General features: G+C 44.8%; 1 protein-coding gene across 1 annotated transcript; it reads left to right on the forward strand.

Moving 5' to 3' along the window:
• The first annotated feature begins 4,546 nt into the window (after positions 1-4,546).
• Positions 4,547-49,075, forward strand: TMEM207 (transmembrane protein 207). Its single transcript, XM_063919635.1, has 4 exons — positions 4,547-4,568; positions 31,994-32,119; positions 47,649-47,791; positions 48,888-49,075. The coding sequence occupies exons 2-4, from the start codon at positions 31,998-32,000 to the stop codon at positions 49,031-49,033; spliced, it is 411 nt and encodes a 136-aa protein (XP_063775705.1). The 5' UTR covers positions 4,547-4,568; positions 31,994-31,997; the 3' UTR covers positions 49,034-49,075.
• The last annotated feature ends 23,014 nt before the right edge of the window (positions 49,076-72,089 follow it).

Consider the following 72,089-nt stretch of genomic DNA (forward strand, 5'->3'; position numbering starts at 1 on the left):
CGACGTCTTTAATATGCTCTATGTTAGCAAAATATTATCCCTGTCTAGGGTATTAATATTATCTGACAGGGTATCAGACCACGCTGCAGCAGCACTATTTATGCTGAGGCAATTGCAGGTCTTAGTATAGAACCTGAGTGTGTATATACAGACTTTAGGATAGCCTCCTGCTTTTTATCAGCAGGCTCCATCAAGGTGGCCGTATCCTAAAACGGCAGGGCCACCTTTTTTGACTAACGTGTGAGCGCCTTATCCACCCTAGGAGATATCTCCCCACGAGACCTATCCTCTGGCGGGAAAGGGTACGCCATCAGTAACTTTTTAGAAATTACCAGTTTCTTATCGGGGGAACCCACGCTCTTTACACACTTCATTCACTCATCTGATGGGGGAACAAAACACTGGCTGCTTTTTCTCCCCAAAAATAAAACCCCTTTTATGTGGTACTTGGGTTCATGTCAGAAATGTGTAACACATTTTTCATTGCCGAGATCATGTAACGGATGTTTCTAGTGGATTGTGTATATGTCTCAACCTCGTCGACACTGGAGTCCGACTCCGTGTCGACATCTGTGTCTGCCATCTGAGGTAACGGGCGTTTTTTTGAGCCCCTGATGGCCTTTGAGACGCCTGGGCAGGCGCGGGCTGAGAAGCCGGCTGTCCCACAGCTGTTACGTCATCCAGCCTTTTATGTAAGGAGTTGACATTGTCGGTTAATAACTTCCACCTATCCATCCACTCTGGTGTCGGCCCCACAGGGGGCGACATCCCATTTATCGGCCTCTGCTCCGCCTCCACGTAACCTTCCTCATCCAACATGTCGACACAGCCGTACCGACACACCGCACACACACAGGGAATGCTCTGACTGAGGACAGGACCCCACAAAGTCCTTTGGGGAGACAGAGAGAGAGTATGCTAGCACACACCAGAGCGCTATATAATGTAGGGATTAACAGTATAACTGAGTGATTTTTCCCCCAATAGCTGCTTGTATACACATATTGCGCCTAAATTTAGTGCCCCCCCCCCTCTCTTTTTAACCATTTGAGCCTGAAAACTACAGGGGAGAGCCTGGGGAGCTGTCTTCCAGCTGCACTGTGAAGAAAAAATGGCGCCAGTGTGCAGAGGGAGATAGCCCCGCCCTTTTTTCGGCTGACTTTTCTCCCGCTTTTTTCATGGATTCTGGCAGGGGTAATTTATCACATATATAGCCCTGGGACTATATATTGTGATGATTTGCCAGCCAAGGTGTCTTATATTGCCCTCAGGGCGCCCCCCCCCCCCCCCCCAGCGCCCTGCATCCATCAGTGACCGGAGTGTGAGGTGTGCATGAGGAGCAATGGCGCACAGCTGCAGTGCTTTGCGCTACCTTATTGAAGACAGAAGTCTTCTGCCGCCGATTTTCCGGAACACTTCTTGCTTCTGGCTCTGTAAGGGGGCCGGCGGCGCGGCTCCGGGACCGAACACCAAGGTCGGGTCCTGCGGTCGATCGCTCTGGAGCTAATGGTGTCCAGTAGCCTAAGAAGCCCAAACTACCACCAGTTAGGTAGGTTCGCTTCTTCTCCCCTTAGTCCCTCGCTGCAGTGAGGTTGTTGCCAGCAGATCTCACTGTAAAATAAAAAACCTAAAATATACTTTCTTTCTAGGAGCTCAGGAGAGCCCCTAGTGTGCATCCAGCTCAGCCGGGCACAAGATTCTAACTGAGGTCTGGAGGAGGGTAATAGTGGGAGGAGCCAGTGCACACCAGGTAGTCCTAAAGCTTTCTTTAGTTGTGCCCAGTCTCCTGCGGAGCCGCTATTCCCCCATGGTCCTTACGGAGTCCCAGCATCCACTTAGGACGTCAGAGAAAGGAGACATGTAGAGTGAAATATTAAAACAATAGAGACAGAATAACGTGTAAGAAAAAATAAATTAAATTTATGTGTATAAAGATGTATTTAAAAGAAAATGCTGGTACGCTGTCTTGATTTATCAATCAATAAATACCTGTGATTCAAAAAATTATTGAATAATTTATTTAATTTTTTTAAACAACCACTAACTCCTTTTGCCAGTGATGTTTATACAGGGTTACAATGTATCAGTGTTGTAACATTCCTGGTGAGTTCTCAATTCTGTAAATCACAATGCAACATTTGTTGCTATATAGTAATGTGAGAAGAATGTTAAGAGCAACACTGCAAATACCCGGATGACAGTTTATCTGTCTGATTATTTATAAATATGAGGCTCTTATTGCCTTCAATAATACCGGTATATGATCACATGCTGGCAAATTGTTCTTTAATATTGGGTATTATGGGTTGCCCCTATTGGGGTGTATGCTCACCAACCAATACCCCTTAATTGATATCCTGCTATTACAGCAATATTCTTGATGAAACTGCAAGTTCACACAGTACTAGCTTAAAAATAAGCCTGCTTTAGCACCTCTTTATTAGATTATATAAGAAGGAGACATAGGATTTATATATGGATATTGATACTACTGCAGATAATGCTGTCTTAAGTGTACAGCTAATCCAGACACATATGATTCACAAGTTGGTAATACCATCCTTACACAACCACTATTAATTGTGATCCCAGTGATGTGTGCTCACAATAAATCAAGCATGCCAAATTTTTCAGAGATATAAATGGCTTATTTTGATCTCTCATATATTGATGTAATAATTCCAGGACCTGTTATTGCCTCAGTATCTGGTTGGTATTGCAATGCGGCACAGGTACACATTGATAATTAACACTTTGATGTATATTGTGAAACTTTTTACAAACTGCAGTAATATGTCATGGCAACCGGGGAATCGACAACAAGCCCCTGGTGATCCGTGGTCACGTGATCAGAGAGAGCAGGAAGTTCTGTGTGATGTACGTCATTGGGGATATGTGCAAACATGAGAGGGAAATCCCCATGAAAACTATGGACGTGTGTAGCGCAGAAGACGTAATGGAGGACGAGTGGTCACGTGACCGGCGACCCGGATAGGAGGGATATACGACTTTGTGTGACGGTATACCATGTAACCACGATAATGCAGAAGTAGAACTGTGCGGCCTCCAGGAGATGCCCCGTGATTGGGGTAACTAAGGAAGCTATGTAGTAGCTAGGGACATCCACATTGGAGCTGACCTTGAGAAAGACCCGGGGAGGGTCGGAACGCGTGGGTTCTCTTTGGACTGACCCCCTGCGTGTGGACAGCGAGGTGTTTGGACCGATCCGGCGTGTGAAGGAGTTCTGAGACCAGGGAATCCCTGTGCTGCAGCCTGGTGATATACTCTGGGGTACTCATGCTTTTAGAACTGATGTGAGCCAGTTCTCACTAACAGCCGGTAATCAGCCATTACTATTGTCATTGTCAAGGAGGGCAGTCCTACCAGTGAATGTCTGCACCACAAATGTGTGGTTTTTCATGTATTTTAAATTGTTTTGACTTGATCTATGTGATACATTCATGTCTTGTGTGTGTGATGTATTAAAAAACCTTTTAATACAGTATCACAATATGTTTATATATTACCTCTTTTTCCGGTAAAACTCCTGGGACATGCTTGAGAGTTTCTCCCAACTTAACGTATAAGGGCCCTCATTCCGAGTTGTTCGCTCGTTATTTTCCTCCGCATCGGTGCGATTTTCCGCTAACTGCAAATGCGCAATGTTCGCACTGCAGCTGCGCCAAGTAAATTTGCTAAGAAGTTTGGTATTTTACTCACCGCATTACGAGGCTTTTTCTTCGTTCTGCTGATCGTAGTGTGATTGACAGGAAGTGGGTGTTTCTGGGCGGAAACTGGCCGTTTGATGGGAGTGTGTGAAAAAACGCTGCCGTTTCTGGGGAAAACACGGGAGTGGCTGGAGAAACGGGGGAGCGTCTGGCCGAACGCTGGGTGTGTTTGTGACGTCAAACCAGGAACGACAAGCACTGAATAGATCGCACTGGAAGAGTAAGTCTCGAGCTACTCAGAAACTGCAAAGAAAAAACTTTTCGCTATATTGCGAATACTTCGTTCGCAATTCTGCTAAGCTAAGATACACTCCCAGAGGGCGGCGGCTTAGCGTGTGCACTGCTGCGAAAAGCGGCAAGCGAGCGAACAACTCGGATTGAGGGCCAAGGAGCTACATGGATATAAGAGGCGGAAATTCTGCTAACGTGGAGGGAGGCGCTGGTGAAGTGGTATCCTATGTATCGTTTATATTCTGCATTTTATGTTGGAGGTGGGAAAAGCCTCTTACAGTTTACTGCGAAACTAGCGGCCTTTGCGCACTGTTTGATATTTCGCACTTTATATTACATTTGTTTCTCAGTATTACCCTAAAACATTTTATTTGTTTACAGCTATCCTGCTCCAATGTGTGCGACTTCACTGAAATGTAAGTTTCTGTTATGTTATATTTCCACTTTGAAAGTGACTGTTTTCCTGTGCCTCATCCATATATAATTCTCTCTAACTTATAGATGTGTCAGTTACATTGAGCAGCCCATCAATGTTTGGTATGTTTGGTAAGTATAAATTTATAGATGTGTCAGTTACATTGAGCAGCCCATCAATGTTTGGTATGTTTGGTAAGTATAAATTTATAGATGTGTCAGTTACATAGAGCAGCCCATCAGTGTTTGGTATGTTTGGTAAGTATAAATCTAAGTAAATGCATAAAGTTTTAATTTTATTCCTCCTATGAGGGCTGTCTAAAGCATACAGGCATCTTAAGAAATACGCCTGTAGCCAGAGAAGGTCATCTGTGACGGAGCTACTGTATGTCGTACAGGTAACATTGTGACACCACAATAGTAAATTTGGGAACCATGCACTTACAGTATATCAGCAGATATGTGATTGTGACAATATATGGAATATTTCATTTTGTATATGAGAACGGAAAGATCTTGGGCGCTCATTATTGTTAAAGGAAAAAAAAGGTTACGTAAAAATAAAGTAAGGATGGGGATTGCAGTCGCACAGACATAAGCTACTATTTACATGATGTCACATGTTGTGTAACCCAAACAAAGTACATCTAACACCAAATATGCCAGGTCAGAGGTTGTAGAAAACAATACTTGACATTTGCCTAAGTCTTTGCACAAATTTGGATTTTAGTGGAGATCTCTTAAACTGGCCCATAGCTCAGACTTGACTTGGCACAGGCAAATGGTTATAACGGCATGCTACCCGGAATCTTTATAGGTTCACAGATCACACAAGAGTCAAGTAATAGCAAAGGTATAACGATACCTTTTACCACAGCTTGCAATGTAACCGCTTATACAGCAACAATAGTAACTAACTGTATATATGTACAAAAATGCTAGAGCGATCGCCACTTCATGACAGTTCTTGAGTCTATGTGCTGCTATTTAGTGTGGGAAGGTATTGTACTTACATAGCACCAGCAGGCTGCGAATATTCACTCATGTAAGCCATCTTTGCTGAATTACCTTTGTGGATGAACTCTCACACCAAAGACCTAGGCACAGTCTAGTGCTCACTTCCCTGGGATGATATATATCTAAACCAACCTTCAAATACAAGGATCGTCTATTGAATGTCAAGATAGATGGCAACCTCACCCCTCCCACTTGTTGAGCAGATGTTATTTAGGGGTTGAGGGTTAGCCGACAGCTTATGGACATCCTATCCTGTGAATCACATGGCGAGCGTGGAGGCTGCCGCGCTTAACTCTCCGCTTTGCGCTGGGTATCCGGGGTGGTTTTCCTCCGGTGGTCTCCGGCTCCCAGCATGCGGCAGGCGTCCCTCCGGGCCGCAGGTGCCACCATTGTGCCCGGCGTCCATGTGGGCAATATGGGCCAGTGGCGCGACCCAGAGATTCCTCCAATCAGAGGCAGGGTGGGCAATTCAAAAGGAGCCGCTGGGCAAAGCTCCAGCACCTGAGTATCGTCGCTGCCAAGCTGCTCCCAGGCTCATGCTGCTCGTGGAGTGAGTTTCTCTGCTCTCACAGTGTATCAGAATTTCCAGCATTACAGTGTGCTCCTCAGCTCTAACAGTATACCAGAACTTCCAGCGTTACAGTGTGTCCTCAGCTCTCTGAGTTCCAGTGCTTCCAGCATTACCATGTTTCCCAGATCTCTGTGTTCCAGTGCTCCCAGCATTCAGTTTCCTTCAGCATTGTTCACAAGGCATCACTCATTTCTTCATTCAGTGTTCTTCAGCATCGTTCACAAGTCATCACTAATTTCTTCATTCAGTGTTCTTCAGCATCGTTCACAAGTCATCACTCATTTCTTCATTCAGTATTCTTCAGCATCGTTCACAAGTCATCACTAATTTCTTCATTCAGTGTTCTTCAGCATCATTCACAAGTCATCACTCATTTCTTCATTCAGTGTTCTTCAGCATCATTCACAAGTCATCACTAATTTCTTCATTCAGTGTTCTTCAGCATCATTCATTAGTCATCATTCATTCTTCATTCAGTGTTCTTTGGCATCGTTCTCGAGCATTAATTACTTGCTTAAAATTAAATTAAATTAAAATTACTTGCATTAAAGCTGCACGAGGAAGACCTACATCCGGCCATCTCTATTTCGATCCAGCTACGGTTCCTCTTCCCAACCATCGGAAAAATCCCAGAGTACCCAACTCTCTCGACCCAGGTCTGTGACTGAATACTTAGGCCCAATGGACTCGGGGGATTGGAACGTGGAGGCAAGCGCCATACAGAGTTTGGCTTCCCGTGTACAGAGTCAGGAGGCAGCACATTGTCAGGTGATATAGTATCTCCAGGAGTTGTCTGGTCATCTGGATCAAATTGAAGCATCTTTGGCTTTGGTGGTTCTGGGCCCCACTCCAGTTTCTGCTCCAGCATTGCCCAGCCTTCAGCAGCGGTCAGGTCACGTCTCCATCTTCCTACTACATCCCACTATAACGGAAATTCAAAACATTGCTGTGGGTTCTTAAACCAGTGCGAGGTGCATTTTTAACTGCTCTCACATAACTTCCCCACGGATCGATCCAATGTGGCGTACATCATTTCCCTGCTCGAGGGTTCAGCGTTGGATTGGGTATCTCCATTGTGGGAATGTTCTGACCCACTAGTCTCCAATTACACCGACTTCATAGCTTCTTTCCGAAGAATTTTTGATGAGCCCAGCCGGTCCACCGCAGCTTCTACCAAACTGCTCCGTGTTCATCAAGGCTCTCGTTCCGTAGGGCAGTACGTAGTCCAATTCCAGACTATTGCTTCGGAATTACACTGGAATAACCAAGCTCTCAGGGCCGCCTTCTGGAGTGGGCTCTCGGACCGTCTTAAGGATGAGCTGGTCACCAGGGATCTGCCTGATCAACTTGAAGAGTTAATCTTGCTCTGCGTCAAAGTGGATCTCCGCATGCGGGAGCGTGGTAGTGAGCGTAGCCGGTTGGATTGGCCTACGTTCCGGCCTCCCCCTCCCAGACAAGCAGCATCACCAAGTCTGGATGAACCCATGCAGATCAATCGGTCACGGTTGTCTCCTGAAGAACGCCAGCATCGTCGTGAGGGAAAACTTTGCCACTACTGTGGAGCCGTGGATCACTTTATTAAGTTCTGTAACTCACGTCCGGGAAACGGGATAGCCTAGTTTGTACTGGAGGAGTCAAGTTGGGTGCCACGTCTAAATCTTCTCAAGCAGAGGACTGTTTACTCTCTGTATCGTTGTTTTCTGAATCAGCTACGAAGCCCTTTGTAAGGGTCTCCTGCTCTGTGATGCCACGTCGTCATGGCAACCGGGAGACAAGTGCTAGCGGAGTAACCTGAGCGTAGCTGATACTCCGGTTCGGGTCTTTTGCTGTGCAGTGGTTACAGGCTCTGTGCACGGCAGGGGATCCGGTGCTGGTTTTTGTGCTCACAGTCTGTGAGGTCTGAGTGGGGCGTGGACAGCACCTGCTATATAAACCCTCTTCTCAGGTTAGGCAGATGCTACTGAATCTTTGTTGGTTAGTCAGTTCCTGAAAGCTAGCTAGTACTGTGTAAACTTTGTATTTGTTTGTTGATTACTGCAAATAGGCCTTGGGATTTGGTATTACACTCTTCCAATCCAGACCTAGCAGTAAGACTGGAGTCAGTCGTTTAACCTGCTGGGGTTCTTTTGCTACTCTGTGAACCTAGCAAGTTTGCAGCTGTATTCTCAGACTTGCCTGCCAAAATCCTTTCTCACTGTGCAAGGTGTTCAGGTGTCAGTTTAGTGGCAGTAAACTGAACCAGTGCACTGCAAGTGAGGACTAGGATTGTGGAGGCTCTCCTTGTGTCTATTATTCCATCTCTGACCAAGGAGTTTACTGCCACACCCGTTGGTAACCCTTTAGGGTTTTGCTGTTGCCCTTAGCAACAGCATTTCGGGTTCTCTACGTATTAAATCACAACATCTCGCTTCTTTCCATCTGAGCATTCCTAATACTAGGGAGACACCCAGTTTCTTAGCCTTTGGGCTTCTCTGTTCACTTTGTGTTTATTTTGTTACCCTATCACCTTCTGTGTATGTAATGTCATATTCCCCAGTCTGTCTGTGAGTTCATTTGTTTTGCATCCCTCTCCGTTCAGACACCAGTACATTCCTGCTGGCACTGGTGTGCATAACACCCTTTTACACCCTGCTGGACTCTGAAGCTACTGGGAATTTTATCTCTGCCTCTTGCACCCAGGAAATGGGTTTGAAGCTGAAGTCCATCAATCGACCCATTATGCTGACTGCTATCAATGGTACCCAAATCTCCAATGGACTAATTTCTAGTCGCATGGAGCCGACCAAGCTGCATGTCGGAGCTCTACACCTTGAACATCTGGAGTTATTTATTATTTATTTATTACCAGTTATTTATATAGCGCACACATATTCTACAGCGCTTTACAGAGACTATTTGCCCATTCACATCGGTCCCTGCCCCAGTGGAGCTTACAATCTATATTCCCTACCACATGTACACGAGCACACATTCATGCTAGGGTTAATTTGTGTGTGAGGAATCGCTGGATGAGGACGACATCTGTCCTCTGCAGAGCTAGTTTGTGCAAGGAAAGATTAATTGCTTCTTTTTTGGTTGGGGGTTTAATTGCTTCTTTTTTTGTGGGGGCCCAAACAAACCAACCATTTCAGCCACAGTCGTGTGGCAGGCCCTGTAGCTGAAATGATTGGTTTGTTAAAGTGTGCATGTCCTGTTTATACAACATAAGGGTGGGTGGGGGGGTCCAAGGACAATTCCATCTTGCACCTCTTTTTGTCTTTGCATTATGTGCTGTTTGATGATGTTCATCAAAATGAATTATAAATTCCTCAAGATAGGCCTTGACCAGCAATTGCCTCCAGAAAGTACACATGGACCTGTGATGGTGAATTCCAGTGGGGACAAATTGATACTCTGTGAGGATGAGGATGTATACAATGAAAGGGGTGAGGAATCGCAGGATGAGGAGGACATATGTCCTCTGCAGAGCTAGTTTATGCAAGGAGAGATTAATTGCTTCTTTTTTGGTTGGGGGATTAATTGCTTTTTTATTGTGGGGGCCCAAACAAACTAACCATTTCAGAAAAAGGAGAAAGATTATGAGTGCGCTGTCAGCGGCAGCCAGTAAGGGGGGGTCAGCCCCTGAGGGAGTATGCAACAAAGAAATATGTATACTGGCGCCGGCTGTGATACCAATAAGGGACGATATTTTAAAAAAGAATCACAAGATTTTAATAAACATACAGGATCAGTAAAATAAATAGATCAGATGTAATCACACTATCTGTTCTTAGATCATATACAGATGATTTTAAAAAGATATCAATTAAGACCAATTGGATCCCACTCCTGGTAAATATTATAACTACACAGTCTCCGGTTAGGACTCCCTCCTCATATATTCTTGGTTCACTTGAGATAATAGTAATTACCCAGTCCTTATGGGTGTTGTCCCCAGGATCTCAATTTAGCAGGTGAGAATCCAGTTGGCAGCAAGGGAATAATTCCAGGTTGCAATGGGCAGATAGTGTCCAATGAGGGTAAGGGTCCAATTGTTACCGGAGATGCCAGGTGGATCCAGAGCTGATGGTCTGTGTCCTTAGCTCAACGCGTTTCGCTGGTCTAATGGCTGCCAGCTTCCTCAGTGGCAGACCCTGTCGCTGAAATGATTGGTTTGTTAAAGTGTGCATGTTCTGTTTATACAACATAAGGGTGGGTGGGAGGGCCCAAGGACAATTCCATCTTGCACCTCTTTTTTTCTTTGCATTATGTGCTGTTTGGGGCCAAGTTTTTAAACTGCCATCCTATCTGCCACTGCAGTGCCACTCGTAGATGGGCCAGGAGTTTGTGCCGCTCACTTGTGTCGCTTAGCTTAGTCATCCAGCGACCTCGGTGCACCTCTTTTTCTTCTTTGCATTACATGCTTTTTGGGGCCTAGTTTTTAAAACTGACATCCTGTTTACCACTGCAGTGCCACTCCTAGATGGGTCAGGTGTTTGTGATGCCCACTTGTGTTGCTTAGCTTAGTCATCCTGCTACCTTGGTGCAACCTTTTGGCCTAAAAACAATATTTGTGAGGTGTGAAGTGTTCAGAATAGATGGGGAATGAGTGGAAATTAATGTTATTGAGCTTAATAATACCGTAGGATCAAAAATACCCCCAAATTCTGTGATTTTATCTGTTATTATGTTTTGTTTTGTTTTAAATCCAGATCCAAAACCAAAACCCGAAAAGGTGGTTTTGGCAAATGCAATCCAGATTCAAAACACGAGCGGAGATCCAGATCCAAAACCAAAACACAAAACCCGAAAAGTGCCCGCCGCACATCTCTACTATAAATATCACTTGACACTTTATTACTGTAAAACACTTTGGTACAATTTATTGAATCTTCTGAAGAGGACAAGTGTAGGCGTCACTCTTGGCAACCAATCAGATTCTAGATATTATTTTTCTTGTATATACTGTAAAATTATAAATAGAATCTGATTGGTTGCTGTGGGCAACATCTCCAATTGTCCTCTATCAAAGTTTGGTAATTCTCCCCCCTTCTCTCTCAGTGATGGTTTCTGCTCTTTTCAAGATAAATGGATGATGACAGCAGATAACATGATAGTAGAGATGTGCCCCAGCCAAAATCTTGGGTTTTTGATCTGTATCTACTGTACCTCATGTTTTGGATATGTTTTGTTTTTTCCCCAACCGCCCTTGTAGGTTTAGGATCTATAATTTTTTAAGAAAAAATAAATAAAAACAGTTAAAATCACCAAAATGTTACTTGTTTTTGTTCCTACTGTATTATTAACCTCAATGGCATTCATTTCCACTCATTTACATTCAATTTTGAGCACCTCACTGCTCACAATATTGTTTTCATCCATTTTAGGCCTCAGGCTGCAGTGAGCTGGCCGATTACTAACCGACCGAGCAGTGGCACAAACATACGGCAGTTTGTAGCACATCTATGAAACATTGCCACAAAGCAGTGCAGAAATGAGAAGTGGTGCAAATGGAATTGTTCTTTGACCCTCCCTCCCACCCTTATGTTGGATATTAAAAAGTACATGCACAGTGTAGCAAACCAAGCACTTCATTGACAGGGACTGACACTTTTCTGGCTGAAGTGCTTACTTTGTTTGGGCCCCCACAAAACAATTTTTTGGAAGGACTACCACTGATCAATAATGAGGAGGTTGATGATGATGGTGTTAATTACATTATAATATTGTAAAATAAATGTAATGAATTTGCCGCAAATTACGTACCATGGAGAAGGTGCCTAGATGGCTAACTGTCACAACTGAGGGCCTGAGCTGACGGGAGGCAGCCTCAGTTGTAGGGGCTGAGATGTACCGGAACCTGGGAGGTTGTATCAGACCCCTGGACATGTAAGTAACATGAATAATAACTGCCCGAAGGCGTGACCACGACAACTTGGATAAAAGTCAATGATGTTTATTATGACAACTCCGCAACACAGCAGCAGTAAAAGAAAACGTAAAAGTCAGCAAATAATAAATACAGTTCCTGGGTACTACAGGATGGCAGGAGCCACAGGGCACTGGTAGTGTGAGATAGTTCTTATGATCTTCTAGATGGAAAGTCCTTACCAGGCCCGACTGTAGCAATGGAGATAACCCAGGATTGTGCCAGCTGATGTTCCAGGAAAAGCTGGGTTGCTGAAGGTAAAACAGCTGCTGTGGATACTGGCTGGAACCAGACTGTTGTTAGCACGGAGTGGATACTGGCTGGAACCAGTTAAATAATAAATGAACTTGGGAGCGATGAAATATGAACTGAAATGTAGAACTTGAGAGCGGAGAAATAATAATACCGGTGGAGAGTGGTAAAGTGTAGAAAGGACACCGGCCCTTTAAGGGAAGCTGTACTCTGCTGGAAGCTGAGCTGGAAGCAGGTAATGTTGTAGCTGGAAATAGATGAATCCACAATGGATTGGAGAGTCAGGCTACACCGCAGGTGGAATGCTGGTGCGGGTCTCTATGGTGGAAGTCTTGAGACAGGAGCTGGAACCTGGAAGACAATCACAGGAGAGAGACAAACAGGAACTAGGTTTGACAACCAAAGCACTGACGCCTTCCTTGCTCAGGCACAGTGTATTTATACCTGCAGCAAGGAAGGGATTGGCTAGGCAATTATGCAGATTAACAATACTGACAACAGATTGGAGGAAATGATCAGCTGACAGAATCCAAGATGGCTGCGCCCATGCAGACACTTGGAGGGAAGTTTGGTTTGTAATCCATGTGGTAATGAAAACAGTAATGGCGGCGCCGGCCACTGGAGACAGGAGACGCCAGGCTGACAAGTGCACATCCAACCACGCGGACACAGCGGAGGCCGCGGCTGACGTAATCGCCACTCTGACACTCTGCATGCAGAAGCTCAGGGACGGCGGCGGAGGCCGCGGGAGACGCCATGCCAGATGTAATAAGGCGTTACTGTGACAGCGTCTCAGAGAGACAGGAGAGGATGCAGGAATGTGAACATTAGGATAACAGATGGGATCCGGTCCTGGAGCGCTGAGCCAGCCTTAGGAGGCATCTGATGGGTAAGAAATGGCGTCCAGATACCCGGATCGTGACAGCACCCCCCCCTTTAGGAGTGGCCCCAGGACACTTCTTTGGCTTTTGAGGAAACTTGGAATGGAATCTCCGGACCAAGGCAGGAGCATGGACATCAGAAGCATTGGTCCATGAACGTTCCTCAGGACCATAACCCTTCCAGTCAATAAGATATTGTAGTTGACCGTAACGGTGACGTGAGTCCAGGATCTTGGCCACTTCATACTCAACGCCTCGTTGAGTTTGGACTTTCGGAGTTGGAGGAAGTGAGGAATGAAACCGATTCAAGATCAGCGGTTTCAACAGGGAAACATGGAATGTCCTGGGTATTTTTAAGAAGGGAGGCAACTGGAGTCTGTAAGCAACAGGATTGATGACTTGTTCAATCTTGAAAGGACCGATATAGCGAGGTGCAAACTTCATACTGGGAACTCTTAACCTCAAATTCTTCGTGGATAACCATACCCGATCACCCACCTTGAGAGCAGGAACTGCTCGACGCTTCTTATCCGCAAACTTCTTGTACCTGAACGATGCCTTGAGCAGAGCTGATCGTACGCTCTTCCAGATATTGGCAAACTGATGCAAGGTGATATCCACTGCGGGAACAGAAGTTGCTGGAAGCGGTTGGAACTCAGGAACTTTAGGATGGAATCCAAAGTTAGTGAAGAATGGTGTTGAAGCAGATGAAGAATGATACTGGTTGTTATGACAGAACTCGGCCCAGGGAAGTAATTGAACCCAGTCATCTTGAGAGGAGGACACATAGATGCGGAGGAAGGCCTCCAAGTCCTGATTCACCCTCTCGGTTTGACCATTGGTCTGAGGATGGTAAGCCGTGGAAAACTTTAGCTTGACTTGGAGGACTTGACATAAACTTCGCCAGAATTTGGCTGTGAATTGAACTCCTCGATCTGAGATAATTTCTTCAGGAAGACCGTGGAGTCGGAAGATCTCTTGTATGAATACTTGAGCCAACTTGGAAGCTGACGGAAGACCGGTGAGAGGAATGAAGTGTGCCATCTTGGTGAACCGGTCAACTACCACCCAAATGGTATTGAACTTGTTGCACATGGGTAAGTCTGTAATGAAATCCATCGACAAGTGGGTCCATGGTCGACGGGGAACGGATAGTGGAACCAGTTGCCCCGCAGGCGACTGGCGGGATACTTTATGTTGGGCACACTTTGGGCAAGATGCAATAAACTCCAAGACGTCCTTTTTCAGAGTTGGCCACCAATAGGACCTAGAGATAAACTCCAGGGTTTTTTGGATACCTGTATGTCCGGCAAAACGGGAAGCATGGGCCCAATGCATGAGCTTCTTCCTTAGCATCGGCTTCACAAAACTTTTCCCTGATGGGGGCGTAGAGTCCATCCCTACCGTGGAGAATGCCAACGGATTTATAATAGGATGCTTGTCTGAAGACTCTGACTCATTTTCTTGCTCCCATGAGCGGGAAAGGGCATCGGCCTTGCGATTCTGAGAGCCCGGACAGAACTGGAGTTTAAAGTCGAACCTGGAAAAGAAAAGTGCCCATCTGGCCTGACGAGGGTTGAGACATTGTGCGCCCTTCAGGTATAAAAGGTTCTTGTGGTCTGTAAGTATGGTGATTAAATGAGAAGCTCCCTCCAACAGATACCTCCACTCTTCTAGAGCGAGCTTGATGGCTAGCAACTCCTGGTCGCCAATGGCATAGTTGCGCTCAGCTGGGGAGAACTTCCGGGAGAAGAAACTGCAAGGATGTAAATGGCCATCTTTAGCCCTCTGAGATAACACCGCTCCTACTCCAACGGAGGAGGCATCCACCTCTAGGAAGAAAGGAGAATCGATGTCAGGCTGTTTCAGGACAGGCGCAGAGATGAACCTCTGTTTTAAAAGATGAAAAGCTTGCATGGCTTCTTCAGACCACTTGGACGGGTTAGCACCCTTCTTGGTGAAAGCAGTAATAGGCGCCACAATGGTGGAAAAGTCTCGTATAAACTTTCGGTAATAATTGGCGAACCCTAAGAACCTCTGGACCCCTTTGAGGGTTAAGGGTACCGGCCAATTCTGAATTGCTTGTAGTTTCTCAGGATCCATCTCTAGTCCGGAACCGGACACAATGTACCCTAGAAACGGAATGGACTTGACTTCAAAGACGCATTTTTCTAATTTGCAATAGAGATGATTGACACGGAGACGGGACAGAACCTCTTTAACCCAAAAACGATGTTCCTCTAAATCGTTGGCAAAAATGAGGATATCGTCTAGATAGACCACGACATGACGGTATAGAATGTCTCTGAAAATCTCATTGACAAAATGCTGGAAGACAGCTGGAGCATTGCTCAATCCGAAGGGCATGACGAGGTACTCATAATGTCCGTCACGGGTGTTAAAGGCGGTCTTCCACTCGTCACCCTCACGGATCCGGATGAGATTGTATGCACCTCGCAAGTCCAGCTTTGTAAAGATGGTAGCTCCGCTAACTCTGTCAAAGAGCTCAGTAATCAGGGGTAAAGGATAACGGTTCTTGATGGTAATGTCGTTCAAACCTCTGTAGTCGATGCACGGCCGCAGACCACCATCTTTCTTTTTTACAAAAAAGAAGCTTGCGCCGGCTGGGGAAGAAGAAGGTCGAATGAACCCCTTTGCTAGGTTCTCTTTAATGTATTCCTCCATAGAATGCGTCTCAGGCAGAGACAACGGATAAGTTCGGCCTCGAGGTGGAACCTTCCCTGGAACGAGATCAATCGGGCAGTCCCATTCTCTATGAGGAGGAAGGATATCAGCAGAAGCTTTACTGAACACATCCGTGAAATCTTGATATGGAGGAGGTGGAACATCAGACGACCTGGGGGAGGAAGAACAGACAGGCAATACTTTTAACAAACATGTCTCTGCACAGGAGGAACCCCATGCCAGGATTTGCGTAGTCGTCCAATCAATTGTAGGATTGTGAAGACGGAGCCATGGAAGGCCCAGGACCACAGGATGTGTGGCTCTTGGAATCACTAAAAGTGAAATAAGTTCGGAATGAAGAACTCCCACTCTCAGACGAACTGGTAGAGTCCTTAGAGCAATAACAGTATCAAAAATTTTACTGCCATCCACGGCAGTTAAGGAAAAGGAGGAAGGAAGTCTCTCGGTGGGTAGGGACCACCGTTTAACATAGGCTTCAGTAATAAAGTTCCCAGCTGCTCCGGAATCAAGGAGAGCAATGACGTTCCGATAACGTTGAGCAACTTGAAGCGAGACTGGGAGATTACAATCATGAGGAGATGGAGAGGAGATCATTACTCCTAGCCGGCCCTCTCCTGGGCGAGCTAGGGTTTGGAGTTTTCCCGGACGTTCGGGACAGGCATTGATGGTGTGAGACGGAGCTGCACAGTAAAGACAAAGAGACTCAGAGAGACGTCTTCGGCGCTCAGCAGGAGTTAAACGGGAACGGCCAATTTGCATGGGCTCATCTTTAGATGGTGACAGTTGACGAGGAGGAGGAGCAGAAGATTTTGGAGCAGATGATCTTCCACGCTCAGTTGCTCTCTCTCTGAAACGTAAATCAACTTTCGTGCAGAGTGAGATTAGCTCATCTAACTTAGAAGGTAAGTCTCTGGTAGCTAACTCATCTTTAATAAGCTCAGATAAGCCATGCCAGAATGCAGCATACAGGGCCTCGTCGTTCCATGCCAGTTCGGATGCCAGGATCTGGAACTGTATCAGATATTGTCCTACAGTACGTGACCCCTGGCGTAAACGGAGAATCTCGGATGAAGCTGAGGTTACCCGGCCTGGCTCGTCGAAGATGCGCCTGAATGTTGACACGAATGCAGTGTAAGAAGATAGCAGGGTGTCGGACCTCTCCCATAACGGTGATGCCCAGTCAAGGGCGGAGCCACTGAGAAGAGAGATGATGTAGGCAATTTTTGTACGGTCACTGGGAAAATTGCCAGGTTGTAGCTCAAACTGAATCTCACACTGGTTGAGAAATCCCCTGCAGAATCTTGGAGATCCGTCAAATTTTGCTGGCGTTGGAAGATGAAGACGTGGAGCAGAAATGGGTAAGGTGGGTGGGGTTATAGCTGGAGTCACTGTGGTTGACGCACCAGATGCGCCTGATCCACGGAGAGTTGTCTGAATCCCATCCAGCCGAGTAGAGAGATCCTGGAGACAGCGGATGATGTGGCCCTGTGCAGCCTCCTGATGTTCTAGTCGGGCTGCCAGTTCTTGCATCGGCCTGGCCGCTTGATCCTGGTCTCCGGCTGGATTCATTAGGTCAGTGCTTACTGTCACAACTGAGGGCCTGAGCTGACGGGAGGCAGCCTCAGTTGTAGGGGCTGAGATGTACCGGAACCTGGGAGGTTGTATCAGACCCCTGGACATGTAAGTAACATGAATAATAACTGCCCGAAGGCGTGACCACGACAACTTGGATAAAAGTCAATGATGTTTATTATGACAACTCCGCAACACAGCAGCAGTAAAAGAAAACGTAAAAGTCAGCAAATAATAAATACAGTTCCTGGGTACTACAGGATGGCAGGAGCCACAGGGCACTGGTAGTGTGAGATAGTTCTTATGATCTTCTAGATGGAAAGTCCTTACCAGGCCCGACTGTAGCAATGGAGATAACCCAGGATTGTGCCAGCTGATGTTCCAGGAAAAGCTGGGTTGCTGAAGGTAAAACAGCTGCTGTGGATACTGGCTGGAACCAGACTGTTGTTAGCACGGAGTGGATACTGGCTGGAACCAGTTAAATAATAAATGAACTTGGGAGCGATGAAATATGAACTGAAATGTAGAACTTGAGAGCGGAGAAATAATAATACCGGTGGAGAGTGGTAAAGTGTAGAAAGGACACCGGCCCTTTAAGGGAAGCTGTACTCTGCTGGAAGCTGAGCTGGAAGCAGGTAATGTTGTAGCTGGAAATAGATGAATCCACAATGGATTGGAGAGTCAGGCTACACCGCAGGTGGAATGCTGGTGCGGGTCTCTATGGTGGAAGTCTTGAGACAGGAGCTGGAACCTGGAAGACAATCACAGGAGAGAGACAAACAGGAACTAGGTTTGACAACCAAAGCACTGACGCCTTCCTTGCTCAGGCACAGTGTATTTATACCTGCAGCAAGGAAGGGATTGGCTAGGCAATTATGCAGATTAACAATACTGACAACAGATTGGAGGAAATGATCAGCTGACAGAATCCAAGATGGCTGCGCCCATGCAGACACTTGGAGGGAAGTTTGGTTTGTAATCCATGTGGTAATGAAAACAGTAATGGCGGCGCCGGCCACTGGAGACAGGAGACGCCAGGCTGACAAGTGCACATCCAACCACGCGGACACAGCGGAGGCCGCGGCTGACGTAATCGCCACTCTGACACTCTGCATGCAGAAGCTCAGGGACGGCGGCGGAGGCCGCGGGAGACGCCATGCCAGATGTAATAAGGCGTTACTGTGACAGCGTCTCAGAGAGACAGGAGAGGATGCAGGAATGTGAACATTAGGATAACAGATGGGATCCGGTCCTGGAGCGCTGAGCCAGCCTTAGGAGGCATCTGATGGGTAAGAAATGGCGTCCAGATACCCGGATCGTGACAGCACCCCCCCCTTTAGGAGTGGCCCCAGGACACTTCTTTGGCTTTTGAGGAAACTTGGAATGGAATCTCCGGACCAAGGCAGGAGCATGGACATCAGAGGCATTGGTCCATGAACGTTCCTCAGGACCATAACCCTTCCAGTCAATAAGATATTGTAGTTGACCGTAACGGTGACGTGAGTCCAGGATCTTGGCCACTTCATACTCAACGCCTCGTTGAGTTTGGACTTTCGGAGTTGGAGGAAGTGACGAATGAAACCGATTCAAGATCAGCGGTTTCAACAGGGAAACATGGAATGTCCTGGGTATTTTTAAGAAGGGAGGCAACTGGAGTCTGTAAGCAACAGGATTGATGACTTGTTCAATCTTGAAAGGACCGATATAGCGAGGTGCAAACTTCATACTGGGAACTCTTAACCTCAAATTCTTCGTGGATAACCATACCCGATCACCCACCTTGAGAGCAGGAACTGCTCGACGCTTCTTATCCGCAAACTTCTTGTACCTGAACCTCTACTAACTTTGGCCTCACAAATGGAGAAGATGCCTTCACAATCATTGTCAGATCTGTGGAAAAATAATTCCACACCTAAGAGGTGGCTTTTTTGGTGTTATGCCCAGGCATCACAATGGCTTTCTTTTTATAATGGGTAAGAACTGCAGTCACTAGTGGCTAACTTACTTACACACACACAACATCATCAACATCCTCAGTTTCAGATAGTAGTAATATATAAACATATCACCCTCATCCTGTTCCACTTTCACACATAAATCCTCAATTTCTATTATGCCCTCATCACCACCTTTACCTGTACTGCTCCCATCATGTGCAGATAGTGCAGAAATGGTGGAAGGAGGATAAAGAGGCTTCTCTATGAGGACAGTGTGAGAAATGTCAGACTCACACATAGCTACTGTGGACCTCAGGAATGTGTGATGGTTCTGAACACAGTTTGTTCTATTGCTTTATTTGTTTTAATTTATTTTACACCTCTTCTAGACTCTTGACACCTCTTCTGAGTGAAAAGTTCTTGTTTCGTCATGAAAAGCAGAAAATGATGCTTCATTAACGGGTAGTATTCAGTTTGCCGGCGGCCGGGCTCCCGACGACCAGCATACCGCCGACGGAATCCCGACCACCGGCATACCGACAGCTTTTCTCCCTCTTGGTGGTCCACGCCCCCCTGGAGGGAGAATAGATAGCGTGGTGCGTGTAGCATGCCACCGTGCCCACAAGGGGCTCATTTGCGCTCGCCCAGCTGTCGGTATGCCGGCGGTCAGGACTCCGGTGCTGGTATGCTGGTCGCCGGGAGCCTTACCGCTGGCATAACATACTATGCCCCTCATTAACAATTGCAGAACCACCACTTAGAAATAAAGGCAGAGTCTTTCCTTGCCACTTTGTGTGGTGAATGACATTTTGCCAATTTTATGTTTATCTGCAGCTAACTTTCTTTTTGATGTTTTTCTCTTTACCACTACAAAATTATATTGCTTCTTTGGTTTTACATGCCCTGACTTAAGCTCTCTATGCACTTGGGCATCAGCCCTAGTAGATGACGGTGACGGACTTGTATTGTCATGACTGTTGGCATCAGCTGCACTAGTATGTGCTTCCTGCTCTCATCTCTGTTGTTCTTCCTCCATATCTAGCCACACAAACACAAAGTGGGGTACAGCACACACCACAATTTGTACAAAAAATGTACCACAAACAGTGTGACAATACGTGTATGACTCAGAAATAGTAATCAAACACTGCGGTTTAATGTCACCAACAGTGTCGTACAATACATGTATGAGATGAGTACAAAAAATATATTACTGTGGTACCACCTTCACCCACAGTGTTGCACAATACGTGTATGAGATCAGTATGAAGATATATTACTGTGGTACCACCTTAACTCACAGTGTTGCACAATACGTGTATGAATCAGGAATAGTAATCAAACACTGCGGTTCAATTTCTCCAACAGTGTCACACAATATGACATAAGTATGAAATAATAATATAGTACAGACTGACCAGCAGTGTCACAGTAATTATGAAAATAAAATAAGAATTGCATAGTACACTGGGTTACAGGGGGACAGGTAGGTCTCAGGGCATGCTGGGAGGGATCTGATTGCATGCCTCACACAGCACGATTCGGAAAGGAGCCCATAGGCTTCTTTAGGGTAATGCCAGCAAAAGCTCATAGCGGCCAGGGCTTAGTACATTTGAAAAATCTGTAAAAAACCCCAACATGTTTGTTTTGACCACATTTTTGTTTTTGTACATCCCGCCCAATGAATAATCCCCAATAGACTACAACAAAGCAGTGTTTCTACAGGACAAATCATTATAAAATGGAGATGCCTGATATTCAATACATTAGAAAGAATAGCTCAGCAGAACATATACTGAATTTTCTTTTTATCATGATCATGTTAAACCACAACCGTGAACTGATCTATAAATATTTATCTTAGATTTATCATCCAATATATATATATGACTACACTAAAGGTCATAGTGTCTGTAACTTACTGACATCATATTAACCAAAACTTCAAATATATGTGGATACAGCTGGTCTTTGTAATAAGCTTTTGTAAGCCACATATATCTAGCTTATTGCAATCATTCTCTGTTTTATGTTTACTTAAAGCTTTTGCTTTGCTTCAAGTAGCAGGACAAATTTTAATGAAATGTTATAAAAGTCTTTAAGTTTTGTCCTAGCAACTACATTGTTTTATTCTTATTATGTAGTAGATGTCTGAAAATTCTGGCCAGTGTGTATGAGACAACAGGTTACATATGGCTACATTTGCCACAAAAAAATGAGGGACTCTGGGGGTTATTCAGAGTTGGTAGCACTGGTAAAATCACATGCTGGGGATGCCAAGCACAGGGTAAGGCAGCCCAGCATGTGTAGCGCAACCCAGCGATGTGATCTCAGTTCAATTACGATTGCATCACAAAACCCTGTAAATAGAGGTCGACTCATGAATACGCAGCCAGGCTGTGTATCCAGGTGCACATCTGCCATGTTTCCTATCATAGGAGAGGCAGACGATGTCATCCGGCAGCCCCAAAAAATGGCCTTGACACGCCTGCTATTCCCGCATTACTCCCAACCGATGCTGCCCCGACCTCCCGCTGCCTGTAAATCACTATGTGATTGCATCCTTCTGGGTTACAATCGCATAGTGAATATCTGTGCATGTGCAATGTGGCCACAGCACCTGCTCAGATGGCCGAAAAATGGCGATTTGCAATTTTCTTACTATTGCGTCCATCTCTGAATAGCCCCCTATGTGCATTGCTATTGAATTGTGTAGTAATATTTGCTGTACACATAAAAGTGGCATGACGTTATGCAGTTTAAGGCAAGCTGCTATTTAAAAAAAAATCAATAATATAGAAAATATATTGTTGTATAATTTGTTATGCTGTTCTGTGCACATTACCTACCCCAGTATGCTCTGTACCTCAGAGGTTATGCGTAAAAGCAGTCCTGTCTCCACACAGTGTGACCTGAACTACCAGTTAATGAAGTAAAAAGTAAATACATTTTATAATTTGTTTGTACTGTTCTGTGCACTCAACCTACCCTGGGACACACTGTACTCCAGTGTGAGTGCATAAAAGCGGTCTGACTCCACACAGTGTGAGCTGAGCCGCCAGTAAAAAAATAAAATATAAGAAAAATGTTGTATAATTTGTTTGTACTGTTCTGTTCACTCTACCTACCCCAGTAGGCTCTGTACCCCAGTGTGCGTGTGTAAAATTGACTGACTCCACACAGTGTGAGCTGAGCTGCCAGTTAAAAATAAACATACAGTATATATTGTTGTATAATTTGTTTGTACTGTTCTGTGCACTCTACCTACCCCAGTTCGCTCTGTACACCAGTGTGCTATGTTCACTTCACATATGCCCTCTGATCCATGCAGTGTGAGTGGAGCACCCAGTTAAAGAATAAATATCAATCAGTTTAGAGAAGAGCAGGAGCAGCAACCAAACACTATCGCTGCAGCTGTGGCAACCAGTCATAATGATGATATTAGTAATTCAACGTCATCTAAAGATCCAATGCTCAAGGGCCTAAAGGGTTTAAGTCAGGGCATCTGAAATAATATATATATATATATATATATATATATTACAGGGTAAAGACAAAAACACCTCTATTAAAGGGAAAGTTTAGTGCAGAAAAACAAAATTGGCAACATGCCATTCACCACATGCAATGGCAAGGAAAGGCTTATTTATTTATGAGTGGTTCTGAAACTGTCAGTGAGGCATTTTCTTCTGCCTCTCATGATGATGCAAGACCTTTCACTCAGAGTCTAGAAGAGTGTCAAAAAATTAAAACCATTAAGGCAAAAGAACAAACTGTGTGTTCAGAACAGTCACACAACCCTGAGTAATACTAGGGATGTCCATGTTAGCTATGTGTGAGTCTGACATTTCTCACACTGTCCTCATAAAGAAACCTCTTTCGCCTTCTAAGCAGGTAGTCCTTCCAAAAAATAGTTTTGTGGGGTCTAAAGAAACCAAGCACTTCAACCACAAAAGTCACAGTTCCTGTCATTGAAGAGCTTGGTTTTGTGAAACTGTGCATGTCCTTTTTAATATCCAACATAAAGGTGTGTGGGAGGACACAAGGACAATTCCATCTTGCACCACTGTTCATTTCTACCACATCTGTGTGGCAATGTGTCTTACAGTAGATGTGCTATAAATTAGCATGTGTTTGTGCCGATCTTCTGTCGCTTAGAAACCAGCCAGCTCGCTGCAGCCTTTCTCCTAAACTGGATAAAAATGATATTGTAAGCTATGAGCTGGTTAAAATTGACTGGAAATGTTTGGAAAGTAATGTTATTAAGGCTAATAATACCGTAGGAGCAAAAAAGGGCCATCTTATGTGGTTCTAGCTTTTCTTGTCATTAAAACAAAAAACAAACCAAAACCAGTCACGGCATTTAGGCAAAACCAAAACCGGACAACAAATTAGAACCAAAACCAGCAAAAATGGTCAGGAGCACATACTTGCCCTGGTGCCCTCCAGGTTAAAGTTATTACACACATCCAGTATACATCAGGTGGCACTCACGGGTCTCACAGACATGGCTGACAACCACTCTGGGAGTTCCTGTTTGACATTTCAGTCGATATCAAAGGGCCACCACCGACCACACACATTGCAGACCCAGGTCGCAGCACCCTGCGAGGTAACATCAGACGCTGGTGACATGGCTGGGGTCACCACATCAACTGGATCGGACACAGTGATTAATGACACCATGTAAACTAATATAACAAAGCATATGTTCAAATCAAAAAAAGGAGAAAAAAAGAGAAAAACAGATTGTCTCTAAAAGTCATCTTTGATGACATTTTATGTACATAAACAAGGATGTGCCATGGGCTCACATGTAGCGCCATCCCTTGTTAATGTGTACATGTTTTTTACAGAAGCTTCTGTTCTTGGACAATCGGAAGCTTAATAGCTATATGCTATTATTTCTACGATACATAGATGATATTTTAGTGTTATGGTCCAGCACTATGGAACAATTCACTTCAGCCATGCAAGCCATTAATCAAAAACATGAATATATCAAATTTAAATATAGTTAATGGAAAGCATCCATTATTTGGATGTTAACATCTCCTGGACAGGATCAGGATTCCAGACTTAAATTTACTATAAACCTACTAATTGCAACAACCTTTTACACACAGCTAGCCATTATCTGATATTCCACAAAAAGGGTCTCCCTTACTCTCAATTTTTAAGAGTGAGGAGAATAACCAATAACTCAGAACGAGGTGAGGTAGAAACTGACAACATACTGTATAAAGAAATTTGCCCAGAGAGGAAATGCTATGAGGGATTCACTATCTGCCAAGAAAAAAGCATTCTCATATAATGTAACATGTAATGAAAAATAAACCATCAATCCAGTGAAACACAACACAATGGTGTTTGTCAACATGTTCACCACGGCTAGCAATATTATAAGTACCACTAGAAAGAATCTTTGGCCCATCATTAACACCAATGCAAATATTAAACCCTTAAAGCACTCAAGGGTCATGCTTGCCCATAAGAGAGGGAAGAACCATAAGGACTTGCTGGTCCAAAATGATATATGATATAGCGGATTCCAGCCCTAGGAGCTTTGTGGAATGTACCACTTGTGGATACCTTAAAATGGGACCTTATATTACACACCCCTATTCTAAAAAGAAAATACCAATAGCAAGTTCGTGGTAAACGCTATTCGCTACCCATGCAGCATCGTCTACATTGGCAAGACCACCTGCACCCTTAAAGTTAGGATGACACAACATAGCACAGCGATAAGGCAGGCCCTGGAGGGCAAGGAAATTGAGCAGCTAGTTGCTAGACATTTTGGTGAACAGTGTCACCCATTGGCAGCATTATGGCAGCATTATCTTTAAAATAATAAATCATGTCCCTGCCTCAAAACGTGGTGGAAACAGAGAAAAAACTTCTCCAACTGGAGGCACACTGGATTCATCGTGTGAACACAGTGGCCCCCTTTGGATTAAATGAACAACTATCCTTGTCTTGTTTTCTATGACACTGTTTCTTATGAGACAGTACCTCTTGGGTGGTCCTGTGGAGTGTGTTAACTATATACTACACTTACAGAGTCCATCTTTTACTCAGTTAATTTTTGCATCTTTTTCAATTTTAGATTTATTTTGTTATTTTTTATGTTTATTTTTTTATGTTTATTATTTTTGTGCTTTTCATTTATCAAGTGTCATTTTGCTTGTATGGTCATGACATATACACAAGTTATGTTTTTTGATAACTATGGGGGTCATTCCGAGTTGATCGTAGCTGTGATAAATTTAGCACAGCTACGATCATTTACACTGACATGCGGGGGGACGCCCTGCACAGGGCTAGCCCGCCCCGCATGTCAGTGCCGGCCCCCCTGAAGAAGTGCAAAGGCATCGCACAGTGGTGATGCCTTTGCACTTCAGGAGTAGCTCCCGGCCAGCACAGCTTTAGCGTGCTGGCCGGGAGCTACTCTTCGCTCCCCTGTCCGCAGCGGCTACATGTGATGTCACGTAGCCGCTGCGGCCTGCCCCCCATTCGGTCCGGCCACGCCTGCGTTGGCCGGACCAAACCCACGAAACGGCGGCCAAACGCCTCCGTTCCGCTCCCTCCCGCCCAGCGATCGCATCCATTCTACGGCCTTCGGCTGTCTGGCATGTGCCGGCGCATGCGCAGTAGAGACCCGTTCGCTCTGCTGCAATAAACAGCAGCGAGGGAACGGGTCAGAATGACCCCCTATATACCCAATGGATGGCAGGTGTTGTGGGTTTCCGTGAGTTGCATTAACATTATTTCTTTTGCAGTGGTACAGCTTCATTGACCCTAATGCTGCTTTGATATTAATTAGTTGACACTGAATTATTATGTATTTTTTTATTATCATTATTATTATTATTAGCCTGATTACGAGTTGATCGCACGAAGCTGCTTTTTGTAGACTGTGCGATCAACTATACTCCGCTTGTGCAGCCCTGCTATGGGAACAAAATTTGTGCAGTTTCTAAGTAGGTCTAGACATACCAGCTTCAACGTTTTCAGCATGTTCGGTCCTGGCTCTGACGTCAAACACCCGCCCTGGACACGCCTGCATTTCTTCAAACACATCTGCTTTTTTCTTACCACTCCAAGAAAACGGCTCTGAACACTCTGTTGCCGCCCAGGAATGCCCACCCCTGTCAATCTTCAAGCGATCGCCACTGCGATCACTTTCTTCATTCCCTTCGTCGTTGCCCGGCGCCGCCCGGCGCCGGGCAATGACACGCGTGCGCATTACGGCCCCCGTACATGCTCAGTAGTGACCCGGTCGCAGCTGTGCAAGCGAAGGCACGCTGCGTTCGGGTTGTAATGATCCCCTATGTTTCTCTTTCTCTATCCTTGTTATCTTTTGGGTGGTTGTTCAATACTATGGGGGTTATTCAGACATGAACGTAGATGGCTGCATACACAGCTAGATCTGCGTTGATCTCTGCATGCTGAGGGCTTCCCAGCACAGCACAAGGCCATCCAGCATTTGTCGGGGCCCGCCTCCCGATGTGTTCACAATCTAATTGAAACACTTGGATCTAAGATTGACCCCTGGCGTCCCAGGCGGTAAGCGGGCATTTTTTTTCTGGACGCAACCACCCCCCGAAAACAGTCCCAGCCCACCCCTGTTTTCGCCAGCACCACCCCCGCAATGCCAAAACTTCGCCACCACAATGGCCTCACCTGTCAAATACATTGCGGACAGTGCTGCGGGCCTCTATTGTGGCCGGGTCTGAATACCCTTATAACCTTTTGTGTCTCTTAAAGACAGTCTGCTTTTCTCCTTTTTCTCCATTTTTTGATTTGAACACTTATTTTGTTATATTGGTTATTTTGTTATATTGGTTTACATGGTGTCATTATTCACTGTGTCCAGTCTGACGTCACCGCGCAGGGTGCTGCAACCTGGGTTTGCAATGTGTAGCGGATCGTGTCCCTTTTGATGTCGCTGTGATGTCACTGCAGGGTGCCAGGACAGCACCTGTGGCATTGGGTCAGACCGATGACGTCAGTGGCGGGAGTGCCAGGGCATTGGATGGAAGTAGGTGGATGTCTCTTGGTCTCTGTTAAATAAGGTGTGTATATTAGATATTGGTTTGCATTGTTTGTTCTTAGAAAAAAATCGGCTAAGCTTTATTTTTATTGGAGCAACTACTCTGAAATGACAAGACCAATTTTGATGGTTCAAGTGTAATTCAAAAGGTTATGTGATCTACTGTACATGTGCAATAAAGTTGCAGAGTTTTGATAAGTGGGCAGGTTGTTGAGGAAAGTCATACATTTTTCCCACAGAAAAAGCCCTAGCAATGGCACCCTTTAAACCTACTAGTTATGCCCATAGGCAGGCACATGGGGTGTGCCTGGTGCTCACAGGCACCCCCTAATGCCCGGCACCCATAGGCGTGCACACGGGGGGGGGAGGGGGTGCATGGTGTGCACAGACACCCCCTAATTCCCAGCACACCTCATATACCTTTTGCGGCAAGTGATCGCTGAGTGTGCCCGCTTGCCCTCTACGCCCGCCCCCTACGCCTGGTCAGCTGGCCTGGCAACAGGAAGGCAGACGTACTGCTGCAGGAGCAGTACAGGATGCAGCACCTGTTACCGGCACCTGCAGGTGAACAGGACTGCCGGGAAGGGAAGGAGGGGGGCGAAAGAGAGGAGGGAGAAGTTTTCTATGCAGTAGCCGGGAGCGGGGAGTGATCAGTCAGTGGCGAGCGCACACACAAGTAATATATAAGAAAGGTGGAATACAGGACGCTCATAGGTGCGCGCAGCTAATTATATTGGGGGCAGGGTCGTAACTAGGTGTGTGCCAGTGGTGCCTTGCCCACAGCGCATATGCACTGTAGGCGCACCATCTGGAAGCACCACCCGCACAGCCGCTCAATAAGAATGAATCTGCAGGAGGCGCCCCACGCACTGCAGCACCGTACTAGTGAAGAAACTGGAAATAAACTACAGCTTCAGCAGCCCTTGCTGCTGGGAGCGCTGCTGGGAGCTGTAGTTTATTTCCTGTTTCATCACAGTTAGAGAGAGTGGGTCCGGCCGTGTGATGCAGACCCCACGCTGTTGCCGGCCCGACACTGCAGGAGAGAAGACACAGAGAGACAGCCCTCGCTGCTGGGAGATGAGCTCTCAGGCTGTCAGGGGGCGGAGCCAAGCTCGGGCAGAAGGAAGATACAGAGGGGGTCATTCCGAGTTGTTCGCTAGCTGAAATTGCTCGCTGTGCAGCGATGATGCAAAAAAAGACACTTCTGCGCATGCGTATGTGGCGCAATGCGCACGCGCGACATACTTTCACAACGGCCGATATATTTTTACACAAGGTCTAGCGAAGCTTTTCAGTCGCACTGCTGGGCGCAGAGTGATTGACATGAAGTGGGCGTTTCTGGGTGTCAACTGACCTTTTTCAGGGAGTGTTCAAAAAAACGCAGGCGTGGCTGGGAGAACGCAGGGCGTGTTTGTGATGCCAAATCCGGAACTGAACAGTCTGAAGTGATCGCAAGCTAGGAGTAGGTCTAGAGCTACTCTAAACCTGCACAATTTTTTTTAGTAGTCGCTCTGCGATCCTTTCGTTCGCACTTCTGCTAAGCTAAACTACACTCCCAGAGGGCGGCGGCTTAGCGTTTGCACGACTGCTAAAAACTGCTACTCCTGAGGAGCAGAGGTGACAGGAAGTATGTAAGTCTGTCACTCTCTTCCTCATATCCCTCTGTATAGCTCTCTCCTTCATCTCTACCTCTGTATAACTCTCTCCCCTCTTATCATTCTTATCTCTCCTTCTGTATAAAACTCTCCCCATCTTATCTCTCCCCCTGTATAACACTCTCCCCATCTTATCTTTCTCCTGCATAACACTTTCCCCTACCTTATCTCTCTCCTGTATAACACTCTCCCCACCTTATCTCTCTCCTGTATAACTCTCCCCTACCTTATCTCTTCCCCTGTACTATAACCCTCTCCCTTACCTTATCTCTCCCCCTGTATAACACTCTCCCCTACCTTATCTCTCTCCTGTATAACCCTCCCCCCTATCTTATCTCTCCCTCTGTATAAAACTCTCCCCTACCTTATCTCTCCCTCTGTATAAAACTCTCCGCTACCTTATCTCTCTCCTGTATAACACTCTCCCCTACCTTATCTCTCCCCTGTATAACCCTCTCTGCTACCTTATCTCTCCCCTGTATATCACTCTTCCCTACCTTATCTCTCTCCTGTATAACACTCTCCCCTACCTTATCTCCCCCCCTGTATAACCTTCTCCCCTACCTTATCTCTCCACCTGTATAACACTCTCCCCTACCTTATCTCTCTCCAGTATAACACTCTCCCCACATTTTCTCTCCCCCTGTATAACCCTCTCTGCTACCTTATCTCTCCCCCTGTATAACACTCTCCCCTACCTTATCTCTCTCCTGTATAACACTCTCCCCTACCTTATCTCTCCTCCTGTATAACCCTCTCCCGTACCTTATCTCTCCCCATGTATAACACTCTCCACTACCTTATCTTTCTCCTGTACAACACTCTCCCCTACCTTATCTCTCTCCGGTATAACACTCTCTTCTACCTTATCTCTCCCCCTGTATAACCCTCTCCCCTACCTTATCTCTTCCAATGTATAACACTCTCCACTACCTTATCTTTCTCCTGTATAACACTCTCCCCTACCTTATCTCTCTCCTGTATAACACTCTATTCTACCTTATCTCTCCCTCTGTATAACCCTCTCCCCTACCTTATATCTGCCCCTGTATAACACTCTCCCCTACCTTATCTCTCCCCCTGTATAACACTCTCACCTACCTAATCTCTCTCCTGTATAACACTCTCCCCTATCTTATCTCTCTCCTGTATAGCACTCTCCCCTACCTTATCTCTCTTCCTGTATAACCCTCTCCCCTACCTTATCTCTCCCCCTGTATAACACTCTCACCTACCTAATCTCTCTCCTGTATAACACTCTAACCTACCTAATCTCTCCCCTGTATAACAATCTCCCCTACCGTATCGCTCTCCTGTATAACACTCTCCCCTACCTTATCTCTCCCCCTGTATAACCCTCTGCCCTACCTTATTTCTCCTCCTGTATAACACTCTCACCTACCTAATCGCTCTCCTGTATAACACTCTCACCTACCTAATCTCTCTCCTATATAACACTCTCCCCTACCTTATCTCTCTCCTGTATAACACTCTCCCCTACCTTATCTCTCCCCCTGTATAACCCTCTGCCCTACCTTATCTCTCCCCCTGTATAACACTCTCCCCTACCTTATCTCTCTCCTGTATAACACTCTCCCCTACCTTATCTCTCCCCCTGTATAACCCTCTGCCCTACCTTATCTCTCCCCCTGTATAACACTCTCCCCTACCTTATCTCTCCCCCTGTATAACACTCCCCTACCTTATCTCTCCCCTGTGTAACACTCCCCCTACCTTATCTCCCCCCGCCCGTGTAACACTCTCCCCTACCTTATCTCTCCCCCTGTACAACACTCTCACCTACCTAATCTCTCCCCCTGTGTAACACTCCCCCATCTTATCTCTCCCCCTGTATAACACCCTCTCCTTCCTCCTAGCTCTCTCTGTATAACACCCTCTCCTTCCTTCTCTCTACCTCTTTATAATACCCTCTCCTTCCTCCTCGCTCCATCTGTATAACTCTCTTTTTCCGTGTATTTCCCTCTGTGTAACACCCTCTCCTTCCTCCTCGCTTCCTCCGTATAACACTCTTCTTCCTTGTATATCTCTCTGTAAGTATAACACTCCTTCCTCTTCTCTTCCTCTGTATAGCACTCTCTCCTTCCTCTTCTCTTCCTCTGTATAGCACTCTCTCCTTCCTCTTTTCTCCCTCTGTGTAACACTTTCTCCTTCCTCTTCTCTCCCTCTGTATAACACCCACTCCTTCCTCTTCTCTCCCTCTGTATAACATTCACTCCTTCCTCTTCTCTCCCTCTGTATAACACTCTCTCCTTCCTCTTCTCTCCCTCTGTATAACACTCTCTCCTTCCTCTTCTCTCCCTCTGTATAACACTCTTCTTCCTCCTCGCACCATCTGTGTAACTCTTGTTCCTCGTATCTCCCTCTGTATAACACTCTCTCCTTCCTCTTCTCTCCCTCTGTATAACACTCTCTCCTTCCTCTTATCTCCCTCTGTATAACACTCTCTCCTTCCTCTTCTCTCCCTCTGTATAACACTCACTCCTTCCTCTTCTCTCCCTCTGTATAACACTCTCTCCTTCCTCTTCTCTCCCTCTGTATAACACTCTCTCCTTCCTCTTCTCTCCCTCTGTATAACACTCTTCTTCCTCCTCGCACCATCTGTATAACTCTTGTTCCTCGTATCTCCCTCTGTATAACACTCTCTCCTTCCTCTTCTCTCCCTCTGTATTACACCCTTTACTTCCTCCTCGCTTCCTCTGAATAACACTGTTCTTCCTTGTATATCTCTCTGTATAACACTCTCTTCTTCCTCTTCTCTCCCTTTGTATAACAGTCTCTTCTTTCTCTCCTCTTCTCTCCCTCTGTATAACATTCTCTTCTTCCTCCTCTCTCACTCTGTATAACACTCTCCCCTTCCTCTGCACTCCCTCCGTATAACACTCTTTTCCTCATCTCTCCATCTGTATAACACCCGCTCCTTCCTCCTCTCTCACTCTGTGTAACACAATCTCCTTACTCCGCGCTCCCTCTGTATAACACTCTCTTCCTCATCTCTCCCTCTGTATAACACCCTCTTCTTCCTCCTCGCTCCCTCTGTATAACAGCGCCATGATGACATGGGGGTTTGAGGAGAAGGCATTCCAACTCACAGTGCAGCAGCAGCCCAGCGAGTCCAGAGTCAGACCTCCAGTGACCTTTTCCCCACCTGCCGTCAGTCACAGCTTGGGGTGGTAAGTGATGTTTAAAACAAGAATGTTATTTTATATTTCTCTGACGTCCTAGTGGATGCTGGGACTCCGTCAGGACCATGGGGAATAGCGGCTCCGCAGGAGACAGGGCACAAAAGTAAAAGCTTTAGGATCAGGTGGTGTGCACTGGCTCCTCCCCCTATGACCCTCCTCCAAGCCTCAGTTAGGTTTTTGTGCCCGTCCGAGCAGGGTGCAATCTAGGTGGCTCTCATAAAGAGCTGCTTAGAGTAAAAGTTTTGATAGGTTTCTTATTTTCAGTGAGTCCTGCTGGCAACAGGCTCACTGCAACGAGGGACCTAGGGGAGAAGAAGTGAACTCACCTGCGTGCAGGATGGATTTGCTTCTTAGGCTACTGGACACTAGCTCCAGAGAGATGATCACAGGTACAGCCTGGATGGGTCACCGAAGCCGCGCCGCCGACCCCCTTGCAGATGCCGAAGTAAGAAGAGGTCCAAAAAACCGGGGGCTGAAGGCTTTTCAGTCTTCATGAGGTAGCGCACAGCACTGCAGCTGTGCGCCATTGCTCTCAGCACACTTCACACCAACGGTCACTGAGGGTGCAGGGCGCTGGGGGGGGGCGCCCTGGGCAGCAATGTTAATACCTTTTCTGGCTAAAAAGAATACATCACATATAGTCCCTGAGGCTATATGGATGTATTTCACCCCTGCCAGGTCTCAGAAACACCGGGAGAAGAGCCCGCCGGAATAGGGGGCGGGGCCTATCTCCTCAGCACACAGCGCCATTTTCCCTCACAGAACTGCTGGTGGGAAGGCTCCCAGGCTCTCCCCTGCACTGCACTACAGAAACAGGGTTAAAACAGAGAGGGGGGGGGCACTTATTTGGCGATATGTTTATATATTAAGATGCTATAAGGGAAAACACTTATATAAAGGTTGTCCCTGTATAATTATAGCGTTTTGGTGTGTGCTGGCAAACTCTCCCTCTGTCTCCCCAAAGGGCTAGTGGGGTCCTGTCCTCTATCAGAGCATTCCCTGTGTGTGTGCTGTGTGTCGGTACGTGTGTGTCGACATGTATGAGGACGATGTTGGTGAGGAGGCGGAGCAATTGCCTGTAATGGTGATGTCACTCTCTAGGGAGTCGACACCGGAATGGATGGCTTATTTATGGAATTACGTGATAATGTCAACACGCTTCAAGGTCGGTTGACGACATGAGACGGCCGGCAAACAAATTAGTACCTGTCCAGGCGTCTCAAACACCGTCAGGGACTTTAAAACGCCCATTTACCTCAGTCGGTCGACATAGACACAGACACGGACACTGACTCCAGTGTCGACGGTGAAGAAACAAACGTATTTTCCTTTAGGGCCACACGTTACATGTTAAGGGCAATGAAGGAGGTGTTACATATTTCTGATACTATAAGTACCACAAAAAAGGGGTATTATGTGGGTGTGAAAAAACTACATGTAGTTTTTCCTGAATCAGATAAATTAAATGAAGTGTGTGATGATGCGTGGGTTTCCCCCGATAGAAAATTATTGGCGGTATACCCTTTCCCGCCAGAAGTTAGGGCGCGTTGGGAAACACCCCTTAGGGTGGATAAGGCGCTCACACGCTTATCAAAACAAGTGGCGTTACCATCTCCAGATACGGCCGCCCTCAAGGAGCCAGCTGATAGGAGGCTGGAAAATATCCTAAAAAGTATATACACACATACTGGTGTTATACTGCGACCAGCTATCGCCTCAGCCTGGATGTGCAGCGCTGGGGTGGCTTGGTCGGATTCCCTGACTGAAAATATTGATACCCTTGACAGGGACAGTATTTTATTGACTATAGAGCACAGAGAGATATTTGCACTCTGGCATCAAGAGTAAGTGCGATGTCCATATCTGCCAGAAGATGTTTATGGACACGACAGTGGTCAGGTGATGCAGATTCCAAACGGCACATGGAAGTATTGCCGTATAAAGGGGAGGAGTTATTTGGGGTCGGTCCATCGGACCTGGTGGCCACGGCAACAGCTGGAAAATCCACCTTTTTTACCCTAAGTCACATCTCAGCAGAAAAAGACACCGTCTTTTCAGCCTCAGTCCTTTCGTCCCCATAAGGGCAAGCGGGCAAACCGCTTCTGCCAAGTCCTCAGCATGACGCTGGGGCCGTACAGGACCCCTGGATCCTACAAGTAGTATCCCAGGGGTACAGATTGGAAATTCGAGACGTCTCCCCCTCGCAGGTTCCTGAAGTCTGCTTTACCAACGTCTCCCTCCGACAGGGAGGCAGTATTGGAAACAATTCACAAGCTGTATTCCCAGCAGGTGATAATCAAAGTACTCCTCCTACAACAAGGAAAGGGGTATTATTCCACACTATATTGTGGTACTGAAGCCAGACGGCTCGGTGAGACCTATTCTAAATCTGAAATATTTGAACACTTACATACAAAGGTTCAAATCAAGATGGAGTCACTCAGAGCAGTGATAGCGAACCAGGAAGAAGGGGACTATATGGTGTCCCGGGACATCAGGGATGCTTCCTCCATGTCCCAATTTGCCTTTCTCACCAAGGGTACCTCAGGTTCGTGGTACAGAACTGTCACTATCAGTTTCAGACGATGCCGGTTGGATTGTCCACGGCACCCCGGGTCTTTACCAAGGTAATGGCCGAAATGATGATTCTTCTTCAAAGAAAATGGACGATATCCTGATAAGGGCAAGGTCCAGAGAACAGTTGGAGGTCGGAGTAGCACTATCTCAAGTAGTTCTACGACAGCATGGGTGGATTCTAAATATTCCAAAACCGCAGCTGTTTCCGACGACAATTTGCTGTTCCTAGGGATGATTCTGGACACAGTCCAGAAAAGGGTGTTTCTCCCGGAGAAGAAACCAAGGGAGTTATCCGAGATAGTCAGGAACCTCCTAAAACCAGGAAAAGTGTCAGTGCATCATTGCACAAGGGTCCTGGGAAAAATGGTGGCTTCTTACGAAGCGATTCCATTCGGCAGATTTCACGCAAGAACTTTTCAGTGGGATCTGCTGGAAAAATGGTCCGGATCGCATCTTCAGATGCATCAGCGGATAACCCTGTCTCCAAGGACAAGGGTGTTTCTTCTGCGGTGGCTGCAGAGTGCTCATCTACTAAAGGGCCGCAGATTCGGCATTCAGGACTGGGTCCTGGTGACCACGGATGCCAGCCGGAGAGGCTGGGGAGCAGTCACACTGGGAAAAAATTTCCAGGGAATGTGATCGAGTCTGGAGACTTCTCTCCACATAAAACAATGCTCTAAGCTTAGCAAGACCTCTGCTTCAAGGTCAGCCGGTATTGATCCAGTGGGACAACATCACGGCAGTCGCCCACGTAAACAGACAGGGCGGCACAAGAAGCAGGAGGGAAATGGCAGAAACTGCAAAGATTCTTCGCTGGGCGGAAAATCATGGGATAGCACTGTCAGCAGTGTTCATTGCGGGAGTGGACAACTGGGAAGCAGACTTCCTCAGCAGGCACGACCTCCACCCGGGAGAGTGGGGACTTCATCGGGAAGTCTTCCACATGATTGTGAACCGTTGGGAAAGACCAAAGGTGGACATGATGGCGTCCCGCCTGAACAAAAAACTGGACAGGTATTGCGCCAGGTCAAGAGACCCTCAGGCAATAGCTGTGGACGTTCTGGTAACACAGTGGGTGTACCAGTCGGTGTATGGGTTCCCTCCTCTGCTTCTCATACCCAAGGTACTGAGAATTATAAGACGTAGAGGAGTAAGAACTATACTCGTGGCTCCGGATTGGCCAAGAAGGACTTGGTACCCGGAACTTCAAGAAATGCTCACAGAGGACTCATGGCCTCTGCCGCTAAGAAGGGACTTGCTTCAGCAAGTACCATGTCTGTTCCAAGACTTAGCGCGGCTGCGTTTGACGGCATGGCGGTGGAACGCCGGATCCTAAGGGAAATAGGCATTCCGGAAGAGGTCATTCCTACCCTGGTCAAAACCTGGAAGGAGATGACCGCACAACATTATCACCACATGTGGCGAAAATATGTTGCGTGGTGTGAGGCCAGGAAGGCCCCACGAAGAAATTTCAACTCGGTCGATTCCTGCATTTCCTGCAAACAGGAGTGTCTATGGGCCTCAAATTGGGGTCCATTAAGGTTCAAATTTCGGCCCTGTCAATTTTCTTCCAGAAAGAATTGGCTTCACTTCCTGAAGTCCAAAAGTTTGGCAAGGGAGTACTGCATATACAACCCCCTTTTGTGCCTCCAGTGGCACTGTGGGATCTCAACGTAGTTCTGGGATTCCTCAAATCACATTTTAAACTGCTCAAATCTGTGGATTTGAAATATCTCACATGAAAAGTGACCATGCGGTTGGCCCTGGTCTCGGCCAGGCGAGTGTCAGAATTGGTGGCTTTGTCTCACAAAAGCCCATATCTGATTGTCCATTCGGACAGGGCAGAGCTGCGGACTCGTCCCCAGTTTCTCCCTAAGGTGGTGTCAGCGTTTCCCCTGAACCAGTTTATTGTGGTACCTGCGGCTATTAGGGTCTTGGAGGACTCCAAGTTGCTAGATGTTGTCAGGGCCCTGAAAATATAGGTTTCCAGGACGGCTGGAGTCAGGAAAACTGACTTGCTGTTATCCTGTATGCACCCAACAAACTGGGTGCTCTTGCTTCTAAGCAGACGATTGCTAGTTGGATGTGTAGTACAATTCAGCTTGCACATTCTGTGGCAGGCCTGCCACAGCCAAAATATGTAAATGCCCATTTCACAAGGAAGGTGGGCTCATCTTGGGCGGCTGCCCGAGGGGGTCTCGGCTTTACAACTTTGCCGAGCTGCTACTTGGTCAGGAGCAAACACGTTTGCAAAATTCTACAAATTTGATACCCTGGCTGAGGAGGACCTGGAGTTCTCTCATTCGGTGCTGCAGAGTCATCCACACTCTCCCGCCCGTTTGGGAGCTTTGGTATAATCCCCATGGTCCTGACGGAGTCCCAGCATCCACTAGGACGTCAGAGAAAATAAGAATTTACTTACCGATAATTCTATTTCTCGTAGTCCGTAGTGGATGCTGGGCGCCCATCCCAAGTGCGGATTGTCTGCAATACTTGTACATAGTTATTGTTACAAAAATCGGGTTATTATTGTTGTGAGCCATCTTTTCAGAGGCTCCGCTGTTATCATGCTGTTAACTGGGTTCAGATCACAGGTTGTACAGTGTGATTGGTGTGGCTGGTATGAGTCTTACCCGGGATTCAAAATCCTTCCTTATTGTGTACGCTCGTCCGGGCACAGTATCCTAACTGAGGCTTGGAGGAGGGTCATAGGGGGAGGAGCCAGTGCACACCACCTGATCCTAAAGCTTTTACTTTTGTGCCCTGTCTCCTGCGGAGCCGCTATTCCCCATGGTCCTGACGGAGTCCCAGCATCCACTACGGACTACGAGAAATAGAATTATCGGTAAGTAAATTCTTATTTTCTCTAACTGGCGTAATGTGTAAAAGGGGGTGCTACCTTGCGTAATGTGTAAAAGGGGGCTCCACCTGGTGCAATGTGTAAAATAGAGCTTTATCTGGCGTAATGTGTGTCTGGGGCTCTACCTAGATGGTAAGTATCACTCTCTCTCTCTCTCTCGCTCTCTCTCTTTCTCTTTCTTTCTCTCTCTCTCTCTTTCTCTCTCTCTCTCTCTCTTCTGCCACAATGTGTAAAAAGGGGGACTGGCTGCCGTAATGTTTATAAAGGGGACGCTGGCTGCCGTAATGTGTAAAAAGGGGGGCGCTGTCTGCCGTAATGTGTAAAAAGGGGAAGCTGTCTGCCGTAATGTGTAAAAATGGGAACGCTGTCTGCCGTAATGTGTAATAAGAGGACGCTATCTGCCGTAATGTGTAAAAAGGGGGATGCTGTCTGCCGTAATGTGTTAAAAGGGGGACACTGACTTCCATAATGTGTAAAAAGGGGGACTGTCTGCCGTAAAGTGTAAAAAGGGGACGCTGTCTGCCGTAATGTGTAAAAAGGGGGACGCTGTCTGCCACAATGTGTAAAAAGGGGCTCTACCCGGTGTAGTGGTGGTACTGTGCAGCGTAATTTGAATAATCGAGACTACTGTGCACTGTATTATTTTGTGGCCACGCACCTTCCCCATGAAGCCACGCCCCTATATATTTTCACTTCCCCTGTCTTGCATAGGGGAGGGGGGGGCAGGCACCAATGCCGTTTCTTGCACACAACGCTAAAATGCCTAGTTACGGCACAGAAGCAGACATATCAAGGTCTCTTTGTCTTCTTATCAAGAAGATGGAGGCTCATTTGAAAAGTATAACAAATTTTAATAAAAAATCTTATAAAAGAATTACAAAAATTAATGAATAAAACATTGATTGCCCGAAAGCACCGCCCGTGTTGGGGATTGGGAGGACCAATATTCAGTCTACATGAACCGGCACCTATAGGCTAAATACAGTAAAAAAACGATGGCCGTACCTTTCTCCCAAAAACTAGCGGTGTGTTATCCAACATGCAATGGTCCTCATCCAACGCGTTTCGAGTTTGCCACTCTTTATCAAGGCCTTGATAAAGAGTGGCAAACTCGAAACGCGTTGGCTGAGGACCATTGTCTTTTTGTAATTCTTTTATAAGATTTTTTATTAAAATGTGTTATACTTTTCAAATGAGCCTCCATCTTCTTGATAAGAAGACAAAGATACCTTGATGTGACTGGAGTATATTAGAACATCTGTGAGTACTGGTACACCCTTCTGTACTTTAAAAATACCTTTATATGAGGATATTACACCTAACCAGTGTAAGTTTGGTACGCACTGTAGGAATCAACTTCGTGCACTGTTCTTTTGTACTTTATTGGGACATGGTCTTGTCTTAAAAGATACCTTGATAAGTCTGCTATCAATTCTTACTGTGTAAGTTGAGGTACGCGTTCCCCCCATGTGAATATCCTATCGGAATAAGTGTGGCTCCTCAGTCTTCTGAAAAGAAACCTTTATGGGCTTCATTATATCTTTTATTATGTAAGCTAGGTACATCTATTAAGATAAACTACATATAGGAATAAACAGATAAAAGTAATTCATCTGTAATTTTGGTTCAATACATAATCTACAATCATTGCAATCCTTATTTTTCATGCATCGTCTGAAATTCTATGGAGGAATATTATTAAGAATATAAAGGGGAAAGAAGAGATACCATAAAGTCAACACACCCCGTTATCTAGATAAGTATCAATATTTTCTCTCACTCTCAGCACCAACCCTCTTTTTCCACTCCACCACTTTTCTGTATTCTCTCTGGATCTTCTGGGATAGATCCAAGTTAAAAGCGGGAGGCAGCAGAGATTTTGAACAGGAGCGCCGACGAATTTCCCAAAAAATCCTTTTTGCAATTCTTTATGTACATGTTCGCAGCTGAAGGCAGATACATTCCTCGAAAACAGTCATGAAGCACCTGTGTTTTTGCTGCCACTTCCATGTTAACTCTCCCAAATGGTCTATTCCTGTCAATAATTTTGTGTATAAAATGTCATCTTTCTGCGTATAAAATGCCAGTGTGAGTGCAATCACAAAAGTGTGGGCAGTATGATCACAGCACATGCGCAGTCTGCTGGTAATTGCTCCGTGAGTTAGGCCCATAGTTGGTTTTACTTTTAATAGTCATAGCGAATGTTGTTGACACCAACATTGGACCAATTGGACATGTAATAATATGGCCACCTAATGCTGAGCCATGCCTTCTTATGTCAGCAATAGATATATTTCTATGATGGACTAATCACAACTGCTAATGTAACCTTTACAATGTCTACTAAAATAACAGCAGCTGAAACCAATCCGCAAGAAAGCAACTAATCATATTCTATGGCAAAATAGAATTATTGCCATCTCTGGAAATGAATATTCAGAGGCAAAATTGAGTTAGCACCATGTCTGTAAATGAGACAGAACTCATGCAATATTAAATTATAATAAAAACAGAAATTTGCTAAGGCAATCTGGTGTCAGCACATTTCCTGTGAGTTTATGTTGCTTTTTGACAGAGCTTTTTCTTTGCTTTGTTGCACTGCTGGAAAAAACATGAACTATTAAGTGGCTGGTGAATGTTCATCAGGTACATTTCATACTGAAAAACTTATTTAGTAAGTCATACTGTAAATATCACTTTCTTATTATATCAATAGTGTGATTTCGATACATTTTAAACTGATAATTTAAAATTAATTAATGTGGTGTGGTTACTTTAGTACTAAAAGAGGATGGTTCTTTTAAAATACAATATAAACACTACAGTATGTGCCTGTACATGTCTGCAGAGTTGGACTGGCCCACAGGGGTACAGGGGAAAACCCAGGTGGACCCCACTTCCTGGGGGCCCACCTTCTCTTCTAGGGATCAGGTTCCCACATGAATTATATATATATATTTATCAAGGGGCCCAGACCATGCACTCTGTATTGGTTAGAGAAATCTTAGTGGCGGCTGGCCACACCCGTGCTGGAGACAGGCCACATCCCTAAACATGGGCCTCTACCACTGCATTACCCCAGTGGGCCCTTTATGCCCCAGTCCAACATTGCATGTCTATCTCAGCACCCCACATACTTTCTGTTAGAGATGAGCAGAGATTCCAAGCTCCGAAAATCGGGGATCCGAGCGTCTCAAGTGTTTCTGCCAGTCTCTGATCCTCCATCGATGCAGAACTTTATCCTCCCGGCATCAGATTCTTGAGGAACTTGGATTCAATAAAAGGCGCTGCAATCAGGACTCGGCACCATTTCACTGATGTACTGTGCTGTACTCTGCTGTACTAAAAAGTGACTGCTGTACTGGCTGTGCTGTATAAGTGACTGTGTATAGGAGGCATGTTGCTGTATGCTGTGCTATATTCTGCTATACTGGCTGTGCTGCAATTGTGACTGTGTATAGGTAGCACACTGCTGTATTGGCTGTGCTGTGTTCAGAGACTCCAGACTCACAAGTTTCTGTGCTCTGTATAGTTACAGTGTTTAGGGGCATTCTGCTGTATGCTGCACTGTTCTCTGCTGTAAATTGGACTGGTTGGTGCGCTTTACCTTAGTGCACTTTGTTCATGAGCATCTATAATCCCTGTGATCCATGCAGTTTGAACCGAGCTGCAAATTTACAAAAAAAAAATAAAAAAAAAAATAGCTATCTATTGTATGTACTGTTTGGTTCACTTTGATCATGTGCATATATAAGCCCTGTGACTCCACAGTTTGAACCAAGCTGCAAGTTCTAAAACAGAATATATATATATATATATATATATATATATATAATACAACAAACCCGGCACTCCACCTAAATATTATAACCAGTCCTGGTGCCCTCACAGCAAATGAATAAATAGAATAGAGGATGGCAATGGTGCGGCACTCAGAGACATTTTTCCATCAGAGAATAAAACTCATGGACACAGGGGTCACTGGATTTAACGTTTCAATCCCCACAGGATTTTTGACATAAATCCTGTGGGGATTGAAACGTTGAATCCAGTGACCCCTGTGTCCGTGAGTTTTATTCTATGATGGAAAAATGTCTCTGAGTGCCGCACATCCTCTATATATATATATATATATATATATATATATATATATATATAAAATAGATAGTATACAAATCTATTGTTTGTACTGTTTGGTGCACTTTGCCCTGAGCTGTGAGTTCAAAAAGGAAAAAAATATATAGATCTATTGTTTGCTCTGTTCTATGCACTGTACCCCAGTACGCTGTGGCAATGTTTCATATATGTGCTATAACCTGCTGTGTGCTTGTGCTCCTGCTCTGTCGCTTGGTTATCATCCAGATTGCTGCAGCCTTTGGTCAATGTTAGTGAAAACAATATTGTGAGCTGCGAGGTGGTCAAAATTGACTGAAAATAAATGTTATTGAGGTTAATAATACTCTAGGAACAAAAAAGGACCAAATTATGTGATTTTAGCTTGTTTTTGTACATTTTTGAAAGCAACTGTAAATCAAAATCCAAAACCAGTCACGTTGGTTTTGCAAATACAAAAATGTATGGCGAATCAGAGCCACATCCAAATCCAGCAAAAATGGTACGGTGAACATCTACACTTCCTGTTATCAGCTTACATTTCCTCTCTCAGTAAACTATAATTATGAGATACTGTACTACACAATTTCATGTTTAGAAGCTACTGAAACCCAACTCTGAAATGGAAAATATATTTGTTAAGGCACATGTAAAAACGGTAATGATTTACAGATTGCTAAGCGCCATGCAATTACTATTGCAACAACAATAACAAGAAATACAGCATGATGTACTACAGAAAGCGGTATTAGAATGTTCCTCTTTTAAGCAAACACATTCATAGCATAATTCCTCCCACCCCATACCACTTTCCCTCTCGTGTTCATTGAGGAGTTTCCTGACTGACTGGCTCTGATTTAGAGATCTGACGAGAGACTGAACAATAGGATGACATCATCAATAAATCAGCTTTTTTTTGCAAAGGCTCTTGGTGTTTAGAGCACAACTCCTACTGTATGTAGTATTCAGCCTACAACAAATAGGATGACATCCTGAATGAATCCGCTTTATTTTACAAATGTTCTTGGTGTTTAGAGTAGAACTCCTAGGTAGGATGAAATATTAACCACCTCACAGCCCACAATATATTTTTCATCCGTTTTAGTTGAAAGGCTGCAGCAAGCTGTATGGTTACTAAGCGACAGAGCAGTGGCACAAACAAATGGCAGTTTATAGCACATCTAAGAAACATTGCCATACAGCAGTGTCATAAATGAAAAGTGGTGCATAACTGGTGGCAACAGCTGCAGCGCTAGTATTTAGTTTCTCTTCTCTAAACTGATTGTTATCAATTTTTCAATTTGCAGAGAACTGCGTGGAGTTATAGGGCTTATAGATACATGTGAACAAAGTGCACTAGGGTAAAGAGTACCAAACAGTACAAACAATATATATATATATATATATATATATAATTTATTTATTTTTTAAACTTGCAGCTCAGTTCAAACTGCATAGACTCACAAGGCTTATATATGCACATGAACAAAGCACACTAGGGTAAAGTGCACCAGTCAGTACAAACAATAGAAGAATATCTGACAGTGAGACACACAGTACACAATGTAGTGCTGCTTGTGAACAGCCACTTTAGATGGACACAGCACAGACAATTTACAGCAGAGTACAGCGCAGCATACAGTAGCGTGCCACCTATACACTGACTATATACAGAGCATAGCCACTTGTTAGTCTGGAGTCTGACACAGCACAGTCAATACAGCAGAGTACAGTGCAGCATACAGCAGGATGCCCCCTATACACAGCACAGCCACTTGTAAGTCTGGAGTCTGGAGAGTGAATACAGCACAGCCAATACAGCAGAGTACATCACAGTTTACAGTAGCATGCTTGAAAGTGAAATGGTGCCGAGTCCCAGCCACGGTGCCTTATACAGAATCTAAAACCTGAGAGAATCGCCGGGAGGATGGCGGTTTGTCTTGAAGTGGAATGCAAGTCTGGTGGGAAAACCCAAGCCGCTGCTCAGGAAGATTCAGATCCCTGAAGTTCAGAGTGGCTTGGATTCCTTGCATAGTGATAGCTATCTTTCAAGGCTACTAATTAACTTCTGAGGCTTTCTAACTGCATACTATATACTTTTGGCAAAGGTAGGAGGGGAGCAGTATTTGGCCTACTTCAAGGAATCTGAACCGCTCATCTCTACTAAAAAGGTCCACAGAAAGCGTAAATGTAAATGGCATTGCCTATGGAAGAGTATGGATTTCATCCTGACCAATAGCAGCACATGCGCATTAATACTTAAAAATGCTGATATGCATGAGAATACATCCCACCCTATATAATTTAAATACCACCATCCCTTAAATTAATAATACTGTAGGTTATCTTCTAAGCTATATTTAACATGGAACCTTTGTACCATCTCAGACGCTTCCTTCTTGTCTTATAGACCATGAACTTGCCCACAATAATAATAATACATTTGCACAAAACGAGTGACATTACAAAAGAGCAGTTGTGCTGCAAATTTTTTCACTTTTGCATATTGTAAATGACCACTGGTATCAGGAAACAGAACTGGGATATGATGGAAACATCTCCAATGTGTGACACATGAATATTTAGAATGCTTCATTGAGGCATTGGGGGAATATCAAGTCGGGGGGGGGGGGGGGGGGGGACAGTTTTGGTGCATTATTTTCATTGAGAGTTTGGGGGGAGAATGCATTCAGGTTTGTGGGTGGTCACATTGCATAATGTGTATAAGCTTATACATGTTATGCCATACTGTGGCGTAACATGTATAAGCATCTCTACTGGGTGGTGTAACTTTTATAAGTGGCTCTACTGTGGCATAACGTGTATAAGCTGCTCTACTGTGGCATAAGGTGTATAAGTGGCTCTACTGTGGCATAATGTGTATAAGCGGCTCTACTGTGGCATAAGGTGTATAAGCGACTCTACTGTCACATACAGTATTTAAACTACTCTGCTGTGTGGCATAACATGTATAAGGGGTACAACTGTGTGGTTTAATGTGAATTGGTACTTTTATGTGGCCACGCCCCTTCACATGAAGCCATGTCCCTATACTTTAATTGTGTGCCTTCATCGCACAGTGCCCATATTTTAATCATGGGAACACCCAAAGGAACCTTTTGCACTGAGCTCCACAAAGTCTAAAAATGGCCCTGTTACCAATTGAGGATTTGTAAATATTTTTTTTAAAATGTAACATGCCCCCAATTCAGTACAGGGGAGGGGAGTGCCAAAACATACCCTTGATCTGGGCACCTTGGCACCTAGCTACACTTCTGATTATAGGGAGCTTGTAAACACAATTAATTTGGGTTTCCCCTGGCTACAATTACACACTCCCACCATTGCTCTCATCAGAAGTGCTTGCAATCAGTAACTCCTCCATGTCGGACAGTTGAAAATGTCACCATTAGTCAAGTCGACTAATTTGTTGCCTCTTCCTTACCAATCCTTCAGTGATGTGTTCAACAAGAAAGATGGTGAGAAAGCCTTCTCAAGTATGAGTCTTCCTTTTGTTGCTTCTGCAGAAACTGTCCTCTATTTCATCAAAATGAAAGATGGGGGTCTACAACTTAATAAGAACAAGGGGCCCATTAGCTAATAAATTTGCAGCAGTGATCAGGTCTGAATTACCCCCTAGATCCATTGATGAGTAGAAGATGACATTTAACACCTATGATGGGCATTACAAATATTTAGTCATGCGATTCGGATTGAGTAATGCACTAGCACTCTTCCAAAATTATGCAAACAGCATAATCCAGTATATATGTGTTGTGTTTTACCTTATTTGGATTTTTCTAAGGATTTGGCCTCTTATCGCAAGCATGTAAGAGAAGTCTTTACCCACTTTTGGACGAACCAACTATACTGAAAGTTGGGGAGGAAATGCATCATTGAGCTTGGTTCCAACAGGGGATTGCATTTTTGGGATTCATCATCTATGGTGCCAGTCTTCAGATGGATCCTAAAAAGCTTTCTGCCATTGCCAACAGGCCCTGTCCTACAGTGTTATATGTGATTCAACAAATCCGGGGATTCTGCAACTTTTACAGGTAGTTCATCAAAAAATATTCGACTGTTGTTCCCATCACAGCTCTTATCAGAACATCACAGACTGACCTACTGAAGCTGAAAATGTATTTACTCTATTAATACAACTGTTTACATTGGCACCAATACTAAGCCAACCAAATATCGATCAGCCTTTTTTCTAAAACGGGATGCCTCTATGGTTGGAGTTGGGGTAGTCCGCTCTCAAAAAGATGCAGCTGGGAATTGGTATTCTTGTGGTTTCTTCTCCTGCAAGTTTCAGTTCCCTAGAAGAACTATGCTGTGGGAGACAAGGTATTGTTAGCGATTAAATTAGCATCACAGTATTGCCAGAACCTGTTGGAAGGAGCAAAATTCCCTGTTGTGTTCTTCACTGACCATAAAAATCTGCTGTATCTCCAAAAAGTGCACTATCACCAGGACATATGGCCATTGTTCTTTGACTGTTTCAATCCTGTCACTACATACTGCCCTGGGGCAGTGTAGTCCCAATGTCTGCGGCTGCTGACCTGATTGCTGTTGGTCCCTCTCATCAGCTGTGAGGACTGTCAAAATCTCCTCCCTTCCTTTGTTGCTAATGCAGGTAGCTTTGCTCTCCATGGCAGCTGCGGATGGCTCTGGCCACAGGCGGCTGTTCTGTTTGAAATTTAAAGTGACAGGTGTGCCAAAATGTCATGCCACATTGGTGCCAAATTTTAACTCTCTCCATATCTCTGGGCACTATTCACTATTCAGTGCCAAAGTAGTAGTCTCACTTCCTGATCTCCAGCATCTGTTCTGTTAGAAGTCTATGTGTACTTACCTGTGTTCTGATCTGGTCCATCTGACATGTCTGCTCACCTGCTCCCTTAGTACTGGTTCTAGTGCCTTCTTGGTTCCAACAACTTTCCTCTGACCTGATTCCTCCTGTACCCTCTTTCCGCACTGATTTGCCTGTTTCTGGCCTGTTTCTGATGACCATGCTTCAGTATGCCTTACGGTGCCCAGTTTGCTGTTTACCTTATGTTTCGCCAGAGTACACTAATCCCAAACATTAGGAATACAGTCAGGTGGCCATATCCTGCGTATCAGGCTCAGTGCAAGTATACATTAATAATTCAGATATTTGGAAACTCAGTACCAGGATGTCAGCATTCAGAATATCTTCATTGACATAATGTTGACATCTAACATATGGACATTTACAATGTTGACAATGACAGACGATCATCATGACATTATGCTGATATTGTGAACGTCATCAATAGAATAATGACAGACAATTGTTTTTATGATTTTAGGGTTAGGCTAGGCTTAGCGTTAGGGTTAGGCAGCAATTAGGGTAGGGTTAGCATTAGGCCCCGGTTAGGGAAAGTGGTACTCTGCTGTGACATCACAGCCAAATGCCACACTCCCAGTGTAACTGTGACATGGACAGACATTTTTTTCTCGAGGAGGGTCCCGGACTGAGGACTGGGTGTAGATTTCCAGACTGCAGTGTGCTTTTCTAGACCCTCTGCAAGCTAAATGCAGGTGCCAGAGGGGCTGCATTGGTTTTGCCCCCCTCAACTTTGCAGCCTGGGACGTGGCACCACTTGTACACCCCTAGTTACCGACTTAAGTATGTCAGTTTTAAGTCTGTTGGGTGACTCCTAACCACTGGAACCCTAGACGACTGCTTAGTTTCGTCTATTAGTAGCACTGGCCCTACAGTATCTCACTCCATCTCTCATGTATAAAATGTTAATCCATCTTTGACCACCCTACTTTTGGTAATATTTTCTAGAAAGTTACATTTAAGTTGATGTGATTAGTATAGCGGGAAGAGTTGATGCATTGTAGTTTCTGTGAAAAAAAATTATTTGCAAAATGACAGCATCATATACTGTACACAGCTCTGTTGGGTTCTTAAAATAAGCCTGTCTTCTGTTCCAGGGTCTTCCTGCTCCTTCTGCTAATCCTGATTTTACGTTGTGGGGCCATTTGCTGCCTCCAGTGCTGGATGAAGAAACAAGCAAGACATACTACCAATAAAACGCTCACAGTGTTCACTCTGAGCAGCCTAGATTCTTTATTTGGTAAATAGACTGGTAAAATGGAAATATAAGGATTACGTAGCCATCACTGTAAATTTTCAACTACAGAACAGATATTGTTTTATTTTACTATTTCCATTAATTCAAAAGTACTACTGTGTATGTAAAGAAGCTTACTTACTGTAGCCTATACACTGCTTAAGTATATACAAATTTAAGTATAACCAAAAATTAAATATTTATTCAACACATTATTTATCTGTAGTCTGGTGTTTATACTGAACTTATAGTATTCCCACCAGTGTCTGCACCTGTTGACAGCATTTTGTCAATTAACTACACAGTGCTTCTATGTAAAATCTGACTCTGGGAGTATACATAACATGAAACTGGTAGATTTCTGAGAACTCTGTGGATTGGGTGGACTGCCATACTCCAGATACAGTAAGTAATGTTTCAGATTCATGTTTAAATGGTTTTTGGACATAAGGATAGACAGTACATACAGTAGATAGTCAATAGGTTGACACCAGAAACACAACAGGCAATAGGTCAACATGGTCAAAAGGTTGACAGTTAAATGGTCAACATAGATGTAAGTTGACAAGGTCTAAAGGTTGAGATGCTAATGGTTGACATAGAAAAGGTCAACACATATTTATTTTGTTATTTAACCCTAATCCTAACCGTCCCCCTAGTGCCTAACCCTAATCCTTCACCTGGTGCCTCATCCTAAACCTCCCCCTAGTACCTAACGTTAACCGTCCCCTTCTGCAGCTCCGGCAGCCTAACCTTAACCCTCTCCAAGTACCTAATCCTAACTCATGATAAATCATGTAAAATCAAGAGAAACCTCATGTCAACATTTTTGTGTCGACCATTTGACCATGTTGACCTTTTGACCCAATTGAGTGATTGGCTGTCGACCATTTGGTGTCAACCTATTGACTATCTATGTACTGTGTGTCTACCATCTGAATACCGTTTAAATGATGGCATTCCACTCATAACAGAATTTTACATTTATGGGTGTAATTAGCCTTTAAAGTATTGAAATTTTTACACATACTGTAGAGTAGGTGGTGCACACAGTATTTCAATGTTGTCCATGTCTACAGTATATATTTCTTTTTCACAGTAACAGAATCTTCACGGTGTCTTCATTCCCAAACATTGTCTCCACATGAAACTTCAGAGACCTCTGTTTCTTCTATAGCACTTGGGGAATTGGAGTCAGGAGCTCCGCCTTCATATGAAGAATTGTTCTCCACAAGCAAAGTCTAACAAAGTATTTCTCACACCTGGCACTCTGGGACCACTTATAGTGCATGCAAAAACTGCTAATAAAAAAGTAAATAGTACTCCAAATAGTCTGTTAATATGGCAAAAGGATGTTTTGAAATGTGGGTGTATATTTCTTTAAATGAGACAAAATTGTCAAGCATTGAGGTGCTAAGTTACTAGTTCAGTGGAAATCATGACAGGATCTAAGTTATTGAGGAAATCCAGTTAATCAGTTAGTCGTTCCCAATTGCACACTGTGGATTTGCTGGAAGTCCGAAGTAGAATGTAAGTCCAGTGCCGAACAGGAGAAGGTCCTTAAGATTAAAGGGTCTATTTACTAAGACCTTGATGGAGGTAAAGTTGATTGAGATAAAAGGGTCTATTTACTAAGCCTTGGATAAAGATAAAGTGGATGGAAATAAAGTACTAGCCAATCAGCTCATAACTGCAATGTCACAGGCTGGGTTTGAAAAATGACAGGAGCTGGTTGGTCAGAATTTTATCTCGTCCATTTTATCTTCATCATAGGCTTAGTTAATAGACTCCATTGTACCAGCCAGTCATTTTTCAAACCCAGCCTGTGACATGGCAGTTAGGAGCTGATTGGCTAGTACTTTGTCTACTTTTTCTCTATCCAATGCTTAGTAAATAGACCCCAAAGTCTCTGCTGGCTAACCTTCTCAGCTCTAGCTGTTGTTATCTGCTTCTCCTCACTTGAAGACCAGTAAAAGGCAGGAAGTGAGCTCTCATTGCTGCACCTCCACGGGAGGGAAGTGAGTGTCCACAGTGTAGTCAGGATGCAAAATATGTCTCTGCTGTTACCGCTGACAGCAACCTCCTGCTTCGCAACAATAATAGGCGCAGCTTTTTCTACATAATAGAAGCAGCTTTTTCTACACTGTAAGTGGAGTATTAGACATGGACTCCAAAGTACCAAAAAATCATCTCCTAACTATTTTCTAGCACACATAGTAAAATTACAGAAGCTGATTGGTTGGTACTTTAGCTTTGTCCACTTTATCTCTCTCCAAAAACTGATAATTCACTTCCTTAACTGAACTTGGCTTAGCAAGCTTAGCAATTCATAATGACTGCTTGACTTAAAGCATAGTGGAAAAATAAACAATAAAATGAAATTAATATTTATGTGCTTAACGGCGGTGACACGCCTCCATTTTCACAAACAAAGGCTGTCGATGCTGCCTCCCGGGTCCCAAATGTCGTCAGACTGTCAATCATTTACAGTCTGTTGCTGTCCCTGCATATTGTATCGCAGAACCTGTACACGCACCAATAGAGCAGGTCTTGTGCATACACAAAGTGCCAAACATAGGTACTTTGTGTATCAGGGTGCACCACCAGCCACATATGAATGAGGGTCACTATTCCCTCAATTCTGTATGAAGATGAAGTTTGAAATAGCTCCAGAACATTTTGTTTGGCCTCTGCAGTGCACACTCAGTTGTAGGGGTGGATTTAGGTGTCACAGAGCTCCTAGGCACAACAGTAATGACTGACCCCCTATGCCCAATTTTCTTATTTTCATTGGTAATAAGCCCTCATTTAATTATTGGCAACTTAATATTAGAAGAAGAAGAGAAATATATAATAATAGAAAAATGCATGAACTATATGAACTATGACAATTTGTTTTATTTTTAATTATGTATACATTTTAACTAAGTAGGACAACTAAACTTATAGGGGCAGTCTCTGCATGTCGTATCTGGTTTTACTCTTCAAGATAGTGTATGGCAAAGTAAAGTGGAAATATTTACTGATAAATTTCTGATAGTACCTAAAACAAGTATCCAAGCATCATCACCCAAGTGGCTCTCCTAGGCACATGCCTCACGAGCCTAATGGTAAATTCTAGGGATTTGCACTTGAAATTTTTCGGGTTTTGTGTTTTGGTTTTGGGTTCGGTTCCGCGGCCGTGTTTTGGGTTCGACCGCGTTTTGGCAAAACCTCACCGAATTTTTTTTGTCGGATTCGGGTGTGTTTTGGATTCGGGTGTTTTTTTCAAAAAACCCTAAAAAACAGCTTAAATCATATAATTTGGGGGTCATTTTGATCCCAAAGTATTATTAATCTCAAAAACCATAATTTCCACTCATTTTCAGTCTATTCTGAATACCTCACACCTCACAATATTATTTTTAGTCCTAAAATTTGCACCGAGGTCGCTGGATGACTAAGCTAAGCGACCCTAGTGGCCGACACAAACACCTGGCCCATCTAGGAGTGGCACTGCAGTGTCACGCAGGATGGCCCTTCCAAAAAACACTCCCCAAACAGCACATGACGCAAAGAAGAAAAAAAGAGGCGCAATGAGGTAGCTGTGTGAGTAAGATAAGCGACCCTAGTGGCCGACACAAACACCTGGCCCATCTAGGAGTGGCACTGCAGTGTCACGCAGGATGGCCCTTCCAAAAAACACTCCCCAAACAGCACATGACGCAAATAAAAATGAAAGAAAAAAGAGGTGCAAGATGGAATTGTCCTTGGGCCCTCCCACCCACCCTTATGTTGTATAAACAGGACATGCACACTTTAACCAACCCATCATTTCAGTGACAGGGTCTGCCACACGACTGTGACTGAAATGACGGGTTGGTTTGGACCCCCACCGAAAAAGAAGCAATTAATCTCTCCTTGCACAAACTGGCTCTACAGAGGCAAGATGTCCACCTCATCATCATCCTCCGATATATCACCGTGTACATCCCGCTCCTCACAGATTATCAATTCGTCCCCACTCTAATCCACCATCTCAGCTCCCTGTGTACTTTGTGGAGGCAAGTGCTGCTGGTGAATGTCTCCACGGAGGAATTGATTATAATTCATTTTAATGAACATCATCTTCTCCACATTTTCTGGAAGTAACCTCGTACGCAGATTGCTGACAAGGTGAGCGGCGGCACTAAACACTCTTTCGGAGTACACACTTGTGGGAGGGCAACTTAGGTAGAATAAAGCCAGTTTGTGCAAGGGCCTCCAAATTGCCTCTTTTTCCTGCCAGTATAAGTACGGACTGTCTGACGTGCCTACTTGGATGCGGTCACTCATATAATCCTCCACCATTCTTTCAATGGTGAGAGAATCATATGCAGTGACAGTAGACGACATGTCCGTAATCGTTGTCAGGTCCTTCAGTCCGGACCAGATGTCAGCATCAGCAGTCGCTCCAGACTGCCCTGCATCACCGCCAGCGGGTGGGCTCGGAATTCTGAGCCTTTTCCTCGCACCCCCAGTTGCGGGAGAATGTGAAGGAGGAGATGTTGACAGGTCGCGTTCCGCTTGACTTGACAATTTTGTCACCAGCAGGTCTTTGAACCCCAGCAGACTTGTGTCTGCCGGAAAGAGAGATCCAAGGTAGGTTTTAAATCTAGGATCGAGCACGGTGGCCAAAATGTAGTGCTCTGATTTCAACAGATTGACCACCCGTGAATCCTTGTTAAGCGAATTAAGGGCTCCATCCACAAGTCCCACATGCCTAGCGGAATCGCTCCCTTTTAGCTCCTCCTACAATGCCTCCAGCTTCTTCTGCAAAAGCCTGATGAGGGGAATGACCTGACTCAGGCTGGCAGTGTCTGAACTGACTTCACGTGTGGCAAGTTCAAAAGGTTGCAGAACCTTGCACAACGTTGAAATCATTCTCCACTGCGCTTGAGACAGGTACATTCCACCTCCTATATCGTGCTCAATTGTATAGGCTTGAATGGCCTTTTGCTGCTCCTCCAACCTCTGAAGCATATAGAGGGTTGAATTCCACTTCGTTACCACTTCTTGCTTCAGATGATGGCAGGGCAGGTTCAGGCGTTTTTGGTGGTGCTCCAGTCTTCTGTACGTGGTGCCTGTACGCCGAAAGTGTCCCGCAATTCTTCTGGCCACCGACAGCATCTCTTGCACGCCCCTGTCGTTTTTAAAAAATTCTGCACCACCAAATTCAAGGTATGTGCAAAACATGGGACGTGCTGGAATTTGCCCATATTTAATGCACACACAATATTGCTGGCGTTGTCCGATGCCACAAATCCACAGGAGAGTCCAATTGGGGTAAGCCATTCCTCAGTTGCCGTAAGAGGTTTTCAGCTGTGTGCGTATTCTGGAAACCGGTGATACAAAGCGTAGCCTGCCTAGGAAAGAGTTGGCGTTTGCGAGATGCTGCTACTGGTGCCGCCGCTGCTGTTCTTGCGGCGGGAGTCCATACATCTACCCAGTGGGCTGTCACAGTCATATAGTCCTGACCCTGCCCTGCTCCACTTGTCCACATGTCCGTGGTTAAGTGGACATTGGGTACAACTGCATTTTTTAGGACACTGGTGAGTCTTTTTCTGACGTCCGTGTACATTCTCGGTATCGCCTGCCTAGAGAAGTGGAACCTAGATGGTATTTGGTAACGGGGGCACACTGCCTCAAGAAATTGTCTAGTTCCCTGTGAACTAACGGCGGATACCGGACGCACGTCTAACACCAACATAGTTGTCAAGGCCTCAGTTATCCGCTTTGCAACAGGATGACTGCTGTGATATTTCATCTTCCTCGCAAAGGACTGTTGGACAGTCAATTGCTTGGTGGAAGTAGTAAAAGTGGGCTTACGACTTCCCCTCTGGGATGACCATCGACTCCCAGCAGCAACAACAGCAGCGCCAGCAGCAGTAGGCGTTACACGCAAGGATGCATCGGAGAAATCCCAGGCAGGAGAGGACTCGTCAGAATTGCCAGTGACATGGCATGCAGGACTATTGGCATTCCTGGGGAAGGAGGAAATTGACACTGAGGGAGTTGGTGGGGTGGTTTGCGTGAGCTTGGTTACAAGAGGAAGGGATTTACTGGTCAGTGGACTGCTTCCGCTGTCGCCCAAAGTTTTTGAACTTGTCACTGACTTATTATGAATGCGCTGCAGGTGACGTATAAGGGAGGATGTTCCGAGGTGGTTAACGTCCTTACCCCTACTTATTACAGCTTGACAAAGGCAACACATGGCTTGACAAATGTTGTCCGCATTTCTGGTGAAATACTTCCACACCGAAGAGCTGATTTTTTTGGTATTTTCACCAGGCATGTCAACGGCCCTATTCCTCCCATGGACAACAGGTGTCTCCCCGGGTGCCTGACTTAAACAAACCACCTCACCATCAGAATCCTCCTTGTCAATTTCCTCCCCAGCGCCAGCAACACCCATATCCTCCTCATCCTGGTGTACTTCAACACTGACATCTTCAATCTGACTATCTGGAACTGGACTGCGGGTGCTCCTTCCAGCACTTGCAGGGGGCGTGCAAATGGTGGAAGGCGCATGCTCTTCACGTCCAGTGTTGGGAAGGTCAGGCATCGCAACCGACACAATTGGACTCTCCTTGTGGATTTGAGATTTCGAAGAACGCACAGTTCTTTGCGGTGCTTTTGCCAGCTTGAGTCTTTTCAGTTTTCTAGCGAGAGGCTGAGTGCTTCCATCCTCATGTGAAGCTGAACCACTAGCCATGAACATAGGCCAGGGCCTCAGCCGTTCCTTGCCACTCCGTGTGGTAAATGGCATATTGGCAAGTTTACGCTTCTCCTCCGACAATTTTATTTTAGATTTTGGAGTCCTTTTTTTACTGATATTTGGTGTTTTGGATTTTACATGCTCTGTACTATGACATTGGGCATCGGCCTTGGCAGACGACGTTGCTGGCATTTCATCGTCTCGGCCATGACTAGTGGCAGCAGCTTCAGCACGAGGTGGAAGTGGATCTTGATCTTTCCCTAATTTTGGAACCTCAACATTTTTGTTCTCCATATTTTAATAGGCACAACTAAAAGGCACCTCAGGTAAACAATGGAGATGGATGGATACTAGTATACTTATGGATGGACAAGCGACTGCCGACACAGAGGTAGCTACAGCCGTGGACTACCGTACTGTGTCTGCTGCTAATATAGACTGGATGATAAGGAGATGAAATTAATATATATATATATATATAATATCACTAGTACTGCAGCCGGACAGGTATATATATTTATTATGTAATGACTGATGACGGACCTGCTGGACACTGTCAGCTCAGCAGCACCGCAGACTGCTACAGTAAGCTACTATAGTAGTATGTATAAAGAAGAAAGAAAAAAAAACCACGGGTAGGTGGTATACAATTATGGATGGACGAGCGACTGCCGACACAGAGGTAGCTACAGCCGTGGACTACCGTACTGTGTCTGCTGCTAATAAAGACTGGATGATAAGGAGATGAAATTAATATATATATATATAATATCACTAGTACTGCAGCCGGACAGGTATATATATTTATTATGTAATGACTGATGACGGACCTGCTGGACACTGTCAGCTCAGCAGCACCGCAGACTGCTACAGTAAGCTACTATAGTAGTATGTATAAAGAAGAAAGAAAAAAAAAAAAAACGGGTAGGTGGTATACAATTATGGATGGACGAGCGACTGCCGACACAGAGGTAGCTACAGCCGTGGACTACCGTACTGTGTCTGCTGCTAATATAGACTGGATGATAATGAGATGAAATCAATATATATTATATCACACTAGTACTGCAGCCGGACAGGTAGATATATTTATTATGTAATGACTGATGACGGACCTGCTGGACACTGTCAGCTCAGCAGCACCGCAAACTGCTACAGTAAGCTACTATAGTAGTATGTATAAAGAAGAAAGAAAAAAAAAAACCACGGGTAGGTGGTATACAATTATGGATGGACGAGCGACTGCCGACACAGAGGTAGCTACAGCCATGGACTACCGTACTGTGTCTGCTGCTAATATAGACTGGATGATAATGAGATGAAATCAATATATATTATATCACACTAGTACTGCAGCCGGACAGGTAGATATATTTATTATGTAATGACTGATGATGGACCTGCTGGACACTGTCAGCTCAGCAGCACCGCAGACTGCTACAGTAAGCTACTATAGTAGTATGTATAAAGAAGAAAGAAAAAAAAAACACGGGTAGGTGGTATACAATTATGGATGGACGAGCGACTGCCGACACAGAGGTAGCTACAGCCGTGGACTACCGTACTGTGTCTGCTGCTAATATAGACTGGATGATAATGAGATGAAATCAATATATATATATATAATATCACTAGTACTGCAGCCGGACAGGTATATATATTTATTATGTAATGACTGATGACGGACCTGCTGGACACTGTCAGCTCAGCAGCACCGCAGACTGCTACAGTAAGCTACTATAGTAGTATGTATAAAGAAGAAAGAAAAAAAAAACCACGGGTAGGTGGTATACAATTATGGATGGACGAGCGACTGCCGACACAGAGGTAGCTACAGCCGTGGACTACCGTACTGTGTCTTCTGCTAATATAGACTGGATGATAATGAGATGAAATCAATATATATTATTTCACACTAGTACTGCAGCCGGACAGGTAGATATATTTATTATGTAATGACTGATGACGGACCTGCTGGACACTGTCAGCTCAGCAGCACCGCAGACTGCTACAGTAAGCTACTATAGTAGTATGTATAAAGAAGAAAGAAAAAAAAAAACCACGGGTAGGTGGTATACAATTATGGATGGACGAGCGACTGCCGACACAGAGGTAGCTACAGCCGTGGACTACCGTACTGTGTCTGCTGCTAATATAGACTGGATGATAATGAGATGAAATCAATATATATATATATATATAAAATATCACTAGTACTGCAGCCGGACAGGTATATATATTTATTATGTAATGACTGATGACGGACCTGCTGGACACAGTCAGCTCAGCAGCACCGCAGACTGCTACAGTAAGCTACTATAGTAGTATGTATAAAGAAGAAAGAAAAAAAAAAACCACGGGTAGGTGGTATACAATATTATATATATATTATATACAATTATATATATATATATATATATATATATATATATTAAACTGGTGGTGACTGGTGGTCAGGTCACTGGTCACACTATCAGCAACTTGCAAGTAGTACTCCTAAGCAGACAATCACAATATATATTATACTGGTGGTCAGTGTGGTCACAATGGCAGTGTGGCACTCTGGCAGCAAAAGTGTGCACTGTACGTTATATGTACTCCTGAGTCCTGCTCTCAGACTCTAACTGCTCCCCACTGTCAGTGTCTCCCCCACAAGTCAGATAATATACAGTCACACTATCTATCACTTCAGCAAGTAACTAGTACTCCTCCTAATGCTCCCCAAAATTACTACTGTGTCTCTCTCTACTGTCTCACTCTCTTCTCTATAAACGGAGAGGACGCCAGCCACGTCCTCTCCCTATGAATCTCAATGCACGTGTGAAAATGGCGGCGACGCGCGGCTCCTTATATAGAATCCGAGTCTTGCGATAGAATCCGAGCCTCGCGAGAATCCGACAGCGGGATGATGACGTTCGGGCGCGCTCGGGTTAACCGAGCAAGGCGGGAAGATCCGAGTCGCTCGGCCCCGTGTAAAAAAACATGAAGTTCGGGCGGGTTCGGATTCCGAGGAACCGAACCCGCTCATCCCTAGTAAATTCACCACTGCTCAGTAGTGATTCAAAAGTGATCTGAAAAGTTTTCTGCATATGAAAGGTATACAATAATGAGTTTTAAAAGCTATACAGGCCTCAGTACATATATGTTTGCCAATTCTGGCTTCAATATAATTACTTTATCTTTGGTATGCCAGTTAGAGAACTTTGCTCCATAGTAGTGATCAACAAGGCTATTCATCTGGTTCCGGTTTGGGTTTTCTACTCTGTGCTTCCCATCATCCTTCTTTGTGTGTCTTAGGAAAATAATCATCAACTGCGTATTAACCATGGGCTGCTCAGAAGTCCAATGGTGCGACTGATATTCTCTGATGATGTGTCTTCAGTCGCAAGCAACTGATCTGAGAAGCCAGCGGCGAATGTCTCTTTCAAAAGATGGTTTCTGCAACATTTGCATATTTTCTCAGATATGCTGTGAACACAGAACCGACTCGAATTGTGTACACCACGAAATCAGGCCATATCTCTTACACAGGGTAGCACTACTTCTGAATAGGTTTGGAAATCACATAAAGGAAGTTGTATCAAGAAATATAAAAATGAATAAATTGGAGTAGTTGCACAAAGCAACCAATCAGCTTCTAACTGGCACTGTCATTGGTAGATTAATGACAGAAAGAAGCTTATTGGTTGCTTTGGGCAACTTCTCCACTTTATCTCTCTCCAAAGGCTTGATACATATGCCCCTTAGTCTTAGTTAGAAGTTAAAAATTATATAATTTAATAACATTATGGAACAAAAATGATGTTGCCACTTACCAATCTCCTATAAAAGTGCTACGATGTCTCTGGTCATAAAACTACAAAGGATCTCGGTCATTTAGAATTAAAAAAAGTATATAAATTTTGTATTAATCCTGTGAACCAACCCTAAAGCTGAGATCACACTTCTGGGTGACCTAAATAACAGTTTAATTATAAAGAAATATATATATCTAATGTTTTAAAATGAATCCATTATGAAACAGATAATTCAATAGGGTTATATTTTTTTTAAATAAAAGCAAAATGCATTTACTTTAATCTCTAGAATAAATAAAAAATGAAGTACAGGTTGAGTATCCCTTATCCAAAATGCTTGGGACCAGAGGTATTTTGGATATCGGATTTTTCTGTATTTTGGAATAATTGCATATCATAATGAGATATCATGGTGTTGGGACCTAAATCTAAGCCCAGAATGCATTTATGTTACATATACACCTTATACACACAGCCTGAAGGTAATTTTAGACAATATTTTTTATAACTTTGTGCATTAAACAAAGTGTGTGTACAGTCACACAATTCATTTATGTTTCACATACACCATATACACACAGCCTGAAGGTCATTTAATACAATATTTTTTATAACTTTGTGTATTAAACAAAGTTTGTATACATTGAGCCATCAGAAAAACAAAGGTTTCACTATCTCACTCTCACTCAAAAAAGTCTGTATTTCGGAATATTCCGTATTTCGGAATATTTGGATATGGGATACTCAACCTGTAATGTAAATAAAAATAGAGAGTAGTTCAGTATGCAGGACTAGTAACCTTGGGATGGAATCTCAAGGTGGTCACCACACCTTGAAAGAAACATATGAAAAGTAAGGAATGATAACCTTTCCACTGGTACTTGTCCACAGTGAATAAAATCAGTCACTGAAGTCATGTTTCTTTTGTAAGCCTGATGTATGGTTTTCTTCTCCTACTTCTAAAGTCCAATCCTTCAGATGCAGACAGCACCCTTAATAGGGAAGGTATGAAATCCAAGCAGTTAGCATCCTAATGGTCAGGATGCCAATAGCTGCATCCTGGTTAAAAGCCGCCTGATGGATCCTGTTAAGTATTTTAAACCTACCCCCACCCATACCCTTTACCCACCCCTAACCCTAACCATCTCCTCCCACAGCCTAACCCTAACTGCTAACTTTTCCAGTGTGAGGTGCAAGTCATCAATCCATTGGATTTTAGAATTAAATTACAACCTACATTCAAGATCCCTAGTGTCTATCAAGACTCTGTCCTGAAACTGAATTACGTTTTTTGGGAACTGGGGTCATGCCAGCAGCTCACTGATCACTGGCTATGCCCCCAAAGTGATGAGAAACGGGGGCATGGTTCGCGATGGTGGCATTAGCATGAAGCCTTTCCCTTTCTTTGAAGCCGCAACCCTTTCTTTGAAGCCACGTCACTTTTCCCGACGGGCACGGCTTTGCCGTGCAGCAGTCCCGCTAGCTGCGACTTCAAAGTTGGTATGCCCATGGGGACTCGTGCACCACACTGTTCGAAATTAACAAAACCATGAAATTTGAACCCTCTCCATATATAAGGAAGCTTCTGGCATGGACGTGCGGTGAGGTAAATGGTTCAGGAGGCACGGGCTAGCACCAGAGCCAGATTTACACATAATATGTGAGCCAAAGGGTACATCTGGGCATTATATACAGATGCAGCAGTATAAACTATTAGACATTTTACTCGAGAGTTTTGGCTTTAAAAAGATTAGAGTAAATCAAAGATGATATTTCAAACATATTCTTTTTATTTTTCATGTACTTTATACAGTCAAAACTCTGGCACAAATGTTACTATGACAGGAAAGGCTGTGCCTCACCTGCCTCACCCCACCGCACGTCACTGGCCTCTGGTTACAATTCAGTGCCTGAGTGTTCATGATCTCCAGTGCATGTTCTGCTAGAACACCCAGCAGAGGCAGAACTAGTGGCAGTTCAATCGCATTGCACTGGGGCCCACCGCAGTGAAGGTGCCTGCAGCGGCGGCATTACAGTGGGTCAGACTGACTCATTACATGCAGCTGCCCGTTTTTGCTCTGCGGGCCGTCAGTCCCCAGTTACATAGAATGAGCAGCTGAGGTTGAGCTGCTGTATGAGTGCAGTGATGGTCCATATGGAGGAAGAGAAGAGTCCACAATCCCCTCTCCTCCCAGCTTCTCCACTTTCCTCTCCCTATTGCTCCGACCACTATGACATCCTCTGTGAATGAGGCCGTTCTTGCTGCCAGTGATGGGGATCTGACATCACGATCTTGTGAACACCCCCACTAAAACCTAAGGTGGAGCCACCATCCATGCATTGCAGTTCTGGGCCCAGGTAAGCAAATTGTAATATAGTTAACACACACTGCCTGTCACCCTCTTCCTGGCATCACTAATTGCCTTTCCCTAATATCACCCACTGCTTCTCCCCATCACCCTCTCCCTGTCAACCATTACATCTTCCTCGTGTCACCCACTGCTTTTCCCTGTCATGCACTGCCTGTAACCCACTGCCTCTCCTCGTTACCCTCTCCTAGTCACTTGCTGCCTGTCATCATCTCCCTATCACCCACTGCTTCTCCCTGGCATCACACACAGCCTCTCCATGACATCCACTGCCACTCCCTTTCACCCTCTGCCTGTCATCCACTGCCTCTACTTGTCACCCACTGCCAGTCACTCTCTACCTCTCCCTTTCACCCACTCCCCGTCACCTTCTGCCTCTCTTTGCCACCCCCTGCTTCTACCCATAACCCTCTGCCTCTCCCCATCACCATCTCTCTGTCACCTACTGTCTGTCCCTGTCACCCACTGCTTCTCCCTGTCACCCCTCTCTTTTTCACTCTCTATGAACTTGGGATGGAGCAGAGGAGACGGGTCCAAAGCATATTTTTGCACCTGGGTCCACCGCTCACAAGTTCTGCCACTTGCTATGCTTCTAGTGACTTCTTGGTTCCAACTTTGGTTTTTCTCTGACATGATTTCTGCCTGTCCCTTGGTACCGCTCTACCTGCTTCATACTGACCTGTTTCTGATGACCACTTTTCAGTATGCCTCATAGCGCCCTGTTTTCTGTCTGCCTTCAGTTCCTCCGGAGTCCACCAGCCCCATACATCAGAGAACCTAGTCAGGGTGCCGCAACCTGCTTAATCAGGCTCAGCGAAGCCCTAATCCCCTAGTGGGTATTCTTAGCAAAAACAAACATACAGATATGTCCTCACACATCTTTGTTAATTTTTGCGTCATGGCATGGTGTTCCCGCGATGAGTGAACGCACCCAGCTGAGAGAGCTGCTTGGTACTGTGGCCTGTAACTACATGTAGCAGGACCATAAACTTCTGCTACCTGATCCCATGGAGTGCCGCTATATCTCCCCATCCAAAGCAGGCAGTGGGAGCATCCTAGTCCCACTGCCTGCGAGCACACAGGATTAGTTACATTTTAAAAGCAGGCGCGTACGTATTCCATGCATGCCGCGTTCTTTAACCCATGATGCATTCACATTGCGGACAAAGTCTTAAAAGGACACATCTTTATATTAGACTCTGCGCCTCTGCTCTGGATATTTGTAACTCTTACAAGTGCAGCCAACATCCATAATATCCCAGCAAGAGTTGTGAAAAATTCTAAGAAGGGTATTTAATGAAGTGCAATTTTTCAAGATTTATGCTGAGTGAATAAACTAAAGTGTCAATTTCTTAAAAAGTCAAAACCTGATGTTTTGGGCTGGAGACACAGGCGTGCGCAGAGACTGACTGGCGGGTGCCGCTCCGGACTCCCCCCCCCCTCCACGGCATTATAGTGTTCTCTCACCTCCCCTGTCCTGGATATAGACTGCTCACCTGGTCCGCTCACCTGGGCCGCCCAGGTGAGCAGTCTATATCCAGGACAGGGGATGTGAGAGAACACTATAATGCCGTGGAGGGGGGGAGTCCGGAGCGGCACCCGCCAGTCAGTCTCTGCGCACGCCTGTGGCTGGAGAATATATATTTATCAAACCAAACTGTTCTATTTTGCCTTTATATCTATGCATTCAGAAAAACTGTCAAAAAATGTGTAATTTGGACAAATCGCAATTTTAGTTAAATGAGATACTGTAAACAAACTTGTTCAAAGAAACCCCTGAAACCTATGGTGTGCACAGTGCACAGACATGCTGTACACAATGGGGGTGTGGATCATTAAATTGACAGTGTCTAGGTCGACAATGTTTAGGTCGACCACTATAGGTCGACAGTCACTAGGTCGACAGGGTCAGAAGGTCAACATGTTCTAGGTCGACAGGTCGACAGGTCGACATGAGTTTTTTATGTTTTTTTGGTGATGTTTTCTTCGTAGAGTGACCGGGCGGGAACCCCAATTAGTGCACCAATTAGTGCACCAAACTGGGAACCCCTATTAGTGCACCAATTAGTGAACCCCAAATCGCTTCGCTCGCCATGCTTAGGGCAAGGTGCCTCGCTCCGCTGCCGCTTCGCTCGGCACAGATTACCGTTCTAATCGTAGTCCACGTGGATCGTTAAATATGAAAAAATAAAAAAAAGATTTTTTAAAAAAAACCTCATGTCAACCTTTTGACCTGTCGACCTAGAACATGTCGACAACCTGACCTTGTCAACCTAGTGAATGTCGACCTATAGTGGTCGACCTAAACATTGTCGACCTAGACACTGTCGATCTTCAGACCGGATCCCACACAATGGATGGGGATGTTTGAAGCTTTGCAGGCATTATATTGTTTTCTTTTAATGTGCTAGTTGCTATTAAAGGGAATAAACACCTGTATTTACAGTGTATTCCAATGTTGTCTGACTTTCCAAAAGGAAGGATATGATATCCTGTTATAATTACATGTTTGCACTGCAGGCTGGATATCATTACAAAAGATGCACAACAGAGGCAATAAACTCGGGAAAATAGAAGGACTGCTGTGGTGCTTATCTGCTCTGGAAATTGCTATTTAATTAAAAGGGCTATTGCTGTTCACATGGGAGTTTCTGTCCCAAACCATGATTTTCAGTTTATTTTTATTTTTACCTTGTGTTGATATTGAACATATTTTGAAAGTGTTGAGTAAGTCGAGTGTAGGAATGAAGTGTGTCTAGCAGCCCAGAGACTGACAGGTTTAAGCTGGGTACACACTGGAGCGATGTGTACCCAGCCGATATGTCAGCCCAATGGGCCGACATATCAGAACCTGGGTACACATTGTGCAATGTTAATGAAGGACGAAACGATCAATGGCCCTCATTCCGAGTTGTTCCCTCGCTAGCTGCTTTTAGCAGCATTGCACACGCTAAGCCACCGCCCTCTGGGAGTAAATCTTAACTTAGCAGAATTGCGAACGAAAGATTCGCAAAATTGCGAATAGAAATTTCTTAGCAGTTTCCGAGTAGCTCGACACTTACTCTGCCACTGCGATCAGTTCAGTCAGTTTCGTTCCTGGTTTGACGTCACAAACACACCCAGCGTTCGCCCAGACACTCCCCCGTTTCTCTAGCCACTCCCGCGTTTTTCCCAGAAACGGCAGCGTTTTTCACACGCCCAGAAAACGGCCAGTTTCCGCCCAGAAACACCCACTTCCTGTCAATCACACTCCGATCACCAGAACGAAGAAAAATCCTCGTAATGCCGTGAGTAAAATACCTAACTTTTGAGTAAAATAACAAAGCGCATGCGCTCTGCGAACATTGCGCATGCGCAGTAAGCGACTAATCGCAATATAGCGAAATTCAGCAACGAGCGAACAACTCGGAATGAGGGCCCATGTTCTTTTCTTCATTATCATACATGTTGTAGCTAGAGACATGGTCAGGTTGTATGTGCAGCACATCAAACCTGGCGGCCTCGCTAGTAACTGGGGACACCCGCATATCAGACATGCACACTGCGAGATATGCGCAAATGTGTACCCAGCTGTACAGACACCATTCAATCTTACAAAATTCCAGTATACTTAGTAATCACTATGAATGCCAGAACTGAATAGCCTGGTGTAAATGCTGCAGAGATGACGTGCACTGTTAGTTCTGCTGTCATCATGTTTTATATATACATTTTAACAGCTGATTTTAGTGGCTTATCTATAATGGGGACAGGGTGTGTGGTGCACATGGGTAATAGGTCAAGGGTAAGATGGCACTATGCCAGAAAATTTGCTATGCACATGTACCACCAGGTTGATATTATTGAGCTGAATGTGATCCCTCATCACAGCATACTTGCCTACTCTCCCACATTCTGCGGGAGACATCGGTTTCTACAGTAGTCCCTCGCAGCCCCGGAAGAGTGGGCACCCCTCCCGCATTTTGCCCACTTCATAGTGAAGTGAACAGAATGGTGAGATATATACACAAAAACCGCGGACCCGGCGGAGGGGGCTGGGCCTAATGACGCGATTGACAGAATGGAGGTTATAAATGTAGGTAAATATGCATTACAGTGCAAAACTGACTATGATTCTAAACTTACATAAAGCAGACAAAATGCACTATAGACCTAATTCAGATGCAGTCACAAAGCGGCTATTTTACGCATCCCGATTATGGTCACAAGCCCAGCCCAGGAATCCTGACTGCCGGGATCAAAAACGAGTGTTTGCCTGCCCGCATGAGAGGTAAGACGCGTGGGGAGGAGATTAGGTTTAGGCTGTGGGGGGAGGGTTAGGGTAAGGCTGCTGGAAGGGGGGTTAAGTTTAGGCACCCCTGGGGAGGGTTAGGCTGCAGGGGGGGGGGGGTTAGGTTTAGGCTGCTAGAAGGGAGGGTTAGGGAGCCATTGAGGGTAGGTAAGTATAATTACCTTTCCCTGACAGGATTCTGATCATCGGAATGCTGTGGTCGGTATTCTGACCGCCAGCGTCCTGAATGCCAGTATTTCAATCGCGCCCACTGCAACACCTTCACTTTGAGCATGAGACCCTGTTACTAATTGCGGAATCTCCTCAAAGGCTGATTATGCACCTGAGTGTTTCACTGTGTGTGTGTGTGTGTGTGTGTGTGTGTGTGTGTGTGTGTGTGTGTGTGTGCAGATTCCTTATTGCAGCAGTGTTACCAGTCCTAATAGTAATGGTGAATCTGAACTGCAGAGATCATGCGGGTGCATTTGCTCTCAGTCCCTTAGAGCCTGCTGCTGCCCAAGGTGCACCCCAATTTCCCTCACAGGTACCTCATGAGTTTTCTCTCCATTGCTACAATGTTGGTCCATGTCAGGTGACTGTCCAATCACCAACGGCAGTCCAGTTTGCAGTGCCATGATGCCCACAGCCAATCCCTGGACATCCAGGAATATGTGAGGACTTCCTTGTGAGCCAAGAATAGCCAGGGCAATGTTGTCTTTCTTTAGCCTGCTAAGATGTTTCCTGTGAGCTCCTGCAGATTCCCCCTGTAGAGACTTAAAGTGCCACACCATCTCGCTGCACTGCTGGCTCCTGTATTCTGGTTCTATTCCGGTGTCTCCTGCATTTCGGTTCCATTCTGATGACTCCTTCATTATGGATCCATTCTGGTGTCTCATGCATTTCGTTTCCTTTCTGGTGACTCCTTCATTATGGTTCCATTTTGTTAGACCCTAATAGTCCAGTTCTACAGCTGTGTATTCAGTTCCTTACAGATTCCAGATGCACCACCAGTACCTACGATTGCCAGCGGCTATTCATCATCTGTCAACCTCACACAGTTGTTAATGCTTTAACTATTGTCCATGAGTAAAAACTATCTTAGACCAGTGGTTCTCAACCTCGGTCCTCAAGTACCCCCAACAGTTCATGTTTTCCAGGTCACCTAGCAGGTACACAGGTGTATTCATTACTAGTGATGTGCACCGGACATTTTTCGGGTTTTGTGTTTTGGTTTTGGATTCGGTTCCGTGGCCGTGTTTTGGATTCGGACGCGTTTTGGCAAACCCTCCCTGAAAAATGTTTGGTCGGATTCGGGTGTGTTTTGGATTTGGGTGTTTTTTTTACAAAAAAACCTCAAAAACAGCTTAAATCATAGAATTTGGGGGTCATTTTTATACCATAATATTAATAACCTCAATAACCATAATTTCCACTCATTTCCAGTCTATTCTGAACACCTCACACCTCACAATATTATTTTTAGTCCTAAAATTTGCACCGAGGTCGCTGGATGACTAAGCTAAGCGACCCAAGTGGCCGACACAAACACTTGGCCCATCTAGGAGTGGCACTGCAGTGTCAGACAGGATGGCACTTCAAAAAAATAGTCCCCAAACAGCACATGATGCAAAGAAAAAAAGAGGCACACCAAGGTCGCTGTGTGACTAAGCTAAGCGACACAAGTGGCCGACACAAACACCTGGCCCATCTAGGAGTGGCACTGCAGTGTCAGACAGGATGTCAGATTAAAAAAGTAGTCCCCAAACAGCACATGATGCAAAGAAAAATGAAAGAAAAAAGAGGTGCAAGATGGAATTGTCTTTGGGCCCTCCCACCCACCCTTATGTTGTATAAACAGGACATGCACACTTTAACGAACCCATCATTTCAGCGACAGGGTCTGCCACATGACTATGACTGAAATGACTTGTTGGTTTGGGCCCCCACCAAAAAAGAAGCAATCAATCTCTCCTTGCACAAACTGGCTCTACAGAGGCAAGATGTCCACCTCCTCCTCATCGTCCGATTCCTCACCCCTTTCACTGTGTACATCCCCCTCCTCACAGATTATCAATTCGTCCCCACTGGAATCCACCATCTCAGGTCCCTGTGTACTTTCTGGAGGCAATTGCTGGTGAATGTCTCCACGGAGGAATTGATTATAATTCATTTTGATGAACATCATCTTCTCCACATTTTCTGGAAGTAACCTCGTACGCCGATTGCTGACAAGGTGAGCGGCTGCACTAAACACTCTTTCGGAGTACACATTGGAGGGGGGGCAACTTAGGTAAAATAAAGCCAGTTTGTGCAAGGGCCTCCAAATTGCCTCTTTTTCCTGCCAGTATACGTACGGACTGTCTGACGTGCCTACTTGGATGCGGTCACTCATATAATCCTCCACCATTCTTTCAATGGTGACAGAATCATATGCAGTGACAGTAGACGACATGTCAGTAATCGTTGGCAGGTCCTTCAGTCCGGACCAGATGTCAGCACTCGCTCCAGACTGCCCTGCATCACCGCCAGCGGGTGGGCTCGGAATTCTTAGCCTTTTCCTCGCAGCCCCAGTTGCGGGAGAATGTGAAGGAGGAGCTGTTGATGGGTCACGTTCCGCTTGACTTGACAATTTTCTCACCAGCAGGTTTTTAAACCTCTACAGACTTGTGTCTGCCGGAAAGAGAGATACAACGTAGGTTTTAAATCTAGGATCGAGCACGGTGGCCAAAATGTAGTGCTCTGATTTCAACAGATTGACCACCCGTGAATCCTGGTTAAGCGAATTAAGGGCTCCATCCACAAGTCCCACATGCCTAGCGGAATCGCTCTGTTTTTGCTCTTCCTTCAATGTCTCCAGCTTCTTCTGCAAAAGCCTGATGAGGGGAATGACCTGACTCAGGCTGGCAGTGTCTGAGCTGACTTCACGTGTGGCAAGTTCAAAGGGTTGTAGAACCTTGCACTACGTTGAAATCATTCTCCTCTGCGCTTGAGTCAGGTGCATTCCCCCTCCTTTGCCTATATCGTAGGCAGATGTATAGGCTTGAATGGCCTTTTGCTGCTCCTCCATCCTCTGAAGCATATAGAGGGTTGAATTCCACCTCGTTACCACCTCTTGCTTCAGATGATGGCAGGGCAGGTTCAGGACTGTTTGCTGGTGCTCCAGTCTTCGGCACGCGGTGGCTGAATGCCGAAAGTGGCCCGCAATTCTACGGGCCACCGACAGCATCTCTTGCACGCCCCTGTCATTTTTTAAATAATTATGCACCACCAAATTCAATGTATGTGCAAAACATGGGACGTGCTGGAATTTGCCCAGATGTAATGCACGCACAATATTGGTGGCGTTGTCCGATGTCACAAATTCCCAGGAGAGTCCAATTGGGGTAAGCCATTCTGCGATGATGTTCCTCAGTTTCCGTAAGAGGTTGTCAGCTGTGTGCCTCTTATGGAAAGCGGTGATACAAAGCGTAGCCTGCCTAGGAACGAGTTGGCGTTTGCGAGATGCTGCTACTGGTGCCGCCGCTGCTGTTCTTGCTGCGGGAGGCAATACATCTACCCAGTATACTTGACGACACAGAGGTAGGTAGAGCAGTGGCCTACTGTACCGTACTGCTATATAGTATATACTGGTGGTCAGCAAACTGTGCAAAACTGAAATGCACCACAGGTATGGATGGATAGTATACTTGACGACACAGAGGTAGGTAGAGCAGTGGCCTTCTTTACCATACTGCTATATAGTATATACTGGTGGTCAGCAAACTGTGCAAAACTGAAATGCACCACAGGTATGGATGGATAGTATACTTGATGACACAGAGGTAGGTAGAGCAGTGGCCTTCTGTACCGTACTGCTATATAGTATATACTGGTGGTCAGCAAACTGTGCAAAACTGAAATGCACCACAGGTATGGATGGATAGTATACTTGACGACACAGAGGTAGGTAGAGCAGTGGACTACTGTACCGTACTGCTATATATATAGTTATACTGGTGGTCAGCAAAATTCTGCACTGTCCTCCTACTATATACTACAATGAAGCACAGATATGGAGCGTTTTTCAGGCAGAGAACGTATAATACTGGTGGTCACTGGTCAGCAAAACTCTGCACTGTCCTCCTACTATATAATACTGCTGGTCCCCAGTCCCCACAATAAAGCAATTAGCACACTGAGCACAGATATTTGCAGCACACTGAGCACAGTCAGATATGGAGCGTTTTTCAGGCAGAGAACGTAGATATTTGCACTTGCAGCATACTGAGCACAGATATTTGCAGCACACTGAGCACAGATATTTGCAGCACAATTTGCAGCCCACTGAACATAGAAACTGAGAGAACGCCAGCCACGTCCTCTCACGATCATCTCCAATGCACGAGTGAAAAATGGCGGCGACGCGCGGCTCCTTATATAGAATACGAATCTTGCGAGAATGATGACGAATCTTGTGAGATGATGACGTTCGGGCGCGCTCGGGTTAACCGAGCAAGGCGGGAGGATCCGAGTTGCTCGGACCCGTGAAAAAACAGGTGAAGTTCGGGCGGGTTCGGATCCCGAGGATCCGAACCCGCTCATCACTATTCATTACTCACTGATACATTATAAAATATCTACAGGTGGAGCAAATTATTTCACTTGCAATCATGTGAGGAGACCTGGAAAACATGAACTGTTGGGGGTACTTGAGGACCGAGGTTGAGATCCACTGTCTTAGACCATCCAGTTTCCCACAGTGTTACATAGTATCTGAGGTTGAAAAAAGACAATTGTCCATCGAGTTCAACCTATTTGTGGTCTCCTATGCATGATGATTTGACTAAAATTTTTGACTGATGCTGCTGTCAGCTGTTACATTTTATCCCTATTTATAGTAACTATAATGCATGACTATGCACCATACCCCTGGATATCCTTATCCATTAGGAATTTATCTAACCCATTCTTAAAGGTGTTGACAGATTCCGCCATTACAACTCACTCGGGCAGGGAATTCCAAACATGTATTGTCCTTACCGTGAAAAAGCCTTTACGCCGTATTGTGCGGAATCTCCTCTCCTCTAACCTGAGCGAGTGTCCTCGAGTTCTCTGTGTTGATCTAACCAAAAACAGGTCCCGCGCAAGCTCTGTGTATTGTCCCCTTATATATTTGTAGATGTTGATCATATCCCCTCTTAGTCTCCGCTTTTCCAATGTAAACATGCCTAGTCTTTCAAGCCTTTCCTTGTATTCCATCGTCTCCATGCCCTTAATTAGTTTGGTCGCCCTCCTCTGTACCTTTTCAAGCTCCAGGATATCCTTTTTGTAGTACGGTGCCCAGAATTGTACACAGTATTCAAGGTGTGGCCTCACTAGTGATTTATATAACGGGAGTATAATACTCTCGTCCCTAGCATCAATACCCCGTTTTATGCATGCTAATATCTTATTAGCCTTCTTTGCTGCAGTCCTACTTTGGGTACTACTGCTTAGCTTGCTATCTATGAGGACACCTAAGTCCTTTTCCAGTACAGAATCCCCTAATTTTACCCCATTTAGTAGGTAGGTGTAATTTTTGTTCTTGTTACCACAGTGCATTACCTTACACTTGTCTGTGTTGAAGCGCATTCTCCATTTGGCTGCCCATGCTTCTAATTTAACTAAGTCGTTCTGAAGAGACTCGGCATCCTCCTCTGTATTTATAGCCCTACACAATTTGGTATAATCTGCAAAAATTGACACCATGCTCTCTAGACCTTCTGTTAGGTCGTTAATAACAATAGCGGTCCTAATACTGAGCCTTGCGGCACACCACTTAGCACTTCAGTCCAAGTTGAAAAAGATCCATTAACCACAACGCGCTGCTTCCTATTATCTAACCAGTTTTTGACCCAAGTGCATATTGTGCTTCCTAGCCCTGATTCTTGTAGCTTGTAGATAAGTCTCATGTGTGGTACAGTATAGAACGCTTTGGCAAAGTCTAAAAAAATTACATCCACGTCTTTACCCTGATCTAGGTTTGCGCTTACTGTTACATAAAAGCCAAGTAAGTTGGTTTGACAGGATCTGTCCTTCATAAACCCATGTTGAATCTTTTAATGACCTTATTGGTTTCAAGGAACTTCTGAATACTATCTCTTAGAATACCTTCCAATACTTTCCCCACTATAGATGTAAGACTAACTGGTCTATAATTACCTGGTTCAGCTTTACTTCCCTTTTTGAATATAGGCACTACTTCCACTATACGCCAGTCTTTGGGAACCATACCTGATATAACTGAATCCTTAAAGATCAAAGATAGCGGTTTTGCCAGTTCAGAGTGAAGCTCCATTAGAACCCTTGGATGAATACCATCGGGCCCTGGTGATTTATTAATCTTTAAATGTTTTAATCGGTCACAGACTACTTCCTCGCTTAAATAAGTACCTATCAGTGTGATATTCTCATTATTGAGATTGTGCGTTAGTTAGAATTGGGTCCTCACGAGTGAATACTGTTGAAAAAAAACTCATTTAGTGTGTCCGCTATGTCATTATCATTTTTGCTTAAGACTCCCAACTTGTCTTTTAAAGGGCCTATACTCTCCTTCTTTAATCTCTTGCTATTGATGTATTTAAAGAATTTTTTGGGATTCGCTTTGCTTTCCTTTGCTACTAGTTTTTCAGTTTCTACTTTAGCCGCTCTTATTTCCTTTTTGCAAATTTTGTTACATTCCTTATAGTGCTGAAATGACTCTGCTTCCCCGTCAGATTTGTATTTTTTAAATGCTCGCCTTTTCTTGCCCATAAATTCCTTAATCTTTTTGTTAAGCCACATCGGTTTATGATTTTTATTCCTTTTTTTACTACTCATAGGAATACATTTGAGTGTATTTTTAGCTAGCAGGAATTTTAGTACCTCCCATTTCTCCGTAGTATTTTTTCCTAAAAACAAACCTTCCCATTCATGATCCCTGAAAAATACCCTCATCTTTTCAAAATTTGCTTTGCTAAAGTTTAAAGTCCTAGTTGAGCCAGTATAGGGCTGTTTATAGAAACTGATATTGAATGTGACCATATTGTGGTCGCTGTTTCCTATGGGTTCCCCTACTATAATACCTGATACCAAATCCCCATTGTTTGTTAATACCAGGTCTAAGATTGCA

This window comes from Pseudophryne corroboree, chromosome 4 (genome assembly GCF_028390025.1).
Source record: "Pseudophryne corroboree isolate aPseCor3 chromosome 4, aPseCor3.hap2, whole genome shotgun sequence".
Taxonomy (NCBI): Eukaryota; Metazoa; Chordata; class Amphibia; order Anura; family Myobatrachidae; genus Pseudophryne; species Pseudophryne corroboree.

Coding starts and splice junctions, on each gene's coding strand:
- TMEM207 (XM_063919635.1), top strand. CDS start 31,998: ATGATGACATGGGGGTTTGAGGAGAAGGCATTCCAACTCACAGTGCAG. Junction 32,120..47,648: donor GTCAGTCACAGCTTGGGGTG/GTAAGTGATGTT, acceptor CTTCTGTTCCAG/GGTCTTCCTGCTCCTTCTGC. Junction 47,792..48,887: donor CAGCCTAGATTCTTTATTTG/GTAAATAGACTG, acceptor TCTTTTTCACAG/TAACAGAATCTTCACGGTGT.